Genomic DNA, 64,280 nt, shown 5'->3' with positions numbered 1-64,280 from the left:
ATCTCTCTGTCAAATAAATAAATAAAATCTTTAAAAAAATAAAATGAAATAGGCATTTACAGGGACAAGTTTCCCTGTGAGCACTGCTTATGCTGCACCCTAAGCTTTAATGTGTTTTGTTTTCCTTTTCACTCATCTCACAATGCTTGCCCTGTGATTTCTTCTTTGACCCACTGGTTGTTCAGGAGCATGTTGTTTCTTTTCTACGTATTTGTGAATTTCTCAAATCCCTTCCTGTTACAGATCTCTGTTTCATTTCCTTTTAGGGAATATTTTGTGACTTCGGTCTTTTGAAATTTATTTTTTTTTTTAAGATTTATTTATTTGAGATGTGGAGAGAGAATCTTGAACAGACACTCCGTTGACGCAGGTCTCGATCCCAGGCTGAAATCAAAAGTCAGACCCTTAACCGACCGAGCCACCCAGGAGCCCCTAATCTTTTTGTTATTGTTTTAATCTTTTAAAATGTATTGAGCTAGGGGCCCCTGGGTGCCTCAGTGGGTTTGGCCTCTGCCTTCGGCTCGGGTTGTGATCTCAGGGTCCTTGGATGGAGCCCTGCATTGGGCTCTCTGCTCAGCGGGGAGCCTGCTTCCCTCCCACTTTCTCTGTCTGCTTCTTTGCCGGCTTGTGATCTCTGTCTGTCAAATAGATAAATGAAATCTTTTTAAAAAATTTATTGAGTTATGGTGAGTCCTAACATACAGCCTCTCTTGGAGCATGTCATATGTGCGCTTGAGAAGAACGTGTATTTTCCTGGTGTTGTGTGGAGCGGTCTTCCTGTGACCCTGCCGCAGTCTTCTACATACCACAGCTGGAGCAGATTTTTGAATTGCGAGTCTGATCTAAACTATCTCCTGCTTCAGGTGAACTCTGGAGACAGAGTCCTATCTCTGCAAGGTAGTTTGTAACATCCCCCTTGAACCTGCTCCTGACCACCTGTCCAGAATCATGTCTCCTCTTTACTTTGTAATTTTTTATTGCAGGAAAATATAAATAATGTAACGTAAAGTTCAGCATTTTAAACATTTTTGTCATATGATTCAGCAGCATTAATTACATTTGCATTACTGTGCAACCTCCCCTTTTCATTTGGACTCTAGGCTCCAGCCATCTGAACCATTTCGTGTGTTCAGACATTCATTTAACAAAGGCTAGTGAATGTCTACTAGGAGACAGGCACTGTTTGAGGCACTGGATGTACATCAGGGGACATTTCTGTCTAGAAACTCCCTGCCCCATACAGCTTGCATTTCTCAATGGAAACAAAACACACCAAATAATTACAAAACACAGCATGTTATTAGACGGTGACTCATGCTAAGGAAAAAAAAAGTAGGGAAGGGAATAGGAAGAGTGTGTGTGTGTGTGTGTGTGTTGAAATTTTAGAAAGAATCATCGGGGAAGGGGCCCCTGGGTGGCTCAGTGGGTTAAAGCCTCTGCCTTCTGCTCAGGTCATGATCCCAGGGTCCTGGGATCAAGCCCCCGCATCCAGCCCTGCACTGGGCTCTCGGCTCAGCGGGAAGCCTGCTCCTCCCCCCCTGCCTACTTGTGATCTCTGTCTGTCAAATAAATAAATTTTTAAAATCTTAAAAAAGAAAAAAAAAAAAAAGGAATCATTAGGGAAGGTCTCCCTGAGGAGACATTGAATAAAGTCCAGAAGGAAGGAGTGAGGGAAGTCATTTCTCTATTTCGGGGAAATGCTTTCCAGACAGAGGGAAGAGACAGTTCAAAGATCTTGAGGCAGGATCATGCCTGAAATAGTGAATGAAAATCCAAGAGGTCAATTTGACCAGTCCAGTCAGATCATGTAGGACCTTTACAAAGGTTTTCATCATTCTCAGCTGAAAATATAACCCAGAAAATTGATTTCTTAAATTCATTTTTTTTTCCATCTGAGTGCAATAGGGAGCCACTGGAAGGTTTGGAGCCTAGAAGTGATGGGATATGATCTTTCAAGAAACTACTTTGGCTGCTCTATGAAAACCCACAATAGGGAAACCGAGTATGGGACACAGAGACAACTAGGAGGCCACTGTAATAATCCGGGTGATAGACATAAAGGTGGCGTGACAAGGGGTCTGGCAGTGGAGATAGTGGGAAATGGTCAGATTCGGCAGATCAGATGTGGGTGGGATGAGAGAGAAACAGAAGTCAGGACGACTACCAACTTTCTGGCTTAAGGACGGGGAAGAGTGCGGTGGTCATGTACTGCCCTGGCAGAGACTGGAGGAAGTACCTGCGGGGAGGGAAGGCATCGGAAGCTCAGGTTGGGACATGTTAGGTTCCTTACGTCTAGCAGACATTCCAGCGAAGACACGTAACAGAAGCTGCATAGACAGGATTCTGGGGTGCAGGAGGAAAGTGGGCCGGACCCACCCTTTGAGTTCTTGGCATGTGAAACGGTCACTTGCCCGTTCCCTGTTGCCGTGGGAGCGGTCAAGAGGGCCTTTGCAGGAGCCGCGCGCCCGCTGGTGCGTCCTGGCGCGCAGCTTTCACGCTCGGGCGGCCCAACGCAGAGGCCGCTGCGCACACGGAGAGGTGCGGCTCCGGGGGCGGGGGCTGCATCGGCTGCGTGTGCGGACAAGCCCGGCAAGCAGCCTGCCGCGCTGGGCCGGGGCTCGGGGCGCAGGGCTGGGCCGGAGACTGGGCACGCAGCTGGCACCCGCAGCCTTGGGAGTGGCTGGGAGCGAGAGTCTCCGGCTGCCGGGAACAGGGATGACGCATCTTCCCACGTCCATTGTTTCCACTTCCCTCCAGCGCCTGCAGTCATCTTACGAGACGCTCCCAACCCGCCGCACCCCACGAGCGCGTCTTACTCCCACCGCGCCTCCCCTCGCCCCGCGGCTGCGCAGAGCGGGCGGGACGTTACCCTACCCTGCCGGGGGCGGGCCCTCCAGGCATCGACGTCACGCGGAGGCGTGGCTCAGGCGGCCCCGCCCACTGGGCGGACGCAGGGGCCTGCAGGCCAGACGCCTGGAGGCTGGGTCTCCGCGCTTGGGGGCCGCGGGGGGCTTCAGGCCAGCTGGAGCAGGCCGCGCTCGGCCAGCAGGCCCTGGGTGCGGTTGTAGACGTCCTCCAGGGTGCCCGCCACCCGGACCAGCGCAGCCCGCGCCTCCGCCTCTCCGGCGCCCGGGCACGCGAGCTCCAGCCAGCGGCCGCGACCCGGGAAGGCGAGGAACGCGAGGCGGGCGGCCTGGCGGACCACCCAGGGGTGGTGCGGGCCCAGGGCTGTGCGGTACGCGTCGCTGCACTGCACGCCGGCGTCCGGGCCTCCGAGGGTCCCGGTCGCCACCCGGTGGAGGCAGAGCTGGGACCAGCGCAGCGCTCGGTGCAGCAAGAGCAGGATCCGGGAGCCCGAGGAGCTGGCGGTGTCTCGCGGGGCGACGCCGGGGCGCTCCAGCCGTCCCTCCCGCCGTTCCCACGCCGCCATGGCCAACAGCGACGAGTAGTGCGCCGCCTCCGGGCCGTGCACCCGAGCCTCGAGGGCTGTCACTTTGGCGAAGGCCTCGCTCGTGGCGAAGGCGAAGATGGAGCCGAGGGGAGTTAGGAACCTGAGTGTTCGGTGGCGGGCAGAGCGCGGTGGTTGGAGAGGGGGCGGGGGAGCCCCGGTAGGCGGCGCCGGGTGGGGGGCGCGAGAGCGCTCACCTGACCAGCGCCCTCCATCCGGCTAGGTACTGCGACAAAGCCACGTCCCCTTCGGGGTCCAGGCTGGCGCGGAACGGCCCCATCACGTGGCCCAGCACGCCCTGGGGGCCCCCACACGGAGGCTCTTCCCACTTGGGGGCCTCCAGGGAACCCGACTGCCGCGGGACCTGGGGGTAGACACGCGCGGAAGGGGGCGGGAGCAGGACCCCTAGCCCGCTGGGTCTCCTTCGCCCAGCAGCCCCGTGGGACCCTGCAGAAATGACCCCTGGCTAGCGTCTCTCCTGCCGTACTCGGCTGCGGACGGGAGAGGGGAGCCAAAGCGCAGGACCCGCCCGTCACCCGATCCTCAGCCTGGCCCCGTGCCCGCGATCGGGGTCCCACCCGGAGCTCCCGGCCCCAGCCCTATGCCGGGCATACCTGGACCGGCGGCGTGCCCTCGGGAATGCACGGCTGCGTCCCGGATCCGCAGCCTGGGGGGGCGCCTGGGGAGGGGCGAGGCCGAGCGCTGAGTGCTCGGAGAGGGGACTTAGGTCCCCAGCGTTTGGCTTCCCCGTTCCTCCCCGAGCCGAGGAGGGCGGCGAGCACTCACGCGAGCTCCAAGCGCAGACAGAAAGCAGCAGCAGCAAGAGGAGCGCGAGAGGAATCGCGTGACGGACCCAGCGCCGCGAGGCCAGCCGAAGCAAAGCGACCCCGACGGCTGCTGCCGGGCCCATCGCTCCCTTTCCAGCCCAAGCCACCCCTTGTCCCTGCGCCTCGGCAGAAGCCTCCGGTGCCCTAAACTTAGGTTAATAATTAACCTACTAAGTCCCCTTCCCCTGTGCCCTTTGCCCCGGAGGGCAGCATCCCCGCCGGGAAGGACCGGATGAAGAAGATTGGGGGGATTCACCCGCGAAGAGGATGGCGGCGGGGGGAGGGTTCGGCAGCGACGTCTCTGCGTTTGCCTTCGCGTGGGACCAGGTCGTAGTAAGAGAAAAGAGGGCCTGGGGTCGAACCAGCTCCCCCACTGAGCCATGGTGTGGGCCCACATTAGCTCTGGGCTTGAATTCTCGCCACTGTAAATTGAGGACAATAATAGGTACTTTGTCGATCTCACCTGAGGATTAAATGGTAACGTATGTGCAAACACTGTACATGGAAAATCTTACCGCAATTGCTCCATAAATCTTCCCCTATGAAGTTCAAACGCAGGGCACCTGGGGTCCAGGAAGTACCCCCTTCTAAATTCACAAGCCTGTCTCCAGGGGACCTGTCTCCATCTGGATGCTTTATACATTTACATTTTTGCGGTTTAGTTTCTTTTAAACCCCAGATTGGTTCCGGATCTCCCATTACTCATTTTTTTTGGGTGTGTGAATTTTTTTTTTTTTTTAAAGTAATCTCTCTGCCCAAGGTAGGGCTTGAACTTATGACCTGAAGGTCAGGAGTGGTATGCTCTATGGACTGATCCAGGCAAGCACGCCCCCCCACATTATTCTTCAAACCAAACTTTATGAACTATTTCTGCATCCAGGCCCTGTCCTAAGCCTCAAGAAGACAAAAGAGCCTTCACACAGCTCCAGGTCCAGCGGAAGATGTATCACATCTCCCCCATGCAGATGTGGGTTCCGATGAAGACAGGGGGCTTGTTTTTCCTGGTCGCTGTTCTACTCGCAGCACTTAGAATAGTGCCTAGGCCAAAATACATTATTGCTATATAAATATGTATTGAATAAACACAGGAAAGTGTGGAGAGCAGGCAAATCGGGTGGTGTACCCTATGACAAACGAGTCTTTTTTGTTTTCTTCCCCAAATAGGAGTCCACCTGGTGGTCATAGCTAGGAAAACACTCAGGGGAAGGACCCAGGAAGTGATGGCAGAAACAGCATCTCTTGGGGTGCCTGGGTGCCTCAGTCCGTTAAGGATCTGTCTTAGGCTCCAGTTATGACCTCAGGGTCCTGGGATCCAGTCTCACGTGGGGCTCCCTGCTCCACAGGGAGCCTGAGCCTGCTTCTCCTTCTCTCTCGGCCTGCTGCTCCCCCTGCTTGTGCTCTCCCTCTGTGTCAAATAGATAAATCAATCTCACACACACAAAAAACAACCCACCCCAAACCCAAAAAACAGCATCTCTTGTTCTTAGGGGTTCTTAACCCCCTGTCCATAAACTTCCTAGAATTGTTCCTGTCTGTGTATGTTTTCTTCTTTGGGGAAGGGGTACCCCAGATTCTCTGGGAGTCAGGACCGCAATCACTAAGGAGGTCCTTTCTAGCTCACACAGTTTCTGGATTCTTACCCCATCTCTGCCTCTAATGCTCCCTCCAATCCTGGAGGTCCCTAAGGTTGCTGGTTACCCATCCTCTCCAGCGTTTCAGAACATCCTTTCCAACCCCAGACGGAGGGTCTCTCCACTTCCCAGAGTCGGAGCGTTTCCTAGCTTGCTGACCTTGACCTTAGGCACGTTGCTTGCCATCTCTAAGCCCCATTTCCACCATCTGTGGAGTAGAAAGGGTAATCCCCCCCCACACACCCGGGGTGAGGACTGAGTAACAACGCCAGCAGAACAGAGCCAGCAGAACAGAACCAGAAGTCAGAGCCTGCAGTAAATGCTTGGGTTGGGGGGGGTGTTCATTCAACTGTTGGTCAGTTCTCTGGGCCCCTTCTCCTCTTCCCCGGTGCTGGAAGCCTCTGTCTCATTGAGCAGAGGTGGAGACTGCAAGGTTCAAGGAACGGATTAGTTTTGGGTGTCACTTAATCCAGGAGGCCCTTCCGTAATCAGAGCCTTCAGAGGAGCAGAGGTGGTATAAATCTGCGTAAGGGGCCAGGCTCACAGAGGCTGCAGGATGGAGAGGGGGCCAGGAGCCCAGCTGCTGCTGCTGCTATGGGCCACCTGCTGGGGACACACACCAGCAGACCGCCTGAGCGACTACGCATCGGTCATCGACGTGACCAACGGGGGTCCTTGGGGTGACTGGGCCTTGCCCGAGATGTGTCCTGATGGATTCTTCGCCAGCGGGTTTTCGCTCAAGGTGGGGGTTCAGGCCTAGGTCTCTGAGGAGGGAGATGCACGACCCCGTGCAGGGAACACAGCATGACAATCTTTTAACTGGTCCTTACCCATCCGATCGCCCTGCCCAGGAGGAGCCCCTCCAAGGCATTCCTGGCGATGACACTGCTTTGAACGGGATCCGACTGCACTGCTCGCGGGGGAACGCAGAGCGTAACAAGCAAGTGGTGCAGTCCCAGTCTGGAAGGTGCGGGACAGGGTCCAAGGGCTCCCCAGGATGCGGATATGCCCCTTACCCTGTTACATGCCCACCCTCCGCGCTAGAAGTTTCCTCCAGGGCTGTGGGGCAGCTTAGACCTGGGGAGTGGGTGGAGACCTCCCCTCCGCCCCTTGGCGGAGGTCAGGTGACGAGACCCCGCCCACCCGGGTCGTGCAGCACCCCCTGAGGACACCCCAAAGCTGGGTCGGGACGAGGGTGGGGGAAAGACCCAGAGGTAGAGCTTCTCCTCTTCCCTCGCAGGTGGGGCGTGTGGAGTGAGCCCCTGTGGTGTCCCAGGGGTGGCTTCCTCGTGGCTTTCTCACTGCGCGTGGAGGCCCCGGAGACCCGGGGGGACAACACGGCGGCCAACAACGTGCGCTTCCGCTGCTCCGACGGCACGGAGCTGGAGGGGCCCGGCCTGACCTGGGGTGACTTTGGAGAGTGGAGTAAGGCCTGCCCCAAAGGCTTGTGCGGTTTGCAGACCAAGGTGGAGCGGCCGAGGGGCCTCCTGGATGACACCGCGCTCAACGATGTGCGCTTTTTCTGTTGCCGCAGTTAACCAGGGCGCCGGCCCCGGGGCCAGTCCCACGGCTCGCTATTAAAGCTTCTCTGTCTTGGCTCTGGTCTTGCTTGTTTCAGGAGTAGGAAACTGTGTCTCCCCACTCCTCCTCCCAGCCCGAGACACTGGGCCAGGCCCAAATTCGGCTTGGGGCTCAGGAGTCCCCAAATGCCACTGAAAGTTACGGACCCATAACCTTGGAAAATGCCCTTAAACACACTTTTGCACCCAAGTGCAGGGAGTCCCCGGCCTCCTGAGGGCGTCTGCGGACACCTGGTTGTCATTAGGAGCTCAGGCTGTTTCCTTTCTAAACTACTAGGGACCTCAGCCTGAGAAACTTCTACCAAATTAGGAGACGATGAAGCTAGAACACCTCAAGGTCTCATTTTCTAGAGTTTAAGCTCATTTGTCTTTTCCACAGTTTCCTTCCTTTCCCTACGAAAGTGAAAGAGTGGCTTTTCCATGTATGGATTTCCACCTGGGACTTCCCCCTTTGTCCTTGGGGCTCCCGACCTGGAACCCCCCAGCGACCCAGCTGGCTAACCCACTCACCAGATTGCGGGGCTAATTTCCCTTTCTCAGACTTCATCTTATCTTAAAAAGTCCCTCCAGTGGCGGATACCTATCACATTACCAGCGTGTTTTTCTAAAAAGTGAAGTAATCTATTTCCTTAAAAAAAAAAAAAAAAAAAAAAGGACCCGTCTTAGACCCCCGGGTTGTTCAATTCTTGAGCGCATAGAGCCCGCCTGTCTCGTCTACCGCTGGATTCGAGCGCACGCTCACAGCTCAGGGACCAGTCGCTGAAACGTGCAGGGGTCCCACACCGGGGCGCTCCGGAGGCCCTGCGTGTCTGGAGGCCTTGGAGCGCTCCTGCGTGGACGGGACCCCCAATCTGAGAGGCGCAAGAGAGTTCAAAGTTTTATTTCCAGGGCGGGGTGGGCCAGGCGGGCGTCCAGGAGCGAGCAGAGCGGTCAGCGCAGCCTCAGCTGGGGGAGCCCTGCGGGAATAAGGCTGTGAGGGCGCTGCCAGGCCGCCAGCGGAGCCCCGCTCCAGCCCCAGCCCCCGCCGCCCCACCTTCTTCCTGCAGTCGCCGCAGAAGACGCCGAGGGCGGCGTTCACCAGCTGCACCCCGCAGAGCACGATCTCCAGGCACGAGGCGGCCACCAGCAGCGAGAAGAGCGTCACGTTCCAGGACACCACGCCGGGCGGCTCCTCGCACAGATACCACAGGGTGCGGTTCTGCAAGTAGGAGCCTCTGCGGCCGGGGAGCGGGGGCGGGGGCGGGGTCACGTGAGAGGGGGGCGGGCACCCGGAGCGCCCGCCCCCAGCCCCGCGCAGGCGCCGAGGGGGTTCGGCCCACGTGGAGGTGGCCCCGGCGAAGGCGCGCCGCGTCCCGGGGTTCCCGGGCTCCCGACAGGTGGCAAACGCAGGGGCGGGGGCGCGCCGAGCCTTACTCGGTGTCCTGGAAGTGGTAGTCCCAGCGGCGGTCCATTAAGCACTTGGGTCCAATTCGGAGCCCTGCTCCCGACACCGAGAGGCAGTAGATGGCCCCCAGCACCCCGAATGCCGAGGAGAAGACAGAGCGCAGCATCTGGGGGCGCAGTGCGAGCGGCGGTGAGCGGGGCCGCTGCCCCGGCATGCGAGCGCCTTACCCCGCTCGGCTCCAGGCCCAAGCCCGCTGCTGGCCCGGAGCTGCCCCAACGAGCCAGAGTCCGCGGGCGCTCGTGGGGGCCCCGGTCCCCTTTGCAGGCCCGCTGAGGCTGAGGCTGGCGGGAGCGGGGGCGGGGAGGGGCGAGGAGGAGCTGGGACCCTGCGGGGGAGCTCCCACGGCTTTAGGGGTGGCTCTGCGAAGGCCAGTTCTGAGACCCAGCCCCGGGCCCCGCCCTCGTTTAGATCTTACCCTGCAGCGATTTCCGCAGCAGCCCGCACCGCAGCAGCCCTTGCCCCCTGCGCGAACCGCTGAGATGCCGGGACACAGCACCTGCGGAGGAAGGTCAGTGTGACGGCGCGGCCCCTCCCTTCCCCCTTCCAGGCATCGTGCACGCACCGGTGCTCATCTCCCCCTGGAGCCGCCCGGGATGCCCTCAGCCCTTTGGACCACAGGAAGACTTTATCTCCAATGCTCCCAGACGGCGCTGGGGTTCTACCTTTACCATTATGTACGCTCCTACTTCTCTGGGTTTACACTGCAGCCTCTGGGAAGGCGGGGCCCAATGTCACGATATCTGCCACAGACTTTGGTGCCTAGTAGGTGCCTATTTGAGCCGGAGTCAGGGGGCCTGGGGTTAAGCCCCCCACCCCCTGGGCTCACTTCACACTCCACGAATGGATTCATCTCTCTGGGTCTTCCTACCCACCTCCCAGAGCTGTGCGTACCAGGGGGACCAGAGGTCAAGACTAGCTCCATAACTATAAATCCCCTGGGCGGCATGAAGAACCGTGGTGTTGGAGTGTCTGGTGAGCTGGATTATGTGGAGGGCGGAGGACGGTGGTAGTGAACGCTCTGATGGGAAGCGTAGGGACCCCCGAGGTCCAACCCTGGTCCTTTTTGTCCTTCTTCCTCCCTGTGGCCCTCCTCCCACAGCCCGTCCCTTTCAGGGCACCCGCTGTCCCCTGGGGGCAGTCCTCAGCCTCAGATTCAAATCTACGTGCTGAAGGGTGTGTTCCTTTCACTCTCTTGGTTTTAGCCTAAACCAGGCAGCCTCCTACTGAGCTGGCAAGTCCCCCAAAGTTCCCCAAATTCACTTCCCTGTGACCTTATTTGTCCCCGTCAGTGGAAATATTTTTCAGGTCATCCACACCAGAAAACTGGAATCCTTCAAACCCAAGCCAGACCTCAAGTCTTCTCAACTTCTCCTTTAATGGTTCTCAAATCTGTCTGTCCATTTGCCTGCACGGTCCAGCGCCCGATCACCTCCCACAAGGATGACGTTCTCAGCCTCTCTACAAGACGTCTATGTTGGCCCCGTGCTGAACACCCCATCCTACATCGCTCCCACCAGAGTGAACTTAGCTTTCAACGGGGACTTTTCTCTGCCCAAAGCCTTCAGGGTCTCCTCAGACGGGAGCCCATTAAGACTGAGCTCTGGGAGGGGCGCCTGGATGGCTCCGTCGGGGAGACTGTCCGACTCTTGATTTCAGCTCAGGTCATGATCTCAGGGGCGTGGGCTCAAGCCCCATGTCCGGCTCAGCGCTCAGCGTGGTGTCTGCTTGGGATTCTTTGTTTCCTTCTCTCCCTGTCCTCCCACAACCCACACGCATGCACACACACACCCTCTCTCTCTCAAATAATAAATAAATAAAGTCTTAAAAAAACAAAAGACTGGGGCGCCTGGGTGGCTCAGGGGGTTAAAGCCTCTGCCTTCGGCTCAGGTCATGGTCCCAGGGTCCTGGCATCGAGCCCCACATCAGGCTCTCTGCTCAGCAGGGAGCCTGCTTACTCCTCTCTCTCTCTGCCTGCCTCTCTGCCTACTTGTGATCTCTATCTGTCAAATAAATAAATAAAAAATCTTAAAAAAAAATTTACCAATCTTTTTTAAAAGAAAAAAACCCACAAAAGACTGAGCTCTAGGAAGGCAAGCGAGGCTCCTCTCTTTGGCTCTAGCCTTGATCTCTTGCACAACCCCAGGTTCTTTGCCTATCGCCGGTCTCTGGGATTCCACAGCTGTCTTGATCTTTGCCTCCCTGTGTGCACACAGCGCACCAGGTAGCATTTGGTTCCTCCCTAGGGGTGGGGCCGGGAGTTTTGATTCTGTTATCTCACTCATCCTGACCTCACAGAAACACCTGCACAGCTGAACCGGAGTTCTGCTGGATGCTCCCTCTCCCCGCCTCCATGTCTCCCGGCAGGTCTAGAACCATCGCTGGCCCTGGTGCTTTGCTCTCTCTTACCTGGGAAGCTCCAGGATCCAAAGATACCTAGAATTGCCTTTAGGACTGACCAGTTTTCGAATGACCTACCTCTTTGAGATTTCTATTTTCTTTTTTTTTTAAAGATTTTATTTATTTATTTGACAGAGAGAGAGAGATCACAAGTACGCAGAGAGGCAGGCAGAGAGAGAGGGGGAAGCAGGGTCCCCGTCGAAGAGAGAGCCCGACCCGGGACTCGATCCCAGGACCCTGAGACCATGACCCGAGCTGAAGGCAGAGGCTTAACCCACTAGCCCCCCAGGCACCTGAGATTTCTGTTTTCTTACTAAAAGTATTTAAGCTCCTTTCGTTGTACAAGCTCCCCTGTCTTGCTCTGCACCATCTACTCTGCGCCGAGAGAAGGGTCATGGTAAACACAGAAGGAAACACTGAGTTCATAGCTCGAAACTGCTTCCTTGGTGCCTGGCTGGTTCTCGGCCACTGTCAACTCCTCTGGCCAACCACAGTGGCCTCTGTGGGCTCTTAGGTCACTGGCTCACCTCCAGCTCTCGTGCCACATGACAGCCTGTGGGACCCCCTAAATCCAGCAGGGTATGGAGCATCTAGAACTCTCCTACTTTTCTGGTGGGAATGAACTTGGGATAAGAGCTTCAGAGTACTCTGTGGCAATATCTATCAGCACTGAATGCTCGCACACCTAAAGAACCAGGAGTTCACCCCCGAGTATCCATCCAACAGCCATGCAAACAGAATTTCACCTGAAGACATTTATAGGGGTGTCTAGAGCAGACTTATTTGTAATAAACCCAATTTGGGGGCCTATCCAAACATCCATCGCCGGTAAGATGTTTAAATTAATTGTGGTCTATTCACACACCGGAACGCGCCGGAAATAATAGACTACATGTCTACGTAATGATACCAGTGAAATCACAAACATGCATGGAGCTAGAGAAACCAGACACAAAATTATTATACCGGACAACTTCATTTATATAACGTGTCGAACAGGCAAAACTAGCCTACGGGGTTAGAAATCAGGGGGTTGGGGACTCTCGCGGGGGTCGAGCCCGGTGTGGGAGGTCTGTCTGGGATTCTGGTAATGACCGGTATCTTGGTCTGCATCCTGGGTCTGTGGGGGGTTCACTTTGTGAACATTCACTGGGTACTTCTCCGTGTGACTTACAAGTTCAAACGCTCAAAAGAAGGTAAAAGGTCCTTCAATATTTTGCTGTTGTCCTTGTGATAAAATTCAGATTCCTCACAAGGGTGTACAGGGTCTGGCCGGTGCCCACCTCGGATCTCATCTCATTGAAGCCCGGACGCCCATATGATCCCCGGATATGCGAGCCTGGCCTGTGCCCTTGCCAGCCCCTGTCTGCCGTGCGGGGTCCTTTGTTTTCTCTTGTGGGGTTCATTTCAGATCTCGCCTTATTGAGGCCTTGCAAATGCTATAACGGGGGCTGACTGGCTCAGTTGGTAGAGCACGTGATTCTTGATCTTGGGGTTCTGAGTTTGAGCCCCATGTGAGGTACAGAGTTTGCTTAAAACAAATGAAAAGTATACTCTTGGGGCACCTGGGTGGCTCAGTGGGTTAAGCCTCTGCTTTCAGCTCAGGTCATGATCTCAGGGTCCTGGGATAGAGCCCTGCGTCGGGCTGCCTGCTCAGTGGGGAGTCTGCTTCTCCCTCTCCCTCTTCCCCTGTCCATGCTCTCTCTCTCAAATAAATAAATAAAATCTTTTTTTTTTAAAGTATACTCTCTTGCCTACAAGTGAAATTCAAAGGGGATAGAAGATGATGTTAAAAAAAGAAAGAAAGAAAGAAAATGCTATAAACCATGCCCCACCCCCCTCCTCCCCGTAGCATGCGGCTTTGTTTCCTTGGTGGCACCTACACCCATCCTGCTCATTTGTTTACGTTGCTCACAGAGGGTTAATCGAATGCCTGCAAATATAGGGCACTGAACCAGGCAGTTACCCTCCACCCATGGCAGCCAGTGAAACAGGCAGTCCCATTCCCGTTTTCTGTGATCCTGTGATCTTGGCAGCAGGAACCCAGCTCCAGGGAAAGCAGGGACGTGGCCTGTGGTGGGCAGGGGTGGCAGGACTGTGTGGGCAGCTCAGGGCTTGGAGGTGGGAAGAGTGCATCTGGGAATGAGCCTGGGTGAGGGGGTATGCTAGGTGTCTTGGGGGGCTCACCCCGGAGGTACACGGGTTAGATTGCAGGGAAGTGGGGTTGGCAGGGCTGGAGAGGGGTGCACTATGACATCGGGAGAGGGTGTATGGAGGAGTGTGGCCAGAGAAAAAGGCAAAGGTTGGTGAGCCCTGTCCCCGGGGACCCTCATCTGTCCCGGGGAGACTTTCACATGAGGAGTGAGGAACCCTGCTGGGCAGGTCTGTAGTCTTCACCCCATGACTGCTGTTAACCTATCCTGACCTTCCAGAAGTTCCCCCCAACAGGGAGGGGTGGGAGGATAGGGATGAGGAGGTCCAGAGAGGCATCTCCCCTCCCCCACTTCTGACAGATCGAGTCTCTGGGAGGACTTGGGGTCTCTACCCCAGGCTGCCCCGAGCTCTGCAGCCCAGGGTGGGCCGTGAGTGAGGGGACATGGAGGTGACAGGTGGGATGACGGAGCTGTGACCCTGCCCCTGGCTCCCGTGTCTCTACCCTCCCCCTCCTCAGCCGCATCATCTTGGCCTGATGGGTGCCACACAGCTAGCAGTTCCCTCTGCCCTCGCGGTGAGGTGTGCTAGCATTTGTGCATTTGTTGCCGGACGTGGCTGGGAGACAGGCAGGACGGCCTCCCTCCCCTCGTCCCCAGAAGCGGGGCTGCCCTCCTGCCTTCCTTCTTTCCCTTTCCCCCGGGGGCCGGGGGCCGGTTCAGCTCAGGTGCTGAGCTCACAGGTGCTCAGTATCTGGGGGCGGCCAGAGAGGCTCCAGGTCCCCTCCCCCTCCCCTGCTCGGGATCCCACCCCACCCCCTGGCCCGCTCACCATCAGGCCTCCCCCGAGGAAGCCCGCCATGAGCCAGACTTGCAAACTGAGGTGGGTGGTGTCCGTCCAGGTGGTCTGGCCCTGAGGCACCAGCAGGAGGGCGTTGGCCACGATGCAGACCAGGGAGAGGGGGATGAGGGAGAGCCCCACGAAGCGGGAGCACTTCCCCGTGCACATGGTGAGGCGGCCGTGAGGACGCGAGCCCTGAGTGAAAGTGAGGCCTGACTCCCAGGTCCAGGAAAAGAACAGCAAGCTCGGAGCAAGGTACAAAGGTTGGGGACCAGGCGCGGCAGCGGCCAGCAGGGAGAGATAAGGGAGAGAGGCAGCGAGGAGGAGGTGGAGGTGGACAGGCCTGGGCCCCGGCTGGGGAGGGGTGGGGAGCTCTACGCGGAGGAAGTGGCCTGAGGTCAGCCTGCTCTTCCTCCTTCCCCGCATGCACCTGCTGCTCTCCGCACACCTGGGGCTCCTCCCAGGCTTTGTGACTCAGTGCAACCCCCATGCCTCTCTGCCTCGGGGTCCCTGTGGCTTCCAGGGCCTGAAGGCTGGGGTGACGCCAGGCCTGGGGGGTGGGTCGCGCGGGTGCCATGGGCCGTCTGAGAAGCGCTCTGTAACCCGGGGTGCGCTCGTGGGCCTGTGGCGGCCCCCTCGTTCCCAGTGGGCCCAGGAGGGGGGGGCATTTCCTGAAGGAAACTAAGAGGATGCTGGTGGTCCCTCACCTTCCGCTCATTCGTGCTGTCAGTCCTTGTCCAAAAAGCCCTCCTCCTGGGGACACTGCGGGGGGGCTCATGGTTAAGGTTAAGTGTCTGCCTTCGGCTCAGGTCTTGATCTCAGGGTCCAGGATCCAGCCCCCTGTCGGGCTCCCTGCTCAGTGGGGAGCCTGCTTCTCTCTCCGGTCTCTCAGGGGCTCCCCCCAGGACTGATGGATGCAAGCGCTCTGTCCCTCCAGCCTCTGTGTCTGACTCGTGTTTGACTCGGTGATGGCTGCAGGATGTGAGCCAGTCCTGCCCCAGTCATTTCTGGGTTGGGTGGTTTTCAGCCTGCGGTGGGAGGAGCTCTGTCTCTGTCCTTGCAGGTGCTGCTGTTGCTGGTGGCCTAGCGTCCCCACAGGGGAGGGCTTGCCTGCCGCAGAGCAAAGTCAGTCAAGGGCGGAAGAACCAAGAGATGGAGAGAAACTGTCTTGAAGGCAGATCAAGCTATACCTGAAGCCTGATTAGCCCGTCAAGGTTTTGGTTCCACCAACCAGTTCCAGGGCTGGTTCTGTCCACTGCGACATGGAGAGTCTGTTTTGATCCAGAGGTGAAGTCATGAAGCCCCCGCCATGGGCAGGGCCCAGTGCTAGAGACCGCGGGGACTCCCAGTCAGGGCATGGGACCCAGATGTGGGCCTTGGCAGCAAAAAGCAAACTGAAGGCCCAAGGATAGTGTGGGAGTGCTGTGGAGAGGTGGGGTGGCAGGACATCAGAGGGCACATGAAGACGTCACACAGACGGCATTGTCCAGCCAGTGGCCCCTCACGTAGCTCGTCCCAGCAGCCCACTGAGGCCACCACTGAGAGACGGAAAGTGGAGAATGCTGATCACTCAGGACGAACGCCAGAATCTGGGAGGGACTCCTCCTGTTTATAAGACAACCAGGGGCGGGGTGTGCTCTGGGTGGCTCGGTTGGTTCAGCCTCTGCCTTTGGCTCAGGTCATGATCCCGGGGTCCTGGGATCGAGTCCTGCATGGGGCTCTCAGATCAATGGGGAGCCTGCTTCTCCCTCTCCCTCTGCCTGCTGCTCCCCCAGCTCATGCTCTCTTTCTCAAGTAAATAAATAAAATCTTTGTTTAAAAGATTTTATTTATTTACTTGAGAGAGAAAGACACAGCCAGAGAGGGAACCCAAGGAGGGGGAGTAGGAGAGGGAGAAGCAGGCTTCCCGCGGAACAGAGAGCCCAATGCAGGGCTCGATCCCAGGACCCGGGGATCATGACCTGAGCTGAAGGCAGAGGCTGAACCGACCGAGCCACCCAGGACCCCTAAATAAATAAAATCTTAAAAAAAAATCAACTAGATTCAGAAAAAGCTTTGAAGAGTTTGCCACTTGAACCAGACATGACTCTGAACCTCCCCCAGCTCAGCCTGGGACTTGTCGATGGCTGTTGTGACAACTGGTGTTTGGTTTGCTGAATGCTTTAAAAACATGCCCACGTTGGTTCTGATGCATCTCTTCATTGATTTTCTGTCTCTTTTCATTAATTGCTTTTCACATCCTCCCGGATTTGGGGAGGTGTGTTCTACATCCTGGTAGCGGTTGCTTGTCAGGGTTGCAAAAGTGTCCCTTGTCCTGACTTTCATCCCCGCAGCCTCCCTTGAGGGGCTCGTACAGATGGCTTCTCGTGCTGGGCTTTCTGGCTTTCTGGCCAGAAGCGATGTTCACTGTTGGAGCGACGCCACGTTGCCGGGAACGGGCCTTCCCACAGCTGGACCAGAGAGGGGACTCAGTCCCGTCCCGCTGGGCAGAGTCAGGTGCAGGGTCTGACCGGCGGTACTGCTGTTCAGGTGCATAAAGAGAAAATGAACCGTGTGTGGGTGGTCCACAGGTGTTCCTTCTGTCACAGTTCTACAATTCCGTGTGTCTGAAATAATGTGAGAAACATCACAGGGACGGGGCGCCTGGCTGGCTCAGCTGGAGAGCGTGCGACTCTCAGTCTCAGGGTCGTGAGCTGAAGCCCCACATTGGTGCAGAGGTGGCTAAAGATAATAATCATAAACTTTAGGGGAACCTGGGGGGGCTCAGCCAGTTGAGCGTCAGACCCTTGGTTTCAGCTGAGGTCGTGATCTCAGGGTTACGAGATCAAGCCCCACATCAGGCTCCACACTCAGTGTGGAGCCTGTTTGAGATGGTCTCCTGCCCCTCCCCACTGCTTGCACGCTCTCTCTCAAATAAATTTTTAAAAACCCTATAAACTAAAAAAAAAAAACTTTAAAAAGTTTAATGATAAATATAAAAACGAAATTATTAAAAAATAATAAACTTATGGGACGCCTGGCTGGCTCGGTCAGTTAGGCGTCTGCCCGCAGCTCAGATTGTGATCCAGGGTTCCTGGGATCGAGTCCTGCATTGGGCTCTCTGCTCATCAGGGAGTCTGCTTCTCTTTTTGCCCTCCAACCTCCTTGCTCATGCTCTTTCTCTCTCACACTCTCTTTCAAATAAATGTATAAAATTTTTATTTTATTTTATTTATTTGACAGAAAGAGACACAGCGAGAGAGGAGACACACACAGGGGGAGTAGGAGAGGGAGAAGCAGGCTTCCCGCAGAGAAGGGAGCCCAAATCAGGGCTCCAACCCAGTACCCTGGGATCGTGACCTGAGCCGAAGGCAGACTCTTAACTGAGCCACCCAGGCACCCCTAAATGTATAAAAATCTTTAAAAAAGAAACTTTAAAAAATACCCCAAAAGTCATAGGGATTCTGAAAATTTTCTGCAAAACGAGGGACAGTCACATCATCCTGGAGACTGAAAGAAAGAAAAGAACGCTGGAGAAATACTTCCTGTAGGATTTGGGTGGGGTTTTCAGGTAGGTTTTTACTGGGATCCTCCTGGAAGCAGGAGGAGAGCCCTGTAAGAAAGCCAGGCTGGGCTGCGAAGGGGCCACCTTGGACTTGGGGGAGAAAAGAGAGAATTGCACAGAGCCTCCAACACGGAGAGAGGATGGAAGCCCATGTGGGAAAGCAGGACTGCCACGAGGTCAGAGTGCATGAGGGGGTGCAGGGGATATGCTTGAGATGTCCCTCCGGGCTAGGACACCCACTGTTCCCAATGACCCGGTGGAGCCGGCGGCCAGACGCCGCAGTCCACAGTGTGCGTGAGGAGGAAGGTGCTCCGGGTGTAGGTCATCCTCCGGTCCAATGGCACAGGGTGTCCCAGGGAAGATGTTAAAAGCCCGCGAACCCGCGTTCGTCCTGAACAGCTGCACCATCAAAGGATACGTCTCAGCAGCATCGTAGGTCCCCGAGAAAGGAACGAAAGTCAGCCTGGCCCCGAGAGTTCTGTGCAGCCCTCAATGCCAGAAGACAGAGAAACAGGGTCTGTGATTCTGGCCCAACAAAGCTCTGTGTCCCAGTGATCGTATGACCAGCCAAGGGGCTTTTCGAGAAGGAAACGTGGTAGAATTGCGTTTCTGAGAATGCTTGGGTTTGAAATACAACTGTGTTTCTTTCTTCTCCTTTTTAATTCTTTTTAAAAGTATTTGAAGTCAGGGCACCTGGGTGGCTCAGTCATTAAGCATCTGCCTTTGGCTCGGGTCATGATCCCAGGGTCCTGGGATTGAGCCCCACATCGGGTCCCTGCTCAGGGGGAAGCCTGCCTCTCCCTCTCCCACTCCCCCTGCTTGTGTTCCTTCTCTCACTGTATCTCTCTGTGTCAAATTAAGAAAAAAAAAAATCTTAAAAAAAAGAAAAAAAAAGTATTTGAACTCACCCAGAGATGTAGTAAAAGCAAAACCCCCCAAATGGGGAAGTCCTGAGGTAACTCCAAATTTTTGTAAAATTTAGTTGAGAAACCAAATGTCTGTTTCAAAAAGAAAAGTCTTTTGAAGAGAAAAAGATATATCTATAAATCCTAAAAATCATGTTAAAAGAGGTAACGCTGTCCGTTGTTTATTGTCTGCTATGCCCAGAGTCTATTTTAAAGAAATAAATGTGAAGTAACAGAAAACCCAACTCTCCTGAAACCAAAAGGGAATTTGCTGATTCGGGTAATTAAACCGTCCAAAGGTAGAACTGACTTTCCAGCATGATTCATAAAGAAGTAATCGATGGGCTGGACTTAATTAATATTAAAAACTTGCCCCTGTCAGGAGAATGAGACAAGCTATAGAATGGGAGAAGCTACTTGCAGAAGACATAATTCATTAAAGATTGTTAACTAGAACATGCAAAACAGGGGAGCCTGGGTGGCTCAGTGGGTTAAGCCTCTACCTTCGGCTCAGGTCATGATCTCGGGGTCCTGGGATCGAGCCCCGCATCGGGCTCTCTGCTCAGTGAGGAGCCTACTTCCCCCCCACCCCGTCTGCCTCTCTGCCTACTTGTGATCTCTGTCAAATAAATAAATAAAATCTTTAAAAAAAAAAAAAGAACATGCGAAACACTCTTAGGGGGCACCTGGGAGGCTCAGTGGGTTAAGCATCTGCCTTCAGCTCAGGTCGTGATCCTGGGGTCTTGGGATGGAGCCCCCACAACAGGGTCCCTTCTCAGTGGGGAGCCTGCTTCTCCCTCTGCCTCCTGCTGCTCATGTGTGCTGTCTCTCTCTCTCTCTCTCAAATAAATAAAATAAAATAAAATAAAAAACCAACTCAACTATAAAAAAAAGAACTACCCAATTAAAAAATTGGGCAAAAGACCCAAATAGACACTTCCCCAAAGAGGACGTCCGGGTGGCAAATAGCATATAAGCAAAGGTTCCACATCATGTCATTAAGGAACTGCAAATACCCCTACAATAGGAAGACACCAGCATACACCTATGAGAACAGGCAAAATCCAAAACGCTGACAACACTAAGTGCTGGCGAAGATGTGGGGAGACAGGAACTGTCGGTCCCTGCTGGTGGGAATGCCACACGGTGCAGCCACTGTGGGAGCAAGTCTGGCCGTTTCTTATAAAACCAAACATCCTCTCACCACACGATCCTGCAATCAGACCTCTAGGTATTTACCCAAATGCACTGAACACTCAGGTCCACACAAAAACCCACACACGGATGTTTATAGCTGCTTTATTCTGGATTGCCAAAACTCGGAAACACCCAAGGTGCCCCGTAGTAGGTGAGTGGATGAAGAGACAGACGTGGTCCGTCCAGACAATACACTATCGTCCAGCATTAAATGAGCTTTCGGTCCGCAGAAAGACATAAAGGAGAATTAGCCGCATAATGGTACGTGAAAAGAAGCCAGTATGAAAAGGCCAAGTGCTACGTGATTCTGGCCCTGGGCTGGGTTGGAAAAGGCAAAACTCTGGGGACAATAACAAGGGCCATGGGTGCCAGGGGTTGGCAGGAAGAGGGATGGACAGACAGACCAGAGTGCATGTTTGGGGCAGGGAAATCACTTTGAGTGGTGCTCTCAGGGTGCATCCGGGTCGTGACTCACGTTTGCAAAACCCACAGAGTGTCCAACACCTAAAGGAACCCCCACCATAAACTCTGGCCGTGGGCGATGATGGTGGGTTTGTGTAGGCTCATGGGGTGAAACACACACCACTTTGGGGGAGGGGGTGTTGACCTTGGCGGAGGCCAGAGGTTGCCCGGGGGTGTGATGGGAACATTCTATACTTTTTACTAAATTTAGTGGCCCTAAACGGCTCCAGAAAAGACATCTGCTTTATTCTATTCTATTCTATTTATTTGAGAAAGCAGCACGAGCAGGGGGAAGAGCAGAGGGAGAGGGAGAAGCAGCCTCCCTGGTGAGCAGAGACTACCCCCCTGAAGTGGGGCCAATCCCAGGGCCCCCGATCATGACCTAAGCCGAAGGCAGGCCCTTCACCGACTGAGCCCCCCAGGAATCCCCGTGCTGTGTTTTCAAACGGGGACAAAAGGCGAAGGTGTTTCGAAAGGCACGGAAGGGACACATTGGGGCGAGGACTTGGTGAGCAGAAGAGTCCTTTCCGTGGCCGGCACGTGGAAAATGAGGGAAGGAGGAGAGGTTCCTGGAGGCGCTCTGGGGACAGTTGTGGGGGATTCCTGGGAAATCCTGCCCCAGCAGGGCCCCCCATCAAGGACCAGTGATCAGTGACCGTATGGAGCTCGGGATCCGGTGACGAACGCAGACTCCGGTAACTCGATCCGGACATGATTCAGGAGAGCCGGACTCCAAAGACGCGTTGGAGGTAGGACGACGTCGCGTTCAATCTGTGTATGGTTTTCTTTCCCTGGAACGTGCCGGGGTGACTTTGCAGAGGCCCTAAAATGCACGTAAAATGCACATGATAAGCATTGATCGCGTTACAGCTTAGCCGGTGGGGCCCTCTCTTCACGACCTGCGGAGGAAGGATGGCGCTGCCTTCGCGGGAATCCGAAGTTGAGTGAGACTCAGGGGCCAGCTCACGGCACCTGCTGGCAGGGTCTGTCCTGTGACTGGGGAGGAATTCAGGCTGGGGAAGGACACACGTGGGGCCAGGGGCTAAGAGAGGCTGGTGGCGGCTGCTCCAGGTCTGGGCGTCGGGGACTGGGAGCCACAGAGACCAGTCCTGGCTCTTCTCCTAATCCAGTGCTCCTCCAGCCTGAGTCCACACACCCTTCCTCCCCTGGTTCTCTCCGCAGGCCCTCAAAGCTCCTGGGGGGCTGCAGGGACGCGCTGCGGCAAGTGAGGCTCCAGGGGCTGCATGTCCCTGTTTTGCAGACGAGGAAGCTTGGTTTCAGGGTCCAAGCTCCTGACCATGATGCTCTGTTGCTTCCACTGGGAAAGGGGACGCCCGAGGTCGGGAGGAGAGGTCGGGGAGGCTGGTGTGGCCCAGGAGGCCAGCAGGCTCTGGGCAGAGGCTCTGGGGGCACCAGAGGCTCGCGTGATTAGGACTGGGGCGAGGGGTCGGAGGTGGGCGCAGAGAGGAAGGCAGGGGCTGGGTTTCGTGGGGACTTGAGTGGCATTTTAAGCAACTGGGTGACATGATTCTGTTTAAAGAAACTGTTTCGGTGGCGTCTGGAGTGGGGATTGTAGGGGGGATGTGCAAACAGGGAGACCAGGTGTCGAGAGGCTGTCACAGTCCAGGTGACAAGCGACGTGGCGGGAGGGGGGCAGGTGGTCGAAAATCCATGTTTAGCTTTGGACCCTCCCAGTGGCTCAAGTACTGATAGCCTAGTGTCAGCCAGAGGATCAACGACAGACTGTGTGGGCTTTCCTGTGTTCCGTGCCCGGTTCTCACAGTGTAATCGGAGACGTGATTGGGAGAGCCACAAGGAACACACAGTTACAGCGTCGTACTGTACTGACTGAAAAAAACCCGCGGATAAAGGACCACGCAGGTCAAAACCGTGATGTCCGACGGTCGACCGTCTACTCGTTTTGGGGTTCACTCCTTGCCCGGGGCCATCTTCCCAAATTGGGGACCACCAAGCCACAGGAAGAGCCCCCCTGCAGATGGCAGCCCGGCTGGGAAGGCCCTCCGTGAGTTCCCCTCGGGCCAGCTGCTCGGGGGGTGATTCATTCACTGGAGACGCCCGAACCTGGTGTCTGGGCCGTGGTGGCTGCTCCGGAGGCCGGAAGGCCAGCATGGAGAGGCCAGCGGGGCTGGTTTCCGTGGGCACCCCCTTTCCCTGGCGTCCTTCTTTCCTTGTCTTTGTGTGATCTTCCGTCTGGACGTGTCTGTGTCCAAATTCCCTCTCTTTGGGAGGACGTCAGTGTCTGGGGATGAGGGCCCGCTGTAGTGACCTCTAACTTAGGTAAAGACCCTCCCTCCGGATACGACCCCGTTCTCAGCTCCTGGGGGACTTCAACATAGAACCTTTCAGGAGCCACAGTTCGGCCCTAACAGGTGCAGAAATCTCCCGCCCATCATGGGGCCAGAAGTGAACAGTAAGGGCCACCTGTACCTGCAATTTCATCAACATCATCTGGGGAGTGCAGGAAGGCTTCTTGATTGAATTGGGGAGACTCTTAGACATTAGTTTACTCTCGACTTCGCACCCAGAAATACAAGTTGAAAATATTTTTCAGGAGCACCTGGGAGGCTCAGTCGGCTGAGTGTCTGCCTTGCTCTGGTTGTGATCCCGATATCCTGGGATCGAGTCATGAATCAGGCTCCCTGCTCAGCGGGGAGCCTGCTTCTCCCTTTCCCTTTGCCCCTTCCCCTGCTTGTGCTCTCTCTCTCTCTCTCTCAAATAAATAAGTAAAATCTTTTAAAAAGTGCTTTTAAAATTTTAAAGGGAAACATCAGAGATACGCAGAATGGGGTATGTGCCTTCCAAAGCTTGGAGGAGATCAGAAGATAAAGTATCCAGGAAAACCAAGAAAGCATAAAATAAGGTAACTCATCATGTGAAACACATAACAATTTGTGTAAGTATTTTAAACTCCTCCGTGAAAAAATTAATGTTTTCAAATGGAGCTAACTGGCCAAATGGTGTTAGTGGTGTTGGCCTCGGGGGAGGAGCAGGGTAATGGGACACCAGAATGGGGGGGGACTTCTTCTCCGCCATCTTTGAAAGACACTTTTTTTTTTCAAAAGATTTTATTTATTTATTTGACACAGAGAGAGAGAGATCACAAGTAGGCAGAGAGTCAGGCAGAGAGAGAGAGAAGGAAGCAGGCTCCCTGCTGAGCAGAGAGCCAGATGCGGGGCTCAATCCCAGGACCCCGGGATCATGACCTGAGCCAAAGGCAGACGCCTAATGATTAAGCCACCCAGGCACCCCCAAAAAGGCACTTTTCTGCCTTTTGGATTTTATTATTGTGTTGGGCGTTTTTTATTTTTATTTTTTCACTTCTCATTTTTTAAAAAGTTTAAATTTATCATTGTGTTGTTCCTTCGAAATAATAAACACATAACAGAATTAAACCATGTCGTACAGATCGTGGTTTGTTAAAGGGGCTGTGGCATGGGGGTATATCTACAGTTATTACGTAACAGCCCCAAGCCTTCCGGCCCCAGGTCATATCGAATGAAAATACGCGAAGTGAAAACAGTTCGCAGTAAACTGGGAAGTTGTCAGAAATACAGCAGTGTGGGAACCTGGAACCTAAGTCACCAGGCATGGGCCGGTGAAGTAGGAGAAAGTACTCAAAGGTACAAAGGTATTGAGAATCGAAGTGATGATAAGGTTGATTGATTACTTACCACTCATTTAGCAAGTATTTACTGAGCCTGTATGATGTGCCCCGGCCTGTGGCTAGATCCCCGGAACACAGCAAAGAACACAAAGTTTTCATGCCGGAGCTTGATTTACCTGATATTTAGTGACCTTTGTATCTTGTAAATGCAGAACACACCCCCTTCGATGCCCAGGAAACAGTCCCAAATATGAAGCAGGTTCTAGGCTCTGGATGAAATGTCAGATTCCTCAAACCTGGAATTGTACTGGTCACATTCTCTGACCATGAGCTGATACACCGGAATCTTCCCCAATGTCTAGGTAACAAAACCAAGGCCCTGAAGAACCCCAACTTGGTCCTAGATAAATTTTTTTGAAGTTTATTATTATTTATTTAGTCATCACTACATGAACGCAGGGCTCGAACCCACGACCCTGAGAGCAAGAGTCCCTCGCTCTCCTGATGGATCCAGCCAGGCGCCCCCAGTCCTGAATAAATTTCTGATCAATGGTTGCAAACCTCAGGTGAGTATGAACAGACAACGAGAACAGGTCACGGCGAAATGTGAGGCACTGATAACACCAGGGGACTGAGTACTGGTGATCAGTCAGGCTTGGTGCCAAGACTCATAATTCTTTATCTTACATAATCCTCATGACAGGCACAACACGGTGCTTGTGTTGTAAAGCAGGCACTCGGCAAACATCAGCAGAATGAGCATATGTGGCCCAGAGAGGCTGAGTCACTTGCTTAAGACCACACAGCGGGAAGCGGTCAAGCTGGGACTTTTACTCGGGCCCGTCAGACTCTAAATCTTGCGCTTGTAATCACTGTGTCACATCACCAACAGGACTGATGCAGTATGCCAAGGGGACAAGCTGGGAGTCAAGCTGGCTTTATCCCAAACCAACTTTCCGGGGCCTTCCATGTACCAGCGTGATATTTCTGTCTTTCTCCCCTCTCTCCTTTTTTCCTTCACAGGAAGAAAAGAGACACGGAGTATTGATGTATACTAGGCAATGTTGAATATACTGGGGGTTCAGCTGGGAGAGACAAATAGTGAGCTCAGTAAACGTGCAGCTCTATGGAGCGATGAGTTATGAAGGAAAATAGAGTTCAGGAGCTATAGTAACAGCTGTTGAGGACGACTTTTGTTAGGAAGGCCAGGGAGGTCTCTCTGCAGCGGAGGCGGCCAGGAGGGAAGATCGAGGAGGCAGAGTGTTGCCGTACACACTGGCATGTGCCAAGGTCCTGCGGAGACCAGTGCGGCCCATGGCAGGCGCGGCAGAGAGGTGGGGTGGTTGGAGCTTGGCCAGCCAGGTGGCCGAGGTGAAGAGGGAGCCGACCCCAAGGTCTGGATGTGGTGATGGGATGTGGGGCCATTTATCAACATGAGATCACAGGGGGAGGACAGATGTGGGGCAGGGGTGGGAGAGGGAGGGGAGTCGAGAAGAGAAAGGAGAGGTTCAGAGACAGACAAGAAGGGGAGGGGTCAGCACAGGGTCTCCGGGCAAGGTGGGTGGAAGACCAGGACCGCGTGAGTCCTGGAGGCCAAGGCCATGTTTCAGGGAGGCTGGGCCGCTCTGTTAAATGCTCCCAAGACGGGGAGAAATGACACTGGGTCTGGCATCATCTGATGAGGGCACTTCTGCTGGGGTGGCAGAAACATGAAGAGAAGAGAAAGAGAAAAACATTTGAGGGACAAATTCAACACCAAAGACCGAGACCCACATAGAAGAAAAAGGAATTTGCAAGGAAAGGTCATGATGAGAAGAAAGATGGAGCATTTCTTTTCTGGAAAGACAAGAACTAGGATCGCGGGCCAAAGATGGCCAGGTGCTGCCATCTGGGGAGAGAAGCCACATGAAGTCATCATTTCCAAGGGACCGAGGGGCAGAGCTGAGAGCCTCCCTGTGGCTGGGCAGCGCAGACTCGCCTCAAGATCCAAGATCTGGGCCGTTGTCTGTCTCCAGCCGTGCCCAGCGCCGCGGGCAAAGTCCCATGGTGGGTGGAACCTGGTGGAGCCTGGTTCCACTTGGCATTTTGCAAGTAGGATGGAGGGAGAGGATGGGAGAACTGGGGGTGTCTGGGTCGGGATGGACAGCTGGGCATACGTGGGGTGAGGTCAGATGGAAGACCCGCACAAGGCAGGGGACAGTGACCATGTGGACTGGCCAACAGACTCCAGAGCCCAGAGGCTGGGACTAGTACAGCTCCTGATAACGCCAGGGTCTGGGGTTCTGCCATTGGGGTGTGTGGCTAAGGTGGGGCAAGGCATGCAGGGGATGGGGAGCTGCTGGGGTGCCGGGCAGATCACAGAGGCAGCTGTCTTAGTCTTCACCCCATGCTGGAGGCCCTCACCAAGTGGGTAGACTCCAGAAGATGTTTGCAAGCAAGACGGGGGATGGACGCCAGTCAGCCCGTGGTCGTGCGCTTCAAGGAGCCTGGGGCTCTGAAGGGAAGGGAAATTTTCTGGAAGCCATAGCAGGAAGGGAGGAGAACACCTGCCTCACCCCAGGACATGGGGAATGTGGGAGAGACAACAACAATCTCTTCCAAGACTTGCTTCGAAGCAGAGCCAAGTTTCCGTGAGCGCAAGAGGGCAGAGGGGATGCGGAGAGCAGACCTGGATGGTTTGGGGCAGGGTTGGGGGAGGGTAGGAGATCGTCCCTGGGGATAAGCCCAGGGAACGAGGGATGCCCTGGCCAGTGTGGACCAGGGCTAGAGGACATGGTGTCCCTGTGAAAGGTGGGGGGTTTGTTTTACTTACAGAGTCTCTCTTGGGCTGGGTCTCCCAGGCACTTTGCTGTAATAATAATGGCAACACACAGCCTGTACTGAATCCCCCCCTAGGCTGAAGGCCCTTCTCAGCGTTTATAGTACTAACCTCCCTTATCCTCATGGTTGTCCCGTTACTGCCCCCCTTTGGCCGGTGGGGAACCAGGCACAGAGAGGGTGGGTAACTTGCCCAAGTGGGGAGTCTGGATTTGAACTCAGGCACCTGACCCTTACCTAAGCCTTGTCTTTTTTTTTTTCTTTTTTCCCTTAATTTTAAGAAGGTATTTTGTTGGGGCGCCTGGGTGGCTCAGTTGGTTAAGTGTCTGCCTTTGGCTCAGGTCAGGGTCCCAGGGTCCTGGGATTGAGCCCCACATCAGGCTCCTTGCTCAGGTTCTCCCTCTGCCCCCCAACCCTGGTGCTCTCTCTCTCAACAAGGTATTTTGTTTTTATTTATTTATTCTTTTAATGTAAGCTCTACACCCACCGTGGGGCTCAAACTCAGGATGCCAAGACCAAGAATCATGGGGTCCTCCAACGGGGCCAACCAGGCACCCCTAAGGAGGTATTTTATTTAACTTCATACAGCCAAATTGTTGTCATTTCAACACGTAATCAATATAAAATGTTATCGATGAGAGCTCTCACATTTTTTTTCTCCATTACGAAGTCTTCAACATCCAGTTTGTGTCTGAAATCAGATGTGCCACGTTTTTCATGTTCAGCGGCCACATGTGGCAAGAGGCACCGTACTCACTCCTTAGGCTTGGCTCTCCTCGCATTCCAGTCCATGTCCCGCTGTCGCGGTGAGGCAGGCAGTGCCCGGTGGGGGGGTGGTGATCTTCCCGGGGAGCTCACCCATCCATCTCCCCGAGCCTCCTGGAAATCCCTCCACGTACTTTAAAGGAAATTTTGCAGAGGTGTTTGCGATTCTTTGCGTGGCCAATCCTGAAGGAGAAAAGAGCTCTCGTGACAGAAGCCATTCTTATCTGTTCCGGGAAGTTGTGGATTTTCCAAGAAGCAGTGTGGGGTAGTGGTTCAAAGCACATGTTCGAGTTGCCTGATCTGTTTCCAGGTTCTTCTGCTTGACCTTGGTTAAGTAACAACCTCCCCGTGTCTCAGTGTCTTCATCTGTAAAATGGGAGATGCTACTCGTACTTGCTGGTTTGTGATGAGGATTACATTTATTCATATATGTACATAAAGTGCTTAGAACACGCCCAGACACAAGTAAGCCCTGTGTGTATATTCCGTACTAGCCCCCACAGAGCGTGGCTCCGGGGAGAGATTCTCCGGGGTTCTGGGTCTGAATCTACCTGGCTTCAAACCAGGTTTGTCTAAATCCAGAACTCATGGCCTACCTCCAGCAATTGGTTGGACAACTAGACAAGACTTACCCTCCAGGGTCCACTTTCCCCACAATATGGCAGGGAGGGATATCTTCATAGAATTCCTTTAGCAAATTCCAGGTGGCTATTCTTGAGGATTTTATTTATTTATTTGACAGACAGAGATCACAAGCAGGCAGAGAGGCAGGCAGAGAGAGAGAGGAGGAATCAGGCTCCCCAACGAGCAGAAAGCCCTATGTGGGGCTCGATGCCAGGACTCTGGGATCATGACCTGGGCTGAAGGTAGAGGTTTTAACCCACCCCCCGGGTGGCTGTACTATCCCAGGCACAGTGAGAAGGCATAGCTCTAAAGAAGACAGACCAGTCTCCCCCTTTGTGGAATTTACTTTTTTGAACATATTGAAGGAGGAGGTGTAATAAATGTAGATAAATAAATAATAAAGCAACCAGGATAAGTGCTCGGGGAAAACGGAGGTGTGATATGATGGAGAGGGATGGGGATAAAAATGTCTCATCTAGTTCTGAACTCCAACAGTACTGAACTCCTTGCTGTTTACCCCAAATGTCTTACTTGCTTTTGCCCCAGGGCCTTTGCACATACTATTATCATCTTTTCTCTTCTTTACCTGCTACTACTTGTTCTTCAGGTCACTGCTTAGATGTCATTTCTTCCAGGAAACCCTCCCTGATACCCCAAGGCCGTCTTAAGTGCCTCCTGTGTCTCTAAGAGTCCGGAACTTTTCAGCATCACACCAGTCACACCGTACTAGAACTTCCTGGTGATTTCTCCATGTCTTCCAGGCCTCCCGCTAAGCCTATGACTTTATGGTCTACAGTAAAGAATACATTTCATATCATTATGGAGTACACACACATTTACACACACACGAACATATATGGTAGATGTAAGTGAAGCAAATGTCTCACAAAATAATATTCACTCTCATGACATATGATATACCTAAACTTTTATTTTGTTCTACTTCATTAAACAAAAAGAATGCTGTTTGAGGCCCACTCAATTGATTTTGTGACCCACAGAAATCTCATAAATCTGCATTTGGAAAATCTTTTTTTTTTTTTAAAGATTTTAATTTATTTATTTGTCAGAGAGAGAGCACAAGCAGGGGAAACAGCAGGCAGAGGGAGAAGCAGTCTCCCTGCTGAGCAGGGAGCCCAGTGCAGGACTGGATCCTAAGACCCTGGGATCATGACCTGAGCTGAAAAATCTTCTCTTTTAAGTTATTTGTTTCAGTAATCTCTATGCTCAACATGGGGGCCTCAAACTCACGACCCCGAGATCAAGGGTCACTTGCTCTTCTGACTAAGCCAGCCAGGAGCCCCTGCATTTTGAAAATCTTGCCCTTGGGCACCTGGGTTAAGCTCATTCAATTTGGGCCATAATCTCTAGTCCTGGCATCAAGTCCCCCATCCCGCTGGGCTCCCTGCTCAGCGGGGAGCCTGCTTCTCCCTCTCCCTCTGCCGCTCCCCCTGCTCATGCTTCCTCTCTCTTTCAAATAAATAAGATAAAATCTTAAAAAAAAAAAAGGATAGAGGAAATCTTGTCCTAGCCAGAGGTCAGAGTATTTCCTCTTCGGAGAGCCTGTTAGTGGATGTTTTAGGCTCTGTAGGACCATATGGTTTCTGTGATAAGAACAATATTCAAAACCCCAGCTGTTTGCATCACGAAAGTAGCCCAGACACCATGTGAATAAAGAGTCGTGGGGTCTTTTTCGATATAAATTTATGGGCACTGCCATTCGAATTTCTTATAATTTTCACATCATAAAATCTCCTTCTTCTTCCGGCGTCCTAGCTTGGCGCTCATCAGAAAGCAGGTGGTGGGCTGGGTTGGGCTAGGGGCCACGGTTAATCGGTTAACCCATCCCTGCCGCAGCCCTTAAGCTCGGCGGAGGCAGGGACCACTGTCTGCTCCCCTCCACCATATCCCTCAAGTCCCACACAAAGCCTCGCTTGACGTTTGCTCAGTACTCAGGGAGCGGATTACGAAAGGTGGCAATGTGTGAATTAAACATTTTTATTACACACGGACTGTGCGTTCGTGGAAGAGAAAGGAGCTACACAGCTAAAACCAAGCAGATCTTCAGTAATCCTGCCACTGAGAGATCACCGTATCCTTTCCTACTTTTTATGCAGTAGAAGCCAGGAATTCAGAGAAAGGTTATTTCTGGCCAAGGGAATGGTAAAAAAGTTCTATTTCCCCTCAGTTCACCAGGGACATGGGCTTCCCTTTTATGGTCTTAGGAGACAAACAGGGCATGCCGAGGGCTTGCGGGGGGGGGGGGGGGGGGGGGGGGGAGTCTACCCTTATCAGGGAGTCATGGAAGTTCTCCTTTCCTAGGGAAGTGATGTTCAGGCTGAGACGATTGAGCAAGAAAATGGGGAAGTTGCACTGTGTCTTCAGAGGCGTCTGGCTGAACAGTAGGGAGGGGGTGGGAAGGGGCATGAGATCAGCCTGCGGAGGCGGGCATGGACTGCAGGACAAGGGTCTTCTCACCTAGATCTAATTACCAGCTTACAGGAACTAAGGAAGATAGACGAAGAAATTTAAAAAAAAAAAAAAAAAAACACAAATAACAAAACCAAAAACCACAGCAGAAAACATCTCGAGGAGGCGATCAGCCAGATCCAGAATGAGGAAGATTCTACGGGATAAAGATTCTGTTTCTCATCGAATCAGTAGCATGCAAACAAAAAAGAGATTAAAGGGAGGGAATTCCCTTCCCTTACGGAAGCCAAAGCCACTGTGTGTGGCCTTGTTTATGTCTTGGAACAAATCAGCTGTAAAAGCCATCTCTGAGATAATCAAAGAGATTTGAATGTGAACTGGTATTGGAAGAGAGTAAGGAGTAATTGCTAATTTTGTTAGCTACAATAATGGGCCGGTGGTTACATTTGTTACTTGTTAGTTATAGATGCAAGTAAATGAGATGGAAGATGTCTGGGCTGTGCTCTCAAACACCCCGGAAAGCAGCTGGGTGTGTGTGTGTGTGTGTGTGTGTGTGTGAGAGAGAGAGAGAGAGAGAGAGAGAGAGAGAGAAATCTTGTGATAGACTAATACATATTTGGTCTTTGTCCCAGTTCCTGGCAGGGCGCTTCTCAAAATCTTGGAATTTCCCCGAGTCAGAGGGGAGAGAGGAGGGATTTTTGTTATTCATACTAAGGCCTTTTCCAACAGGGACCTGAGCGCATGCTAATGAGGGTGGGTCCTGGATCCATTCGGGATTATTCCCCAGGAATAACATCCTGCCTGTCTGGATGGCAGGCAGCCACCTGTGGGGGTTTAAGAAGGAGGTGGGAGGGGGGTCCTGCCTCTGTCCAGACATTCTACTCTGCAGCATTTAAAGCCAAAGATATGCCCTTCAATTAGTCTCTTTCACAACCCACCTTTAAAAATGTTCTCCAGGAAGCTGATGATACCATCTACAGAATGAGGCAACTCTTTCACACCATACCCGCTGGTGTCTCTGGTTTTGCAGTGCTCCCAACTCCCCCCCGACCCCGTGACCAGGCCACACTTGTTCACACCATGGCCATCTCTGAGGCTAGTGGCCGAAACTTAGGCTGACAAAAGCCTAAGCCCAAACCAGAACTCTTTTCTGATTTTATTTATGTATTTGAGAGAGAGAGAGAGAATGAGAGAGAAAGAGAGAGAGAGAGCATGAGTGGGGAGAGAGGGAGAGGGAGAAGCAGGCTCTGGGCTAAGCAGGGAGCCAGATAAAGGCCTCGACCCCAGGACCCTGGGATCATGACCTGAGCCGGAGGCAGCCCCTTAACTGACTGAGCCCCCTAGGTGCCCCAGAACTCTTTTTAAATCTCATTTTGGCCATTGCAGATAATGACCAGGGGATGGTGTGTTAGTTTCCCTTTTTTCTTAGACAGCCAGGGAACCAGCTCTGTGGGGGATGGGTCCCGTTCTAAATGCCACTGGTCAGTTTGCCTTCAGTAACAGAGTGTGGCCCCGCTGCTGTTCACACCACGAGGGACTGCGTGGCCACCCAGGGAGGTAAGCCTCCTCATCCCTTACCCATCCTCCTCTTCCCAAACCACATCTCTCTAGGAGCCAAGGCCAGTGTAGCCCACTTCTGACACTATCGATTAGCTGTTTTTACTCGTGGCACTCTGACGCCAAAGTTGTGTGTGTGTGCATGTGTTCCCCACACAACCTATTCTCCACGTGCCCAGATCACGCCTTGTGGGGCGGGAAACTGATGTCCTCTTCGGGCAAGTCTCACACTAGGTCCCCAGAGTGAGCTCAATCCCCAAGGCTACCCCCACTTTAGATGCCTCTGTACTTGTACAACTGAGTCAATTGAAATTAGGGCTCCCGGGACCCCCTCTGCAGGTCCGCTAATTTACTAAAGCGGCTCGTGGAACTAAGGAACACGGTTTCCCACCACTGATTGATTACCAAGGACACAACTCAGGGACAGGCATGTGGAGGAGATGCACAGGGCAAGGTGTGGGCAGTGGGGTGGGGAGCCCCCACTCTCTCCCCAGCCGTACCACCCTCAGAACCTGCTTCAGGGTGCCCACCAGCACAGACACTCTCGGATCCCCACCGGTGAGGGGTTCTGGGGAGGGTCTACTATCTTAGCAGGACTGATGAGCTCTTGGGGATTAACTCAGACTCCAGCCTCCTCACCACTCCCTGGTGGTTGAAAAGTGGGGTGAAAATTCCAGCACTCCACTCACACTATTCCCAGCAACCGGCCCCCATCTGAAGTTAAATGGGGTCCACCTAGGATCACCTCATTAGCATAAACTCAGGTATGGTTGGGAGAGCTTGTGATGAATGACCCAAGACACTTTCCTATCACCCTTTTCACTAAGGAGCTTCCAAGGGTTTCAGAAGCTCCTGTGCCGGGAACCTGGCAAATGCCTTATTGTATCATAGATTCCCAAGAAGTAGGAATGAAATGAGACAAACATTGATAATTGTTGAAGCTGAGTGATCGGTACATAGAGATTCTGATGCAGTCTCTGGGCTTTTGTGTGTATTTGGAAACTTAGATGCTAAAATCTTTATAATAAAAGAGAATGCATCTAAATGCCAAAGAAAGGGAGAGAAGAACCCATAAGCCACGCGGTGTGTTTATGAAGACGAAGACGTGGGGCACCTGGGTGGCTCAGTGGGTTAAAGCCTCTGCCTTCGGCTCAGGTCATGATCTCAGGGCTCTGGGATCGAGCCCATATCGGGCTCTCTGCTCATCGGTTAGCCTGCTTCCCCCTCCCTCTCTCTCTCTGTCTGCCTCTCTGTCTACTTGTAATCTGTCTGTCAGATAAGTAAATAAAATCTTAAAAAAAAAAAAAAGACGAAGACGTTAGCACTGACACAATACTGTTAGCTAAGCGCTACAGATCTCGTTGGGATTACTCCAGGTTTTCCACTAATGTGCTGCTTCTGCCCCAGGATCCAAGGCAGGGGACCACACCCTGGTCAGAGGTCCCGTGTCCTATTCCCTTCCTGTCTGTCAGTTTCTGGGACTTTTCTTGCCTTCAGTGACTTGGACGCTTTGAAGAAGGGCGGCCAGGCATTTTGTGGATGGCCCCACAGTGCGGACTTGCCTGCTGTTCTCTCACCATCAGACGGAGGTTATGGATTTTTGGGAAAAATACGAGGGTGAGGTGACTTTCTCATTGCAAAACCTCAGGGAGCATAAGGTGTCCACGTGACTTAGGCTCATTAACCTTCATCACTAGGTTAAGGCTGTGTCTGCCAGGCTCCTCGACTACTCTTCCCTTTCTTTCTTTCTTTCTTTTTTTTTAAAGATTTTATTTTTATTATTTATTTGACAGAGAGAGATCACAAGTAGACAGAGAAGCAGGCAGAGAGAGAGAGGGAAGCAGGCTCCCTGCTGAGCAGAGAGCCCGATGCGGGACTCAATCCCAGGACCCTGAGATCATGACCTGAGCCGAAGGCAGTGGCTCAACCCACTGAGCCACCCAGGCGCCCTACTCTTCCCTTTCTATACTCAGCGACTGAGTCACTAAACCCAGCCCACACTCCGGGGATTTTAAGAGTGGAGGAAGGTCACGGAGAGATTTAAGCAGGGAAGTCGTGTTGTAGAAGGAATTCCCCGGCTGACACGCGAGTGGGCAGTGAGAGTGGACATGACCTGGATTTGAGGGACGTTCCCAGTGTGACTCAGCACAAGCTGGGTCTCCGTGGCGCGCGAGGTATGGGAGAAGGATGGCCCACGGCTGGGGGGCTGGCGGCCTTTCGCGGCCCCTAAGCCAAGGCCTGCGCGCCCCCAGGAGCTCGTGTGTCCCCTGCCCGCCAGTGAGAAGCCCCTCTCCGCTCCTGGGTCCCGCCTCGACTCGCGGCGGATCGCTGAGGGCTACTGGGGCCTAGAGGCTGGCACACAGACAGCAGGAGTGTGGGGTCATCAAGGAGGGTCGCAGTTGGGCCGCAGCGGTCGCTGGGGGAAAGGAGTCCGCCGACACCCTTGCTCCCCGCACGGCTAGCGCTGGGTCACGCGTGTGTAACCAGGGCGTCCGGACCCAGCGGTTGCAAACGATGCTTTATTCACCCCGACTCCCAGCCCGCCGCCCCGCGCCGCGCCTTTCGGTTCTCCCTCCGGGGGCGTGCGGGGGGCGGGGGGCGGCCGCACCTGAGCCCTCACCTGCGCCGGCGCGCCCCCCGCCCGGGTTTCTTCTCCCCTCGGCGCCTGCGGGCGGGGGCGGGGGGCGCGGCGGGGGCCGGGACCGGGGGCACCGGCCCGGGCGCCGGGCGGGCCCCGCTCCCCTGCGGGGGCTTGTAGACCAGGTGGAAGATGAAGGCGTTGCAGTACCTGAGGGGGCGGGGCGCGTCAGGGGCGTGGCTTCGACGGGGTGGGGGGCGTGGCTTCAACGGGGCGGGGGCGGGGTGGCCCGACGCCCCTGGGCGGTGGGCGAGCGAGCGGGCGGGGTCCCGGGAGCTGCGTCCGGCCCGCCGAGTGGGCTTGGGGTCGAGGCCCGCGGGGGCGGAGGCGGGGGTCGCGGAGAGGGGTTCCCCGGAGGGCGCAGGACCCCGCGGGGGTCGCGGGCCCTTACCAGGGCATGCAGTTGTCCGCGGCTCGCAGGCGAAAGGGGGAGCGGAAGGGGTTGGGCCGCGGGGGGCTGGTGCCCCCTCCGGTGGCCACCGCCATGGTCTGGTCGTCCATCACGCAGCCGTACTCGCTGCTCTCGGTGAAGAAGGCCGGGACTCGGAGGGACTGTGGTGGGCGCGGGCCTCTGACTTTCGGAGCCGCGCCTCCGCCCAGCCCCTCCCCAGGCGCCAGGGGCGCCGACCGCGGTGCAAACCCGGGACCCAGACAGACCAGGACGGGGAGAGGCACGAAGCAGACAGACAAGACAGACAGGGTCAGGAGGGTCCTGGGCGCGCCCCGGGTCTGGAGCAGAGTGGGAAGAAGAGGCTTTCGGAGAAGGAGGACGGTGGGGGAGTGGCAGGAGGGGAGGTCCCTTTTGGCCCCAAAGCAGGTCCCTTTTGGCCCATCCCCCACCTGCAGCCGGGGCAGCGAGCTCAGCCAAGTGTCCTTGAGACCGAAGCCAGAGTTGAATCCTGCAGGCCGAGGGAGAGCGGGCAGAAGCTGTCGCCCACGGCCTTCGCCCACGTCCCCACACTCCTACCCCAGGCTCTTACCGATAACCAGGTCCGGCTTGGGCCCCTGGAGCAGGTGGTAGGGCCGCGCGGACACCTTGATCTGCAGGTCCCTGCGGCCCCCCTTCTCCTTAGTGCTAGAGCTGAGCCGCGCAGATACTCCGGAACCGGGTCGGACAGATACTTCTGGGCCATCCTGGGGAGCCAGGAGCGGAGGGGAGAAACCGCTGCAAGTTAGGGCACTGGGAGGGCATGTTAGGCAAAGGGAGAGCAGGAGGTAGGGGGCAACTCCTCCCCCCCAACACTTACCCTCTGCAGGGTAAAATGCTGCTGGTCACTGTCCAGGGGCAGGCCATCACCCACAAACTGCAGCTCCAGGGCCACGTGGGGGAGCAAGACCAAGAGCTCCTGAGGCAGAGAGGACAGATCAAGGTCTCACCCCACCACCAGCTCCACGCCCAAATGCCCAGCCTCTGGTCCTGGAGGGACTTACCCAGAACACCATGACGAGGTCGAACTCCTTCCCTGCTTCCACCACATGGATTTTCAGTGACTGCTTGTTCTGGATGTTGAGCTCAGGGACTGGGAGAGAAGTTAGAGGCTTAAGAAAACGGTCTCCCTTCCTTGTGTCCCCCTCCAGCTCCCTGCCCCCCTCGCTCCCGCTGCTCTGCGCTCCTTACAGGACTGGGGCACCAGGTGCGTGATGACGTAATACACAGTCAACGGGTAGGTGAGAAGCACGGCCATGGGGGAGTCCAAGCTGAGGCCCCTCCATGTGTAGTAATCCTGCCACGAGCCTGGGGAGAGCGGGTTACTGGGGGACCTGGCCCCTGCGCAGACCCCAGCCCCTTTTAGTCTAATAGCCCCCTCTTCCTCAGCCGTTCAGACTGCTGACCCACCCGTCCTTGTCCCTACCTCTAGCTCCCTCGGGGCCCCTCCAGCTCACCAAAGAGGCCCCTGGGTGGATCTGGGGGCACAGGGGGCATCAGGGCAGGCCCATCCCCCTGGAGAAGCTGGTAGGGATCTCCTGGAAGGATGGAAGGAAGAAGAGGATCCTGGTGTCAGGAAGGCCCCCACCTGGCTCACCACCCTCTTCCTTCCAAAGGAGCTATGTTTCCTGGAGCTACAGCAAAAGGAATGGGAGATGGCCTGTGGATGTGGCTTCTCGATGGGGTGGGCGGGGTGACTTCTTTGAGGACTGGGGAAAGGCCTGAAATGACCGTGGGGGTGGCAGTGGAGTGCACGGGGGCATTATCCGGGGCCCTGTTTTCTCCCCCATCCCTCCCTCTAGGCTGAGGGGCCCATGCCTGAAGAGAGGCCCCACGAACCACTGAGAAGAAGGCTGAGGGCTGGTGCACTGCCCCGGGGGTGCCTGGGGGTGCCAGGGCCTGGAATGAGCATGCTGAGCTGGGTCCAGTAGCCACGAGTGAGGCCCCGTGAGGCCAGAAAGGCCTCCTTGTTGAAGGTTTCACTGGTCACCTCTGGAGAAGGAGGAGGGGAGCAGTTGAGGGCCTGGTGGCTGGAACCCCAAGCTCTAGCTCTTCTCGAGGGCCCTGGGTCTGAACCGGGTTCTGGTCCTCCAGAGAATGAATATTTCCTAGTGTCTACAGGGCCACAGGCACCAAACCCATAGGGTCTTGTAACAATTCCCTGGGGTTTAGCGTTTTTTAAAATACTCATTAGACAGATGAGAAAACTGAGGGTCTAAAAACTCAAGGGATTGTTGATGGCCCCCAGTCACTGGTGGGGCTGGGCAGCGGGGAACGCAGGCTCACACTCCTCCGCTCCAGACCCCGTCTGCAGCCCCAGGGCTCTAGGCTCCAACCCTAAATCCCCAAGCACTTGGCCTTCAGACCCAGAACCCTGTACCCAGGCACCCAGCCTCGGTCCCAAACCCCTGCCTCAGTTTCCCCCTTCCCACCACCCCATCGCCTTGGGGTACCTGCGGTGTAGGTAAAAGGCAGAGTTGCCAGCTCCCCGGCCCGCTCCATGAAGGCTGCAAGCCTTGGGCACCAAAATCGGTGGCTCACGTCATCAGGGCATCGCCGCCAGTCAGCCCGGAGACAAGCCTCGCCACAGTACAGGACAGCACTGCACTGGGGGCTGGGGTCACAGGGGGTGGTGGGCACCCAATGTTCAGCGCTGTGGCCTTGCATGCCCTGCAGCTGCCCGTGTATCATTCGGTCCGCTTTTCTGAATACTCTGCTCGTGACAGCTTGCTTTCTTCCCTCCTTTGACTTCCCAGACCCTCCCTCCCCCGCTGGCCAGTTTTCTGTGCTTGCCTGATTGTTGGGGGGCTCCCTCCCTCTCACGCCACCTCTTCGGCTGCTCACCAAGGTGTCAGCTTCACTTCAAAGCTATGCCTGTGACAGACGTGGCAGGTTCGAGCCCGGAGGGAGGCAAACGTGAAGCCCGGCCGGGGACCCCAGGTCCGCATCGGCGCCTTAGCTAACTTCACTCCCAGCCTTGGGACCAGACTCTGCAAGTCTCTGAATGGGGGCAGACACCGTCAGGCTGGGGGGCTCAGGAGTCCAGATCCCTACACCTCCCCAGCCTCAGATACCACATTTCTGTACCGATGCAGCTGGGCGTCTCCCACGGTGAGCTGCCGGGGCTTTCGAGGGTCTCCGGAGCCCATCGGGCAGGCCATGCTATGGCAGAGGAGAGTGTAGGCCCGAGGAGCCAGGTTCTCGGTCCCCGAGGACTTGCTGGCACTCCCCTGGGTTCCGTCCATCAGCAGGTCAATGCCCAGGATGGTGCCATGTTCATCGGTCACCAGTAAGAGGCAGGAAAGGTGCAGGGGGGAGGCCTCTGGGGAAGGAAGGAGAAGTCAGGGGCAGGGGTACGAACGTCATACGTGCAAAGGCTAGGCGGGTCAGCTAAGTGAACAGAGGGGACCGGGTAGAGAGGGTATGCCTCATTGGAAGGGGACACCGGTGCCGGGGTATCTGTGGCCATGCAGAAGTGTGAGCCTGAGGGACACCTGGGTGGCTTAGTGGGTTAAGCCTCTGCCTTCGGCTCAGGTCATGATCCCAGGGTCCTGGGATTGAGCCCGGGTTGGGCTCTCTGCTCAGCAGGGAGCCTGCTTCCCTTCCTCTCTTTCTGCCTGCCTCTCTGCCTACTTGTGATCTTTGTCTGTCAAATAAATAAATAAAATCTTAAAAAAAAAAAAAAAAAAGAAGTGTGAGCCTGCTGTTGGACCTTTCCAGCTTTCCTGAGACTTCTGGAATTTTTTTCTTTCAATATATAAATACTGGCTCCAGTTGAAAAAACAAAACGTCGTGGGTCCATGAAAACACCTCTCCAGGCCAGACTGCCCTGCAGGCCACCCATTGGTGACACCCCTCTGGGCTGCCTGGTGGAGGAGGTCTTCCAAAGGGCCGAATCCCCAGCACAGGGGTTCTTACCGCTTCTCCGCCCCTTCCTCCTCTCAGAACCGGCTTCATCTTCTGCCTTGTCCTCTCGGCAACCATCCTCTCCGCCTCCTGCCAACTGCGCAGCCTCCTCTGTCTCCCCTGGAGGGTTTGCTTCCTGGGGGGACTCCCTGCTGGCGGGGGCTGGCTCCCCAGCCTCCTCTCGGTCTACTTTCTCCAGGCCTGCACCCTCCTCCTCTCCAGTCTCTTCCTCTTCCTCCCCCCCCTCCTCCTCTTCCTCCCCTTCCTCCAGGCTGACAAAGCTGACATAGGGGCTTAGGTCTCGCAGGTGGAGTGGGGGTTCATCTCCCAGGAACCGGGCAGCCCCCAGGCCTAGTCCAGGGCCTGGCTCTGCCCCTTGCCCCAGGCTGATGCCCACACTTCGGTTGGGCAAGACATGAAGCACCCAAAGGGCAGGGTCCTGGGGCAGCCTTCTGATCGGAGCCTCCAGCTGGCGCCAGCGGCCCTCAAGGCTGGCCCCTGAAGCCCCGCGCTCCGCCGCGAACTTTCGGAACCAGCCAAACAGGAGGGCAGCGAAATCAAGGAACTCATCTCGGTATCCAGACACAAACTCCATGTCTTCAGGGCCACAGGGTCTGGGCCCAGACTGAGCAGAGGAAGGGGTGTATGGTGAGGGAGAGGGTAGGGGTGGGTTACAAAATGGGGGCGTGGTTGAGGGTCCCGAGACAAGTTTTCAGGGCTCAGGGTGGGAGTTCAGGGGGAGAACGGGGCTAGGCTTGGAAGCGGGCGAGCAGGGGTTAAGACGAGTAGTCAGGAGTGAGATGGTATTTGGGGCCCAAGATCTGAGGCCCAGCCCCTCTAGAGTAGGGTCTGAATGATGACCAGAGTCGGAGGGCGAATCCTTTGGGGACGGACCCGCCAGGAGGGATTATTTTGGATCCGTCTGTAGGGTGTGGGGGGAGGGACCGGAGCCGGGGCATCCCCTCGGCTTGGATCGGTTCGGCCGGGGACCCCGCGGACCCAGCCCCTCCCGGCCGTCCCTCCACTCCGGTACCTGCAGCCGCCGCCGCCACTTTTCGAAGGTAAATACCTCGGGGCTGGCGGGGGGGCAGGCGTGACGTCAGGGCGGCCCGAGCCCGCGGCCCGCTGCCCGGCTGGCCCCGCCCCCAGCGCCCGAGGCGCGCGCGGAGAGGGCCGGGCGGGGTCAGCCGCGGCTCGCGGACTTCCCCGGGGGCATCACCTGGCATGTGATCGCGGCCCGGCGCCGGCGCCCGGCGGGGAAGCGAAAGCGCCGCGGGGGTGGCGGGAGCCGAGCGGCCGCGACTTCGAGGGCCGCGGCCTGAGCTGGAGCGGCCGGGCGGGCACCCCGGAGCCGCGCCGAGCCTGTAGCTCCGCCGCCCGCGCCGCGCGCCCCGCCGAGCCGCTGCGCTCGCCCTTCGCTTTGCGTGCACCTCCCCGGCCCTCCCTGTCGGCGCGGGGGCCCGGGGCCAGCTCCCGGCGCGGGGCGCGGGGGCGCGGGGCCCCGCCTCCTCTGGGCTTTCCCCGCGGCGGCGGGCGGCGGGCGCGCGCGGGTCCGCAGGACCGACCGCGCTGTCGGTTCGGACGGTGCGAGCGCGGGAAGAGGGCGACGCCAGCTCGCGCCGCACCCCCCCAGCCCAGCGCCCCGGCCGCGGCTGCCGGCGTCCCCCCGGGCCCGGGACCAAGCCGCCGGCCGCCGCGCTCCGGTCCCGACCGGCCGCGGAGATGAGCCGGAGCCCGGGCGCCGGGTTCCTCGCGCTCCTCGTCCTGCTGCCGCTGCTGCCTCCGCCAGGTTGGTCCGGGGCCGCGCTGGCCCCCGCGCCCCTGAGTCCGCGCACGGGGTGCGAGCGGCGGGTTGGGGGGAAGCGGGAAGGGGGCGCCGAGGGCCGAGGGGGTGGTGTTTGGTAAGTGGCGAGCCGGGCCGGGGCAGGGGACAGGCTGGGGGACGTCCGGGTCCAGGCCGTGCTCAGGACGTGTTTTGGGGGTGGGATGTGTGGGTTGGGCCCGGGGGTCAGATCCGGGATCGAAGGAAGAGGCTTAGTAACAGGGAGGGGAGCCCCTTGAGCGGGGAACCTGCGCTGACCGCCTGGGTCGCCCCCACCCCGCCCCCAGGCCATGGCAACGAGGGCAGCGTTATCGGCAGTTGTTACTGCCACAGGAGGATTCCTTCCCACTCCCCTCCGAAGGGGGAGGTCATGGCACATTTCCGAAAGCACCTGAGAGCCTACGATCGCTGTAATTCCTACATCAGGTAATCTCCCGGAGCGCTGGGAGCCCAGCGCCTCTGGGGGCCTCCGGGAACCTCTCAGTCGACCTGGAACTCCTGGGGGGACCGACCCCCTCCCAGGATTCCATTCGCCCAGCAATTCTCCATGCCTTGCTTTCCCTTTCCCACCTACCTGGGAATTTCCCAGGCGGGGCAGAAAGGCCCCCCCCCCCTCTTGGCAGTGACTTCACATCTTTGGAATGAGGAAAGAGCTGAGGTGACCACGCTTTTCCTTCCTAGGTTCCAGCTCCATTCCCGCAGCGTGTGTGGGGGGAGCAAAGATGCTTGGGTTCAAGAACTGGTGAGCTGGTTTGATTGCAAAGGTACGGGCTTCCCCCTCCTCCCTGGGGTCTCTCTCCAGGGAAGCGGTCTCCCTCACAGTCAGCTTTGCCTGGGTCCCCTCCCCATGCCACCTCGAGTTCCTGTTGTACCTGGTGCCAGGCGATGTCCCCTCGACCCCTGTTCATCCAGTATCACCCACCATCGCTGTCGTGATTTGTGCCACTCCCTCCCGTGCTCTTACTTAATATTTTTCTGGAAGCCAAGGCACTACTTTTGCTTTCCAGTATTCTACTATGGAAATTTAAAGACTTACACAAAAGTTGAAAGACTTGTCCGGGGGACACCCATAGGACCACCGCTTAGAGTCTACGTTTCTAGCTACGATTCTAGCTTTTATGTATTTGTGTTTTAGGTCTTTTATATAGTAGGTACAAAATACAGCAGAGACAAATTCCTATTTTACAATGTCAGGTTTATAGCACGTAACCACATTTGCTTTAGTGCGCGCCCATCTATCTCATTCGTCATCAATCCACCTTCTCGTTTTTACAAGATTTTGAGAGAGAAAAGAGTGCATGAGCAGGGGGGAGAGAGGAGGGAGGAGGGAGGAGCAGACTCCCCACTGAGCAGGAAGCCCTGTTGCAATGTGGGCTCCATCCCAAGACCCTGGGGATCATGACCTGAGCTGAAGGCACACGCTCAACTGACTGAGCCCCCCAGGCGCCCCTTATTTTTTGATGTGTTTCCTGGTTAGGTGCAGGCATGACCACACTTCACCCCCAAACATCTCAGCTTGTGTGTCATGGAGCTCAATACTTGATTGTTGCTGTTTCTCTTTTGAGGTTAAATTTACATACAATAAGAGGAATAAATTCTTAGGTGTACACATGCCACTTCTGAGATGCGCCTGCCGTATTTTTCTGGTAAAATAAATACACAAAATGTCCTAACACTTGCACAGACGCAGTCTTGCGTCTCCTCCATGGCGCACAGACCAGTCTGTGGGCTAGAGATCTGCACGCAGGCTTTCCCTTCATCCTCCTGGCCACTGTGGCCCTTGGTAGGAGAATTCTCCCTGCTCTATAGCTGAAAGAAAGGCGTCCCAGGGAGGTCAAGAGACAAAGGACAAGGTCACCCGGAGACTCTGTAGCAGAGTCAGGGTTCCAGCCCAGGTCTTGTCCATGTCCCGGTGCAGATGCTTGTCCCAGTGCTTCCTTGTTGCCGGTCGGTTCACTTCCTTCTCCACCCCTACTCTGCCATCCGCCTCTGCCTTCCTATCCCGCCTTCAGCTGTGACCTTACTTCTTGCCTCTCCAGAATATGGATATGCTAACTCCGGGAGTGCAGTCCCCCAGGAGCTCTTGCCTCCTCCCACCACCCAGGTTCCTGAGCCCACACAAAGGGCACCTTTAGACACGGGCTCCCCTGCTCCAACGCACCTGCCACCCACCTCGCAGTCCACCTCGCAGCCCACGCTTCCAGCAGGGGCCCAGTCCTTGGACAGAAACCTCACCCGTGCCGATGACATCACTACATCCACTGGGGGCCACCGTCAGGGGCCTGAGGAGAGGCAGAAGCAGCTGGAAGAAAGAGTAGGGCCTTCCGAGAGAACCTCAGCCATGGTGCCAGTGGTGTCCCTCCTGACCATCATCTTCGTTCTCACTGTGGTCCTCCTGTATGTGCTGTGCAGGAGGAGGAGGGAGCAGTCACTGCAGCACTCTCCAGGTAAGCTGGGCCTCTGGGGCCCCTCTCCCCAGTAGCTCTTAGGTGGCCCGAAACCTGAAACCTGCCCCAGGCAGACAGATATGCATCTGTCTGCACTGTGGACCGTGGACCATGAGAAAAGAGTCAGCTAGAGACAGTTACAAAAGAGGGAGGGAGGAAGGAAAGCCATCACAGGCCCAGGGACCCATACTTGACCTATACTTCAGAGCCAGGCAGGGCTTGGAGCAATATAAGATGGCAGCTAGGGGCGCCTAGGTGGCTCCTTAAGTGTCTGCCCTCAGCTCAGGTTAGGATCCTGTGATGGTGGGATGGAGGCCCGCATAGGGTTCCCTACTTAGTGGGAAGCCCGCTTCTCCCTCTCCCACTTCCCCCTGCTTGGGTTTCTGCTCTTGAGAGCCCGATGCGGGGCCCAATCCCAGGACCCCGGAATCATGACCTGAGCTGAAGGCAGAGGCTTTAACCCACTGAGCCACCCAGGCACCCTAAATAAAATCTTTTAAAAAGAAAATGGTAGCTAGAGCAGGATAAGGAGAGAGGAACCCATGTAGGAAGGTGGGAGCCATTCATTTAGTTCACACGTCTCTCCTGAGCACCTGCCCTGTATCAGGTTGTATCATTGAGCTTTGAGGATCGAATCCCCCAGCTCAAGCTAGTCCCCCAACTTCCCTTAATTATAAGCTGATATTTTCATCCCCTTCTCTTTTCCAGATTTGCCGCTGTATTATACACCCGTGGCATCAGACTCCAGTGCTTGAGTGGAGAGCGGAAACCTGAGAGGGTAGATGCCGTCCTTTATGCAGCCCCGCACACCTTTAATTAATACATCAGAATAATCTCTAGCACATACTAGGTACTCCACGGCCACTTGATGTTTAATATACAAGTGTCCAGCCACTGCCCTCTTGTCAGCTCTCCCTGGATTTCTTTTCCATGCTGTAACGTAAAATCTACAACTCACTGTGATACCCTAGACAAATTATGTGCTTAATTACTAAAGATTATTTTTATAATTATTGACTCTTCTATTCTGCAGACACTGGCCTCAGGCTCCTGCCCCCTTCCCAAGGGTCCTGGCTCCAGCGTCTCCCCTCAGGGTCCCACCGCCCCCACGATTTTATTTCCTCAATCCTGGTATCACCCACGTATGCTCCAGTGAGAGTCCGGGCTCCCTGCTTCAGTTGCTGTTGTTTTTTTTTTAAATTAAAACCCCTGGTTCTGCTTTTGTCTCTTTCCATGAAGAAGCATGTGCCTTCGCTGGTCCAGTCTACAGAAGCCTGGGGTAGGGCACGGGGCGTTGGAGGAAGTGTGCTGGCAGTCTGATAGACTCTGTCTGAGCTTGTCAGCACTTCCTGGCGCACCTGCAGGAGCACCTGTGGGAGGAGTCAGGCCGCCTGATCTTCAAGTGTCTCCATCCCCACCTTCTGCCCCCTACACCCTGCCCAGCTGGGCCCAAAGTGGCAGCCCTGATGTCCCACGCCACAGGTCTCTTTGTCCCCGGTGCTGGTGGTGGCGTTCTTCCAAGTTCTCGCTCTAGCTGGTCGGCCTAGTTTTCCAGCATCTGCTCACAGGTTCGGGCCACATCGCTGAGCTTGAGACGGGCGTAGTCCACTCGCTTCAGGGCCATCTGGCAGTCCTTCCTCGAAGAGTAGCTGGAGCCCTCATGGGGCTGCCCGGTGGCTACCTACAGGACAGTCAGATGGCTCAGTGACACACCCCTCCCCTGAGCCAGCTCCCCAACCCAGCGAGCATCTGGTCTCTTGCCTCCTGTCCTCCCTGAGCCGGACGCCGCTGCAGCCCGGTCACTTGGGGTAAATCACCGAACGTGTTAACCTCGTGTAAGATGTGGGTAACCCCAACGATTTCCTAGCCTTGTTGCAGGATTAGATAAAGCGGCGTCTGGCACAGCGAGAACCGGCTCACCCCTGCCCCTCCTCTCAGGGCGCCGCCCCTGGAGACCCTGAGGTCAGGTCAGGTTTCTGGGCGCACGGCCCTGGCTTTGGCACCGACCACCAGTCCCTCCCCAGGGCCTCTCCGCCCGGCGGCTCGCGGGCCAGCGAGGCAGGCAAGGCCGCCTTCCGCGTCTTTCTTCCCGAGGAGTAAGCCCACCCCGGAAGAGAGGGTTCGGCGGAGGTCACCGGCTCCCTGGAGGCCGGGTCGCCGCGGCTCCAGAGGCCGAAGCTCCGCCGCGAGGACCCCGCAGGGTGAGGCGGAGGCGCAGGGCGAGGCCGGCCGCACGCACCTGGGTGAGGTAGCGGATTTGCCCCGACAGCTCGGCCTCCACGTGCTGCACCGACGCCGTGAAGGCCGCCGCCTGCCGGTCCAGCAGCCGCTCGTTGGTCTTCTCCTTGGACAGCTCCAGGATCACGGTACCTGCGGGGGCCGACAGAGGGCCGGGGCTGGCCAGGGCTGCCCCGCGCGGAGCCCGTCCCCCCGCCGGCCCCCGGGGTCCCTCCCCTCCCCGCTGCGAGCGCGGGGGCCGGCCGTCGTGTCCCGAACCTGCATTCTGGAGAATGGCGCCGATCTCCCGTTCGATGTCCTCCAGCGCGCGGAGCCTCTCGTTGGCCAGGCTGTAGGTAGCCATCGCCACCCCCGGCCGCCCCCTCCTCGGGGTTTTTCTCCCTCGGCAAAACGCCGCGCCTGAACCCGGAAGCGGCTGTCGGTTTGCGCCTGCGCGGGTCGTGCTCGTGACTGCGACTACAATTCCCAGGATGCTCGGCGCCGCCCAGCCTGGCGAACTACAACTCCCAGGGTATCGTGCGCACACCCTGATCTGCGCCGCCGCCGCCACCTGGCGGCCACCTGTGGTAAGAGGAGGCAGCGGGGTGTTGGCTTCCCGGTACGAGGCTGTTCCGTCCTGCGCGCCTCAGCGACGCTCCTGGGGTCTCTGTTGCGCGGCTGCTGGTGCTGGGTGAAGATGCTGGGAGCCCCGGGGTGCTGGGGCACCCCCCGTAGGGGCCTGGGGGACAGGCTGACTCGGTGAGACGTGCGTGGCTCCTCCGGGGCGGGATGCCGGCGGACACCGGGCTTGGCAGCCTGTTCCCAGGGGCGGGCTCCGCTCAGCCTCCCCCTCCCGTTCTGGTCGCCGGTTTTGCGCGGCGTCTGGGGATGCGTCCTGAGCGGGATGGGTTCTCAGGTGACAGCAAGGTCTCCGTCGCTCGGAGGCGCGCGCGGTGCACCTGCGGGGACACGGGATTCTGCGCGCGCGGTGCACCTGCCGGCGCCCGGACACGAGATTCCGGCCGGCGGCGCTGCGGGAGCCGGCTTAACCGCGCGGACGGGAGACGGGAGCCGGAGCCCGACCACGAAAAGGCTTGCAAGCTAAGTGGTTTGGACCTCGTCCTGAAAGCCCTTGGGAGCCCTGGAAGGATCCTCCAGACGCGTGCTCTGGCCGGGTTTCCTTCTGGAGAGGTCGGTCCGGACAGCTCTGGACACGGGAACGAGGTTAGTCGGCACGGGCCTAGCCAACGGATGGAGACGGTCGGTTCAGCGTGAGGGACCTAGCATGTGACTCCGCTGCTTTTAAAAGTCCTAATACAAGAACAACAAGGGGGGTCTTATTTGGGGGTCAAAGAGAGAGAGGCAGAGGAATTAATAGCAAAAATTTAGATAGAAGCATCAAGACAGAAGGGTACGTGGTGACTGATTTAGTAATGAGGTGGAGATGAAGCCAGTAGTGGAGAAAGCGTAAAAGCAACTTAATTTACTCCTAAATTCACCCCCGCCCATTCCCTTACTGGAGGTTTCTTTGTTGAAGGCGGGAAACAGAGGGTCTTTGCGTGAAAGGCCGACCCGGGGCATGGTTGTATTGCAAACAGAGAGTGGGGCGCCTGGGTGGCCCCGTCGTTAAGCGTCTGACTCCGTCTCAGGTCATGATCCCAGGGTCCTGGGGTGGAGCCCTACATCCGGCTCCCTGCTCAGTGGGGAGGTGCTTCCCCTGCTTGTGTTCACTCTCTCACTGTGTCTCTCTCTGTCAAATAAATAAATTAAATCTTTTAAAAAAAGAAAACAGGGGCGCCTGGGTGGCTCAGTGGGTTAAGCCGCTGCCTTCGGCTCAGGTCATGATCTCGGAGTCCTGGGATCGAGTCCCTCCTCGGGCTCTCTGCTCAGCAGGGAGCCTACTTCCTCCTCTCTCTCTGCCTGCCTCTCTGCCTGCTTGTGATCTCTCTCTGTCAAATAAATAAATAAAATCTTTAAAAAAAATAAATAAAAAAATAAAAAAATAAAACAGAGATTAGGGGCACCTGGCTGGCTCAGTCAGAAAGGTGTGAGACTTGATCTCTGCATAGTGAGTTTGAGTCCCGTGTTATTTAAATGAATAAATACATTTTTAAAAAACTAAAAAAAAAAAAAAGAGCTAAAAGAAAATAGGGATTAAATGAAAGTTTATTTCCTGAGTTGTTCCAATCTGGAATTCTCTTTTCCGGGTGTGCTAGGATGCGGGCTGAAAATGCAACGATTCAGCAACATGATTTTTCCCCCCATAAAACAGCCCAGCATGGGTAGTTCAGCATGCTCCACAGGTCATCTGGAGAGTTAGGGATGAACTCAGAGAATAAACAGATTCTTTAAATGACAGTGACTCAGGGAAGATAACCTGCTGCTGGACAAGATAGGTCATCGAGAGACGGCACGAGGACGCTGGATAATGTATGCGTAGGCACGAAGGTGTGAATGTTGATTATTGATCTAGCCTCCCCCATACTATTCTCTCAGGAGTATGGGGCCCATGGGGGTCTCGCACTGCTGGGGAGAGACGCAGAAGGGGGCTCAGTCTTCACGTCGTATGGTGGGACACCAGTGATGCTTAAGATGAAAGTCAGGAAGCAGCGAAGTGAGCGCACTGCTTGGAGGTCAACACCAGGAGAAACATCTGAGGGACGTAAAAGCAGCTACCTCTGAGAAGGGAGCTGGCGAGCGATGGGGTATAAGCCTTGTGCTTCTATCTGACTCCTTACGCTCTGTGTGTCCATGACTTTGAAAATAACAACGCGGGGTGCCTGGGTGGATCAGTGGGTTGAGCGTCTGCCTTCGGCTCAGGTCGTGATCCCAAAAGTCCTGGGATCGAGCCCCGCGTCCGCTCCATGGGAACCCTGCTTCTCCCTCTCCCACTCGCCTTGCTTGTGTTCCCTCTCTCTCTGTCAGATAAATAAATGAATAATCTTAAAAAAAAAAAAGAAAAGAAAAGAATGCACGAAAAGTGAAATGGTAGTGAGGAAATGAGTAGAGACTGACTTTATGTGGAAGAGACCGGAGTGTGGAGGAGGGTCTTCTCTGGCTTCCGTCCCTCCTTGAGAAGAAGAGACTTGCGTGGGTGTATGACGTATGGCGGACAGAGAACCGGCAGAGAGAGAGGCAGAGGTTGAAGAGAGGGGGTGGCGGGATGACCTGGGGAGTCAGAAGAGGTGGGAGGGGAGCAACCTGGGTACCGGTGGAAGGACGAGCTCCGAACGGGAGGCAGCGGCTCGACCTTGGTTGCATAGGGAATCAGTCCCTGTTGGTGTTTATGGGTAGAGGCGGGAAGTTGAAGTTATCCGTCCCTGGCAGCCTCATCTCTGTGAAAATCAGAAGTCACTATGGGCATGGGGGAAGGTTTGCAAGGTGGCGAGGAAGGTGGCCAGGAAGATGGAGAGGGACAAAGGCTCATCGGGAACTGAGGGCCCAGCTGAGGTTAGAGATCATAGGTTGGCATTAGCCCTGGGTGTGTACCCAGTGCCCAGTGTTGGCACCTACGATGTGTTAAAAATGACTTGCTGAGGGGCGCCTGGGTGGCTCAGTCGGTTAGGTGTCTATCTAACCCAGGTTAGGGTCCTGGGATGGAGCCCCGCATCGGGCTCCCTGCTCAGTGGGGCTTCTGCTTCCCCCTCTGCCTCTTCCCCTACTCACACTCACACTCTCCCTCTCTCTCAAATAAATAAATAAATAAATAAATAAAATCTTAAAAAAGAAAAAGAATTTGTCCTGCAGATCCAGTTTGTGTGTGCCCAAAAGACCTGTCTTCGGGGATAATGACTGCACTGGTGTTTGCTTAGCCGAAGAGTGGACCTCCTTCATGGCCCTCGGCAGGAGACGGGTATAAATAAAGGCCACCCAGGGAGTGGAAAGTCATGGGGCGACTGAAAGAATAAGGAAGATCCGTAGGCGTTGCTGCAGAAGGGAAGGCACCACTATAGGGAAAAGCACGGTAGAGACAGGAGGGCACATCGTACTACTGTCTGTCCAGAATAAGGGAGAAATGCATCTGGGCAGGTGTGACTGGATGAAAACAGCATCTTTGGTTTATTTGAACACTATCTCGGGACAAGTGGTCACAGGACTGGGGACAGTGGTCACCCCTGGGAATGACAAATGGGAGGCCGGGGACCAGGGGCAGGAGGGAGCCTTCTTTCCACTGTTGATCATACATGGTTTGGATTTTTTTTTCTCTACACCACGTGCATGTTTTGCTTTCTTAAAAACATTAACAAAAAGCTAAAAAAAAAAAAAAAGACATCAGCTCTCAAATCATGTGCTCATTCAAGATCTAGATGCGTGGATTCTTCCTGGGACCTGCGGGATCAGGACCCGGGAAGGTAGAGCCTGGGATGGTGCGTCTTTATCGCGCCTCCCCACTTCCCCGGGGTTGGGGGGTGGGGGGGGTCCTGATTCACCTGAAAGCCTGCTGAGCTCTGGGCCGAGAGCTCGGCAGTCAGAGTGGGCTCATGGGAATCAGAGGGATGCTGGCACTTCCTCTGTGTGGCGGGGGCCGGGCTGTGCGGGATGGGCTGTACTGGGGGGTGGGGGGCGTCCAAGGTCACTGGCATTTTGGCAGCACTTCAGTCCGTGGGTAAACGGTAGTCTAATTAGATATCAGGCTCCACAGACTGAAGGCCCGTGGGAGCGGCCCCTGGGCCCCATCTGGAACCACTTGGCCTTGCTGTCTCTGCCCCATTCCCACCTTCTCACATGGTGCTGCCATCGCCCAGAAGGTAGAAGGTTCCAGTCCATTCCTCATTTGCCAGTTCTCTGCTCAAAGGTCCTCCCTCCGGAGAGATCTTTCCCAAACCCCAGGCTAGGTCAGCAGTCCTCGAGGTCAGCACTCCTCGCCCTGGACTTCTCCTTTGGAGCATGGATACCGTCACAAGGTCACCAGGGAGTGACTTAATGGTGGCTTTGGTCACTGCGATGTCCTCGATGATGCCTGGCACAGAATGGGCTCCCCAGACACGGGCTGCTCATGGAGTGAATAATGAGCCTTACGAGACACAGGAGACACAGGCTGGGTGACAGGAGTGGGAGTGGGTGCAGGGGAGTGGGCCGTGTCCGTGGAGGGTCTGACGCACACCTGAGAAGCCGCAGGGGGAAGTCACAGGCGAGACTCCCCGCGGCCCCACGGAATGTCGTGTGGCTTCTGTCCGGGGAGGCCTGTGGCCGGGCTCCCACCGAGCCCCAGGACTAGGTGGCTGGAGCCGAGCGCCCAGCACATGCCCAGCACACGTGACTGACGGGGTGGTGACGTGTGCCAGAGGCAACGGGGAAGAGCCCGGCTCCGGAGGCCCCCAGCCTATGGGGAAGTGAGCGGTTGTTTCCCTTGTGAATGCAACAGCTGACACTGTGGGTTCTGGGCTGAGCAATCGCGTTTCAGTGCCTCTGTGGAGCGCAGGACAGCCTAGCGCTCTGACACCGACTGACGGCCTCGGGCCCTGCGAGGAGGCTGGCTGGGTGTTCAGCCCACCGCAGCCGGTCCCAGATGGCTCCAGTCTGCTCCTCCCACCCCCTACGGAAGACATAGACGCTCTTGCCTATGAAAAGGTTTAATTTCTTCTTTATGCTCAGAAACAAAGAAGTGGCCTTGCTCCCCCAAGAGGGTCTCCTTTCCCTGGAAAGGGAAGCTGTTGCTGTGATGTGAGGTTGAACGTGGGGTTCCTTCTCCCCACTTCCCCGCTGTCTTTCCAGCACCCTCCGCAGAATTTAGTCTGAACACAGCTTGCCGCCCACGGGGGTGGGGGGTGGGCACAGCTGGAGTCCAAAACGTCAGGCCCACGTTCCAGGAGAGACGGGTCCAGTGTGTGTTTGGGGGCGGCCCACGCTGGAGGGTGGGAGGGAGGGAGGGGAGGCGTGGGGTGGGGGGAGCTGCTGGGCGGAGGGGGGAGGGCGGAGAGGCTGCTCCCCCCCGCCCCCCGCACCCACCCCTCTCCTAGCAGAGCTGGTCCTCATAATCCTCCTCCTTCATCCCTTTTAGCCGGAGCCGGGCGAAATCCTCGAACACGATGTCGTCGTCCGTGGCATAACTTGACAGTGGAGGGGGGGGGCGCAGTGAGGGCTCCAGGCCCTCTGCTTGGCCCCCCGCTCCCCTCCCAGACACAGGGGTGTCCGAGCGACGGGGCTGGACCCGTGGGCAAGGAGGCTACGCCGTCTGGATTGGGTGCTTCGGCCCTCCCTCCCCCGGGAGGTGAAAAGCAGGGGTGAGGGCACCCTGGGGGTCTGCAGGGCTCTCTGGCCACAGAGGTCAGAGGTCGAAGGCGGGGGCGGAGTCTCTTACTTGGTATCAAATTCGATGAGGTTGGTGTCCACGGGTACACCTGTGTCCAGAGCAGCTGCAGGAGAAGAGGGGTGTGTGGGCGGGCGCCAAGGGGACCAGCAGGTCTCCCCTGGCCTTGCCTCCGGCTGCCTTGCGGGGGTGGGGGGCTCGGGGTGCGCTCACCTGTCTGGGGCCTGGGGACGGTGATGTGGTCATGGGGCTTGGGGTGCATGAGGACAAAAGGCAGCTCCACAGAGACGTCCCTGCGGGGGGGACGGGGGAGGTGGCGTGAGAGGCCCATGCGGCCGCACCGGGGGGAGACCCCCGCGCCCCCCACGTTCCCCGCGCACTCACCCGCCACGAGACACCACCAGCTTCACCTTGACCCTGTAGGACACCAGGATGCCCAGCACCTCCTTGTTGGCGCCCTCCTTCACGCTGCAATGAGGGGGACGAGCTCGGCCACAGCCCAGCCCTGTGGCTCCCCCAAAGTTTGGGTGGGACCCCGTCCCGGCCGTGGCCTCCAGCAGCGTGGGCTGCGCTGTTCTCATGCCAAACACCCTGTGGCACCCCTTGGCACCGAACCCGCTTGCAGCTTAAAGTGTCCTTGTGACCTGTCCTTGTGACCTGGCACCGTCCAGCTCTCCATGACCCTGACCACATCCCCCCCCCCCCCCGCTCATTCTGGCCTCTGGCTCGCCATGCGTGTTCACGCAGTGCTCCCCTCGCACCTGGGCACCCCGGGGGAGGCCCAGCCCTGACTCAGTGATGGTGTGGCCATCGCCCAGAGGTGTGGCGGCTCCACACTCCCTCGAGTGTCCTTGCAGACTAGGCCTGGGCCACCTCTGCTGGGACGCTCCTTGTGTGGCCAGTCACCGACTTATTCTGGGTCCCTCCTCAGAACTCACGCCCGGGGGTGGGGGGCAGCCTCTTTAAACGGCACACATGCGCCCACCCCCGACGTGTCCCTCCCTCCTCTGCCTTGCTCCTTCCCCACGCTCGACACTAGACACGCGGTATGTTTCGCCATTGATCTGTCTGTCCTCCCCCTCTGGATTCTCTGGTCCCTTCTGGGCCCTGAGAGCACTGGGCACCTGGGACAGCCTGAAGGAGCACGTGAGCCTGGGCCATAGGAGCCCCCCACCCTGCTCACATGGTGCTGGAAGCCAAGTTGGTGTCCTCGTGCTTGAGCTTCCCGTCCAGGGCCAGACCCCGCTTCTCCCGGTTGTCGCTGAGCAGCGGGGTGACAGTATACACCTTGCAGAACGTGGAACTGGGGGACACCTGGTCACTGGGGAACGGGGACAGGAGACCGAGACTCTGGGGGGACAGGCCGGGCGAGGTGGTCGCTCTCACCCCCAGGCCCCCCCACCCCCCGACCAGCGCTGCCTTGTTTGGGCCCACCGGTAATGGGGGCTGGGTGAGAGCTCAGCCCGCTCCAGAAAGCGAGCTCAGAGCCACCTGCCGGGACAGATGGAAGGCCCCTGTAGGTGGGGACGGTTCAGGGTGGGGACGGTCTCCCAGAGTTGTTCCTCTGCCCTAAGGTGTGGCCCCGGGGTGTTCTGTTACTCACTCTTGTTCGATCTGAGCCACAGGGCACTTGTACTGGGCGGTGCTGAAGAGGCAGATGTCGGCATACTGTCTCACTGCAGGGCGGGGTAAGGTCAGGCAGCCGTGCTGGGAGTGCAGGCTGCAGCCCCCCAGCCCCCCTGCCCCGGCCCCATGGAGCTGTGTCTCCTTCTGGGGCAGCCTCCTGCATTGGGGTGTGTCCCTGCGCAGAAATCACACCACGTGGGCAGCAACTCCCACCCTCAAGACCCCCTCCTATCCCCCACCTCCTACCAGAGACTTTGATCTTCTTGATGGTCTTGGTGGAGTTGTTGGTGACGTGGACGTTGACATTGAGGGGCTCCCCGTGGTAGTAGAGCTTTTGGGAAGAGGGGGTCAAGTTAATGCGATCTGTTTGCACTGGTGCCATTATCAGCGACCCCCCTGCCCCCCACACAGACCCGTGGCTCGGTCTCCCTCTAAACCCACGCCCACACCCAGCTGTCCTGGCAGGTGGCTTGAGCCCTCCCCCCAGGACCCTCTGCACTGGAGCCCCTGCGTCCCGCCCCCGCACCCCACCTCCTTGTCCAGGGAGGCCTCAAGGTGCAGGGACCGGTCGGACATGAGGAAGTGGCGTGTGGTTTCTGCTGAAGGCTGGGGGCCGGGTTTCTCTGGGGCAAACTGCACCTTTCTGATCACCAGACGCACAGAGTTCCTGTGGGTGGGGAAGAGGGGCGGCGGGGGGGGGGGGGCAGTCCTCAGACACCCGGACCCCCAGCACCGCCTCCCTGAGGCTTGGGGCTCCAGGGTGTGGGGAGGGGATGCTCACAGCATGGGGTAGGGGGGGCTTGCTTCCCTCACCTTTTGTGGCTTTTCTCTTCTAGTGATTTGGCACAGAAGGCTCGAATCTCAAAGTCTACCCCGCAGGCCTTGGGAGGAGAAAAGGTCACATCTTACACAAGGCCCCTGACACCACCACACCCTTCCTTCCCTCTCCCCTCGCCTCGATCAGGGGTTCTTGCCCCGTCGCCACGTGTTGAGGAGTGTAGGGCCTGGGGCTTCGTCCTCTGCCTCCCAAAGCCCCCAGCACCTAGCAGCGCCTGGGTCCTGTCCACAAGGCGGGGCTCTATACTCACCCGGGAGTGCCCAGAGTCACCTGGGAGCAGACAGACCACATTTCCACTGGGGACAAGTCCCACCCTGGCTTCTCCCTGACAGCCCCCCTCTCGGTGGGTGCCAGGCTCCTCCTGGGGCCCGTTCTGTCCCCTGAGCCCTCAGACCCATTCCCGTTGTACCTTCCCCGTGTCCTCGGGGCCTGGCTGCAGAGTGACGGAGCAGGGAAGGTTCTGGGGGATCTGTGGGGAGGCAAGGGGAGGCTTCGGTTCTTCCAAATCTTTCTCCCAATCCCCACTAAGAGGCTGGAGGAGGTGTCCCGATGGGTGAGAAGGGGAAGAAGGGAGGGGCCCCAGGGAGGAGGCAGACACAAGAGTGACCATGAAGGCGGGGTGGGGGCTGTCCAGGGCCTCCTCACTGCTGATTCCAGATGTGCCTGGAGCAGGGGCCTCACCTCCCCCCCACTCCCCCGGACTCAGTCCCAGCCCTCTTGCCCTGTAGAGGGTGGAGGGCGTCCTCACTGTGAAGAAGAAGGGGTGGGCATGCGGGCCCAGCTTCCTGAGCAGCCGGTCCTGCAGGCGGGTTGGGGGCCGCGGGGGGTTGGGCGCCGGTGGGAAGGCCTGGTAGTTGGCGATGAATAGGTCTTTGCGGAAGGACAAGCCCAGCACGTCCAGGTCCTCGCGGCCATAGCGGAAGGCGCAGGTGAGGGTCACAAACACTGCGAGGGGGGGTAGGGGGTGGTCAGGAGCCCACCCCCCACCCCCGGCCCCAGCCCTCATCCCCCGCAGCAACCAAACTTCCCTCTTCCCGCCCCACTGGGCCACCCCAATGTCCCCTAGGTGCCCCCTGCTCTAGGGCCAGTACCTTTGCGATCCTTCAAGTAGTCAGGGTCCACGAGCACCACGCCATCTGGGAAAGGGACACAGGAGCTCATTTCCTGTCAGGGCCTCCCCTCCATCTCTGGGCCCAGGAGCCTCTCCCTGTCTTGGAGGCTCCGTGCTGCTTTCTGGGTACACTTACCTACGGGGTCCACTTTGTCCAGGTGGTCTACAAAGTCCCGCTTCCCCAAGTACACAGTGAGCTGCAGATACAGAAGGGGCGCAGGGAGGATGGGGCAGGAGGGTGTGGGGCACGCAAGCCTCAGAGCGCTCCTCCCGCCCCTGGTCTTTCCCAGGCTGGGGTTCGCCCCGGGGTTCCTCCCAACAGGGTCAGAAGGGGAGAGTAGTGGGGTTTCCCAGGTTACCCAATCTTGAAGCTTTTTGCACCTCTGTCCACGAGTCAGGTAAGCGTGTGGGGTGGCGTGGGGAGTGGGCTTGGAGAGGATTCAGGGGGGCCCCCAGCCATTTAGAGAGCAGGGTGTGGTCTGACGGGCTCCTCTCTGGGGGTTCTGGGATACACAGGCCATAGCCTGGGGGCTGCTGACCATTCCCAGCCCAGGAACCCTGGGCCCGCTCCCAAGAGGGGTACAGCCTAGGGCTCCTGGCTCCTCCCCCTTCCTCTAACCTAGGGACCCGGACCTTTCCCCACCCAGGGATCTGTCCCCACCCAGCCCCGCCGCTGGCTGGGGTTGAGTGGCCTTTGCGGCAAGGGGCTTCGGGAGGGAAGGAAGTCAGCTCTTAGCTGTCACAGGAAGTGGGGAGCTAGGGGTTGGGGATGGGCAAGGGGCAGGCTGGGCCTTGCAGGGGCCCGGAGCGGGTTGGGAGCAGGAGCAGCATGGGGGACTCACCTTGCAGTTGGGGCTCGACTTTTTGAAGACCCTAGCAAAATAGAAAGGGAAACCCCGCTGCCTCACACTGGGCAGCGGGGACCTCCCCACCCTGGCCCGAGAAGCAGAGCTCACCCAGGACTCTGCCTGCAGGATCTGGGGCTCTGCCAGCTCTACTCCTCCCACCACAGGGCCTGAATATTCCCAACACAACCCCTGCCCCCAGGTCCCCTCCTCCTGGGACAATGGCCCTTGGTTGCCACAGGAACTACCCAGGTTCTTCCCAGAGCAGTTGCCCTAGGGGGACCCGAATCAGGCTGTAGGAGCCTCTGTCTAGGACCAAACCCTGTCCCTGACTTCTCCGGTACTCCAAAGACAGCTGGAGTGCCCAGCAGGGCAACGGCCCTGGCTTTTGCGCCTAGAATGGTTTCTACTTTTAGGCACTAGTTTAGCGTGACCCGATTCCATTAACCTCCAACCATTCCCCATCCCTGATCTCAGCAGCCCCAAAGCCCATCTCCGGATGCCGAGCTCAGCTATCACTTCCTTTGGGAAGCAGATCGAGCCCAGACCCCGGTTACTCCTCTTGGGGGGGGCGGTGTGAGAGCTTGCACAGGTCCCGAGCCACACATCACCTGCCCCAGCAGGCCGCTTGCAATGGTCGGAGGCCACACTCAGTTTGCACCCCCAGCACGAGGCCAGCCGATTGCTAGAACCGCGATGCCAGCTGACGTTGGTCAGGAGAACGCCCCATGCTCAGCGCCGTTTCAAGGGCTTTGCGTGTGGGGTCGCACTTACGGCTTCTGGCGACCCCATGACGGAGGTCCCAGTGTTCCTAGTTTACAGGTGAGGGAACCGAGGCATGGGGGCCTGAAGTAAAGTTTAGCCTAAGGCCCTACGTGGTGGAAACAGTGGGGCTCAGATGAACAGGCTCGGTCTGGCTCCCAGCCCACGCTCTCCCTCACTAAACTGGTATTCTCCCGACTCTGCAATCTCTACTAAGTGTTGAATTGCAAGGGATTTGCTCCCCTGAGCTGAAACGGTCTAACCCCAGACTCTGCCCATTGCTGTGGGCGTAGTAGGTATCTGGTGACCCCCTGGGCTCCAGCCACTTGCGGGTCTGACTTTCCTCATCTCCATGCGCTGTCTCAACAGCAAGCCCTGGGAAGGGTCCTCGGCAAGTAGAAATGAAAGTCCCGCAGACTGGCCCGTCCTTCCTCCAGCAACACCCCCCGTCCCCGGTTTTGCTCTAACAACCTCACTTGCCACTTCTTCCCAGAAGGTTAGGCCATCCAAAGGCCGTAAGGCAAAGGGTACGGTGGCCCCTGGTGTCCCCATCCAATAAAGGAGAGTAAACACTGGTAGGGTGGCAGCTAGAACAAGCACCCACCCTAAGGACGGATAGCTAGGGCACCTTCCAGTTCCCCCGTCTTTGCTTCTAGTTTTTCTCTTTGTCCCAGGGCTTCCTCCTATTAGGATGAAAGCCACCGATGGTGGTTGTGGGGTAACGGCCCCCGAGTGTCCGCAGGGCCACCTGCCCTTGGGAGCCGAGGCTGGGGAGCAGCAGCACTTGTACACCGAGGCTGGCCAAGGAGGCAGACTGTGGGGGTGCCCAGAGGTGCCCATCGAGGGGGCCAGCGACAGCAGATGTTCTCTCCATTTCCTGTGGCCCAGAATTAGACGGGGGTGGCGGGGATTGTGCCAAGTCAGCAGTCCCCCTCTGGTCCATCCATCCTCCTCCCGGAACCACATAACGGAAATTGGGTGCCTCCCTCAAGTCAGCGACTTCCCCTTTCTTTGGGGGTGTTTGAGTCCTAATCCAGGGCACCAGTCCTCCCTCTGATCATCTCTCTGATACTACTAGATGGGGTGCTCAGAAGCCTGGGTTCTCATCCTCTGCGGGCAGGGAGTGGTGGGGCTGAGATGATGATGTTTTTCAGCCAAGTGATGTCTGAGGACCCGGGCCCCATTCCTGGTCCCTCCTGGATGGAGGCATACGGCCCCAATCTTTTCCTCTTCTGCTCCTGCTCCCCAGGGACCTGGGCATTCACCCACTATCCCCTTGGGGGGGTGTTGGCCCACAACAGGAAGTGGATTTTGCTAGAGACCAAAAAAGAGAACTCGGGGTATCAGTGGAAGGAAGGAGCCTCGACGATTGCACAGAAAACATCCGGGGAGTGGATGGCGTGCCCAGGGCAGATACTGCCTTCCCTCACCTCCGGGAATAAAAGTAAGGCCCAGAAGCGGGGAGGGTCGTCACGCACTCTACTCCCCCAAGATGAAGCTGTTGCTCCTAGCAACCTGGGGGAAGGCAGAAGTTTGGAGGCAGAGCCACCTGGCCCTTGGGACAGCCCGACTGCCTGCGGTTTACCTGACAGAAGGCTCTCCAGCAGCTCCGCACGGGCCTCCGAGTGTGGGGGGGAATCCCCTCCCGGCCTCCGGACCTCCCATACCCAACCCCTCGGGGCCGGCCACCTGCTCCTCCTTCCTCCGCCCCTGCATCGCTGCCTGCACCGGAGAACCCAGTCGTCCGGCCCCCACATCCCTGCGAGAACCCAGACGCCAGGCTCCTGATCGCCTTCAGCTCTCGCTTTCTGCAAGGGCCCTGGCATGCGTCCTCCTCATTATCCTCGAGGACCCAGGCGCGCGGCCCCAGATGGCTGCCCCCCCAGGGACCCAGGAGTCCGGCCCCGGGTTCTCTCCCCGGTGTCCTTGTCTGGGGACCGTCCCGGCACCCGCCCCGAGCCGCCGCCCACGTCCCGCCGCGTGGCCCCACCTCCCTTACCTGGTGCCCGGTTTCTCCCCCATGGTGCGCGCGCCCGCCACCCGCCGCCCGCCCGGTTCGCGGCTCGCTCGCAGCCTCCCAGCCTGCTGCCAGGTCCCCGCTCCTCCCCGCGCCACTGCGCACGCGCGCCCGCCGCTCTTTCTCCTCTCCCCCGCCCCTCCGGCCCCCCTGCACTCCTGGGGAACCGGGCCCAGCTGCGTCAGCCCGGACCGCGCGCGCCGCGGCGCCGTCCGCCTTCTGGGCGCAAACCGCGCGGTGATTGGCTCCGCCCCCGCGCCCGCCCCTCCGCGGCCCCGCCCCGCCGCTCCCGGGGCCGGGGATGGGGGGACCGTGGGCTGGTCAATCCTGCGCGCGCGGTCCCCAGTCCCCTCTCGGCCCGCCCATCTCTCCGCCCCTCCGCGCCCCGGTAGGAACAGACTGGGCTCCCCGGCAAGGGGCGCCCGCCTGCCCGGATGGGAGAGCCCTGTGATTGGCTCCCTGCGCCCAGGGCGCCGCGGGGGTCCCCTCCCCTTTGTTTGCTTTCGCCGCCGCGGTGGAGGCGAGGGAGGCGGCGGGGGCTGCGGAGCGAGCTCCAGCACCGTCTGGGAGGAAGGATGAGGGGACGCGCAAGTGGGTGAGCGCTTCCACTTGCGTGATGCTTTGCTTCAGGGCGCGCCGCGCTCCCCAGAGCTCGCAGCCTTCTTCGGCCCGCCCTCCCGCCGCTTTACTGCGCTGTGTCAGCTCCCTCTGGCGTCTGTCTTTCCTCTTCCACCGGGTTACTGTGCCTAGTGTCTCCGACTACCCATCCCTTCCTGTCGTCTCATCGCGGCCGGCATCCATCCCTCCATCCATGCCTCCATCCGTCCATGCCTCCATCTGTCCATGCCTCCATGCCTACATCCGTCTATGCCTCCATCCATCCATGCCTCCATCCGTCCATGCCTCCATCCATCCATCCCTCCATCTGTCCATGCTTCCATGCCTCCATCCATCTATGCTTCCATGCCTCCATCCGTCCATGCCTCCATCCATCCATCCCTCCATCTGTCCATGCCTCCATGCCTCCATCCATCTATGCTTCCATGCCTCCATCCGTCTATGCCTCCATCCGTCCTTGCCTCCATCCATCCATGCCTCCATCCGTCCATGCCTCCATCTGTCCATGCCTCCATCTGTCCATCCGTCCATGCCTCCATCCGTCCATGCCTCCATCTGTCCATGCCTCCATGCCTGTTTTGTGCCAGTCACTGTGCTGGGTGATGGGGACGCAGACATGAATTCACGTGGCCCCTGCTTTCCTAGCACAGTTCAGGAGAAACATAAACAGGTATTAGGATCGCAAGAATACTATCATGGAGGTATGGCTCAGAAGACAAAGCGACTACCTGCGCTTGACTGGGGCAGAGGTGGTGGGGGAATGCTGTCCAGAGGAGGACACATTGGAGGGCAGTCTTTCTGAAGGGTGGGCAGAAGTTGAGAAAAGATGTTGCAGAGATAGAGAAAGGCAAGGCACGTCCTCTGCGGAAGGGTTGTGGGGTTCCACTGCAGGAGAGATGAGGGGGAGGGGGAGGACTGGAACAGAGTGTGAAGGATTCCGCACAGCAGGTGAAGGAATGCGGCGGAGGTCTTCCCTGGAGGACACTTAGATCCAGTAGTGGCTTTTTTTAAGCAAAAGATTGGCATGATGATTCCTCCTTCAGGAGGAGAATTCTGGGCAATGTGGAGGGTGGAGAGAGTGGGGCAAGGTTGTCTGGACTGAAACAAGTCAAGAGGAGAAGAGGGGCCAGGCAGAAGGGCCATTTCTAGGGCACAATGGAGGGGGCTGAGGCGGGGAAAGGGGGATGATGGGTCGGACCTTTCTGGACTTAAGCAGCTGATGTATTTCTCCTTCTTCCATGTCTTTTCTCATTGTCCCCCTCTTTCCCACCCAAATAACTTCACACGTATCCCTCCACTTTTCCATGCAACAAAAAAAGTAATATGCACAACAAGACAGTTTCTGAGATCCTCTTTAAGGTTCAAACAGAGGAAATAAGATGAAATCAGAGAGGGAGACAAACTGTAAGAGACTCTTAGCTCTACGGACAAATCGAGGGCTGCCAGAGGGGCTGGGTGGCTGCGGTAACTGGGGATGGGCATTTAGGAGGGCGCGTGATGGAATGAGCACTAGGTATTGTGTCCAACTGATGAGTCACTGAATTCTACATGGGAAACTAGTAATACACTGTCACTAACTGAATTTAAAGACACGAAGTTATTTGAAAAAAGGTTCCAACATAGGCCCTCAGTTCTGTCACCCCTTTCTAAGCTCGCCTTTCATCCCTTTCAGGCTTTAGATCATACATTTCTTTTAGACTTATGAATCACTTTTTTTTTTTAAAGATTTTATTTATTTATTTGACAGAGAGAGATCACAAGTAGATGGAGAGGCAGGCAGAGAGAGAGAGAGAGAGAGGGAAGCAGGCTTCTTGCTGAGCAGAGAGCCCGATGTGGGACTCAATCCCAGGACCCTGAGATCATGACCTGAGCCGAAGGCAGCGGCTCAACCCACTGAGCCACCCAGGCGCCCCATGAATCACTTTTGTCAAAGGGTCAGGACCAGAACGTAATGAGATAAATATTGGTATATATCTAAAGTGACTGGGGGGACACCTGGGTGGCTCAGTTGGTTGAGCATCTGCCTTCAGCTCAGGTCCTGGTCCCAGGGTCCTGGGATTGAGCCCCGTGTCGCACTCCCTGCCCAGGGGGGAACCTGCTTCCCTTTCTCCCTCTGCTGCTCCCTGCTTGTGTTCTTTCGCTCTCTGACAAATAAATAAATAAAATCTTTAAAAAAATAAGGTGATTTTGGGACTGAACTGTAGTGGTCTGTGTGGCATGAAAGCTACTGTATTAAAAGGTACGAATATAAGGACAATTTTAGAGAGATGTTAAAGAAGAGTAGAAAAAATGAAAGAGATACACCATATACAGGTGGGAAAACCCATCATTATAAAGATGTTGTTTCTCTGCAGATTGTGCATAAATTTGACACCATATCAAAATAACAGTGGGAGGCTGGTCCAAAGGTAGTGGCTTATCTCAAGTGATGGTTCATGGTTCCAACTCCTTGTTCTACTCTTGCCCCCCTTTCTTCACGGCTGCACCTGACTAGTCTTTAAAAGTAAATGAATAGGGGATGCCTGGGTGGCTCAGGTCATGGTCTCAGGGTCCTGGGATTGAGCCCCGCATCGCATCGGGCTCTCTGCTCAGCAGGGAGCCTGCTTCCTCCTCTCTCTCTGCCTGCCTCTCTGCCTACTGCCTGTCAAATAAATAAATAAAATCTTTAAAAAAAAGTAAATGAATAACAATGGGCCTTTTTGGGGAGGGGAACTTGATTCTAAACAATCAGAAAAATCAACTCACAAGTTTAGCCAGGATAATTCTGAAAAATAAGAATAAAGCAGGCCTTTGTCTTACCTGATAATTTATTATGTTAACAATAATTAAAATTGTTATTGATGCAATGATACGAAACAGAGCAATGAAAGGGAACAGAGGACCCCGATACAGACTCACATGGTAGCATTTCAAGTCAATGGAGAAAGAACAGCATATTCACTGAGCTGGGTTGAGACAGTCGGCTATTCATTTGGGAGAAAAAAAGTGATGTCTCCATCTCACACCTTAAACAAAATACATTCCAGATGGATTAAAGCTCTAAATGCATGGAATAGAACTATAGAAGTATTAGGAGAAAAACAGGAAAATATTTTTATAACCTTGGAGCTTAGGAAAAGCCTCCTAAGATATCAAACCCCAAGGCTATAAATAACACCAGGGAACACTTTAATTTACCACGTGCCAAAACACTGTTCCAAGCATTTTACAAATATCAGGTCATTCAGTACTCACAGCTCTATGTGTTAGGGTTTTATGATCACCCCCCACTTTACAAATGAAGAAGTGGGGGCACAGCTAAGAAACTCAAAGACTCATACAGCTAGCAAGAGGCAAAGCTGGGGTCTGAACCCAGCAGTCTAGCTCAGAGTCTGTGGCTTTTATTGAAACGCCCTACCTCTAGAGGACTAAGAGATTAAAATAAATTAAATGACAAATTGGAAGAAGCCTCTTGCAACGGGGCAACACATAATAATCAAAAATAACTCCGGGGGCGCCTGGGTGGCTCAGTCCTTAAGCATCGGCCTTCTGCTCAGGTCATGATCTCAGGGTCCTGGGATGGAGCCCTGCATTGGGCTCTCTGTTGAGCAGGGAGCTTGCTTCCCCCCTGCCCCCCGCCTGCTTATGATCTGTCAAATAAATAAATAAAATCTTAAAAAAAAAAACAACTCCCCACATCTACGAAGAGTTCCTACACAGTAATAAACCTAGTTATTGGGATTATGCATAAAGCACTGTTTCACATGATGGGGGGTGGTGGGTGTTAAGTTAAGGCAATCTTCCTAGAGGGCACTTTGCCAGTTCCTGTCAAAATTGAAAGTAGGCTTTCTCTTTCATCCAACTTTCATTTATTCACTCAACAAATATGTGTCAAGCACTTTTTATGTGCCAGGCACTATCCTTGGCGATAAGACTGAAACAGTGAGGAAGAGAAGACCCCCTCATGTATTTTAGCCAGAGGAGACAGTAAGTAAGAAATACATTGGAGGGGCGCCTGGGTGGCCCAGTTAGTTAAGCATCTGCCTCTGGCTCTGGTCATGATCTTGGGGTCCTGGGAGCAAACCCCAGCGTTGGGCTCCCTGCTCAGCGGGGAGTCTGCTTCTCCCTCTCCCCCCTCCCCGCTTGTGTTTTCTCTCAAATAAATGAAATCTTTAAAAAAATTAAATACACTTGAGGTAGTGTTATGAGCTATTTAAAAAAAATAAGCAAGGTGACGTGGTAAAGGATGAAGGGGTTTGGCGTGGGGGCTACTTAAAAAAGGAGCCCTTTTTGAGAATGGCAAGATGGTATCAGAGCTTGAAAGAGAAAATTACTACAGGCAGAAGCAGCAGCATGTGCAAAGGTTCTGCGGTGGGAGCGGGCTTACTAGAGGATAGAAAGAAGGCTAGTTCGGCTCAGGGATGAGACAGGACAGGGACCGACTGAGAGTACCCGTGGTTAGCGTGGAGGTCGGAGAGGCGCGACGCCTCAGATCCCAAGGATTCTAGGAGACCGGGTGGGAGGGCGGGATTT

The 64,280-nt window shown here is 56.4% G+C and overlaps 7 protein-coding genes across 12 annotated transcripts; 2 read left to right on the top strand and 5 right to left on the bottom strand.

Moving 5' to 3' along the window:
* Positions 1-1,890: 1,890 nt before the first annotated feature.
* GLTPD2 (glycolipid transfer protein domain containing 2) lies at positions 1,891-4,366 on the bottom strand. Of its 3 annotated transcripts, none has more exons than XR_007123492.1 (5): positions 4,235-4,366; positions 4,063-4,127; positions 3,646-3,812; positions 2,377-3,551; positions 1,891-2,236 (listed from the first exon to the last, which is right to left on the bottom strand). XR_007123492.1 is itself a non-coding variant. In XM_047708282.1 (5 exons), exons 1-4 carry the CDS (start codon positions 4,356-4,358, stop codon positions 3,014-3,016), a joined length of 894 nt encoding a protein of 297 aa, XP_047564238.1. In that variant the 5' UTR covers positions 4,359-4,366; the 3' UTR covers positions 1,891-2,950; position 3,013. The 3 variants fall into 3 exon arrangements, 2 of the variants coding, with proteins under 2 accessions (XP_047564238.1, XP_047564237.1); XM_047708282.1 differs by having other exon boundaries at positions 1,891-2,950; positions 3,013-3,551; XM_047708281.1 differs by having other exon boundaries at positions 1,891-3,551.
* Positions 4,367-6,248: 1,882 nt separating this feature from the next.
* On the top strand, positions 6,249-7,504 carry VMO1 (vitelline membrane outer layer 1 homolog). Its single transcript, XM_047708284.1, has 3 exons — positions 6,249-6,648; positions 6,758-6,873; positions 7,147-7,504. Exons 1-3 carry the CDS (start codon positions 6,463-6,465, stop codon positions 7,442-7,444), a joined length of 600 nt encoding a protein of 199 aa, XP_047564240.1. The 5' UTR covers positions 6,249-6,462; the 3' UTR covers positions 7,445-7,504.
* An 846-nt stretch (positions 7,505-8,350) lies between these two features.
* On the bottom strand, positions 8,351-14,539 carry TM4SF5 (transmembrane 4 L six family member 5). The gene is made up of 5 exons (XM_047708283.1): positions 14,310-14,539; positions 9,346-9,426; positions 8,900-9,036; positions 8,520-8,700; positions 8,351-8,442 (listed from the first exon to the last, which is right to left on the bottom strand). Exons 1-5 carry the CDS (start codon positions 14,484-14,486, stop codon positions 8,428-8,430), a joined length of 591 nt encoding a protein of 196 aa, XP_047564239.1. The 5' UTR covers positions 14,487-14,539; the 3' UTR covers positions 8,351-8,427.
* A 20,208-nt stretch (positions 14,540-34,747) lies between these two features.
* ZMYND15 (zinc finger MYND-type containing 15) lies at positions 34,748-41,635 on the bottom strand. 4 transcript variants are annotated; one of them, XM_047705931.1, is made up of 14 exons: positions 41,612-41,635; positions 39,228-39,840; positions 38,397-38,631; positions 38,154-38,309; positions 37,763-37,923; positions 37,149-37,301; positions 36,767-36,847; positions 36,501-36,617; positions 36,314-36,402; positions 36,130-36,228; positions 35,863-36,016; positions 35,723-35,781; positions 35,274-35,434; positions 34,748-35,032 (listed from the first exon to the last, which is right to left on the bottom strand). In XM_047705931.1, exons 2-14 carry the CDS (start codon positions 39,808-39,810, stop codon positions 34,861-34,863), a joined length of 2,220 nt encoding a protein of 739 aa, XP_047561887.1. In that variant the 5' UTR covers positions 39,811-39,840; positions 41,612-41,635; the 3' UTR covers positions 34,748-34,860. The 4 variants fall into 4 exon arrangements, with proteins under 4 accessions (XP_047561887.1, XP_047561886.1, XP_047561888.1 ...); XM_047705930.1 differs by lacking the exon at positions 41,612-41,635 and adding an exon at positions 40,249-40,336; XM_047705932.1 differs by lacking the exons at positions 36,767-36,847; positions 41,612-41,635 and having other exon boundaries at positions 39,228-40,058.
* On the top strand, positions 40,702-44,718 carry CXCL16 (C-X-C motif chemokine ligand 16). Its single transcript, XM_047705935.1, has 5 exons — positions 40,702-41,004; positions 41,325-41,463; positions 41,719-41,801; positions 43,077-43,484; positions 44,193-44,718. The coding sequence occupies exons 1-5, from the start codon at positions 40,938-40,940 to the stop codon at positions 44,237-44,239; spliced, it is 744 nt and encodes a 247-aa protein (XP_047561891.1). The 5' UTR covers positions 40,702-40,937; the 3' UTR covers positions 44,240-44,718.
* MED11 (mediator complex subunit 11) lies at positions 44,667-46,552 on the bottom strand. The gene is made up of 3 exons (XM_047705936.1): positions 45,981-46,552; positions 45,724-45,854; positions 44,667-45,165 (listed from the first exon to the last, which is right to left on the bottom strand). Exons 1-3 carry the CDS (start codon positions 46,063-46,065, stop codon positions 45,028-45,030), a joined length of 354 nt encoding a protein of 117 aa, XP_047561892.1. The 5' UTR covers positions 46,066-46,552; the 3' UTR covers positions 44,667-45,027.
* Positions 46,553-51,258: 4,706 nt separating this feature from the next.
* ARRB2 (arrestin beta 2) lies at positions 51,259-59,337 on the bottom strand. Its single transcript, XM_047705934.1, has 15 exons — positions 59,133-59,337; positions 56,369-56,399; positions 55,663-55,723; positions 55,507-55,551; positions 55,164-55,360; positions 54,825-54,884; positions 54,391-54,458; positions 54,109-54,244; positions 53,824-53,908; positions 53,555-53,627; positions 53,135-53,272; positions 52,336-52,419; positions 52,165-52,244; positions 52,003-52,057; positions 51,259-51,751 (listed from the first exon to the last, which is right to left on the bottom strand). Exons 1-15 carry the CDS (start codon positions 59,153-59,155, stop codon positions 51,658-51,660), a joined length of 1,230 nt encoding a protein of 409 aa, XP_047561890.1. The 5' UTR covers positions 59,156-59,337; the 3' UTR covers positions 51,259-51,657.
* Between the last annotated feature and the right edge of the window lie 4,943 nt (positions 59,338-64,280).

This window comes from Lutra lutra, chromosome 16 (assembly GCF_902655055.1).
Source record: "Lutra lutra chromosome 16, mLutLut1.2, whole genome shotgun sequence".
NCBI lineage: Eukaryota > Metazoa > Chordata > Mammalia > Carnivora > Mustelidae > Lutra > Lutra lutra.
This window is presented reverse-complemented; position numbering and strand designations above follow the sequence as displayed.

Excerpts from the sequence above, each read along its gene's own strand:
- ARRB2 (XM_047705934.1), bottom strand. The coding sequence starts at position 59,155 with ATGGGGGAGAAACCGGGCACCAG. Across the intron at positions 56,400-59,132 it reads GGGGAGAAACCGGGCACCAG|GGTCTTCAAAAAGTCGAGCC; the intron begins GTAAGGGAGGTG and ends CTATTTTGCTAG. Across the intron at positions 53,628-53,823 it reads CAAGAAGATCAAAGTCTCTG|TGAGACAGTATGCCGACATC; the intron begins GTAGGAGGTGGG and ends CCCGCCCTGCAG.
- TM4SF5 (XM_047708283.1), bottom strand. The coding sequence starts at position 14,486 with ATGTGCACGGGGAAGTGCTCCCGCTTCGTGGGGCTCTCCCTCATCCCC. Across the intron at positions 9,037-9,345 it reads GCTGCGGAAATCGCTGCAGG|ATGCTGCGCTCTGTCTTCTC; the intron begins GTAAGATCTAAA and ends CTGCGCCCCCAG. Across the intron at positions 8,701-8,899 it reads TACCACTTCCAGGACACCGA|AGGCTCCTACTTGCAGAACC; the intron begins GTAAGGCTCGGC and ends CCCCGGCCGCAG.
- ZMYND15 (XM_047705931.1), bottom strand. The coding sequence starts at position 39,810 with ATGGAGTTTGTGTCTGGATACCGAGATGAGTTCCTTGATTTCGCTGCC. Across the intron at positions 36,848-37,148 it reads CCTCAGCCTTCTTCTCAGTG|GAGATCCCTACCAGCTTCTC; the intron begins GTTCGTGGGGCC and ends CCATCCTTCCAG. Across the intron at positions 36,403-36,500 it reads GCACCTGGTGCCCCAGTCCT|TCCCTGAGCTCAACATCCAG; the intron begins GTAAGGAGCGCA and ends CTTCTCTCCCAG.
- VMO1 (XM_047708284.1), top strand. The coding sequence starts at position 6,463 with ATGGAGAGGGGGCCAGGAGCCCAGCTGCTGCTGCTGCTATGGGCCACC. Across the intron at positions 6,649-6,757 it reads CCAGCGGGTTTTCGCTCAAG|GAGGAGCCCCTCCAAGGCAT; the intron begins GTGGGGGTTCAG and ends CGCCCTGCCCAG. Across the intron at positions 6,874-7,146 it reads GTGCAGTCCCAGTCTGGAAG|GTGGGGCGTGTGGAGTGAGC; the intron begins GTGCGGGACAGG and ends CTTCCCTCGCAG.
- CXCL16 (XM_047705935.1), top strand. The coding sequence starts at position 40,938 with ATGAGCCGGAGCCCGGGCGCCGGGTTCCTCGCGCTCCTCGTCCTGCTG. Across the intron at positions 41,802-43,076 it reads GAGCTGGTTTGATTGCAAAG|AATATGGATATGCTAACTCC; the intron begins GTACGGGCTTCC and ends TTGCCTCTCCAG. Across the intron at positions 43,485-44,192 it reads GTCACTGCAGCACTCTCCAG|ATTTGCCGCTGTATTATACA; the intron begins GTAAGCTGGGCC and ends TCTCTTTTCCAG.
- GLTPD2 (XM_047708281.1), bottom strand. The coding sequence starts at position 4,358 with ATGGGCCCGGCAGCAGCCGTCGGGGTCGCTTTGCTTCGGCTGGCCTCG. Across the intron at positions 3,813-4,062 it reads AGGGCACGCCGCCGGTCCAG|GTCCCGCGGCAGTCGGGTTC; the intron begins GTATGCCCGGCA and ends GTCTACCCCCAG. Across the intron at positions 3,552-3,645 it reads GGATGGAGGGCGCTGGTCAG|GTTCCTAACTCCCCTCGGCT; the intron begins GTGAGCGCTCTC and ends CCGAACACTCAG.
- MED11 (XM_047705936.1), bottom strand. The coding sequence starts at position 46,065 with ATGGCTACCTACAGCCTGGCCAACGAGAGGCTCCGCGCGCTGGAGGAC. Across the intron at positions 45,855-45,980 it reads CGCCATTCTCCAGAATGCAG|GTACCGTGATCCTGGAGCTG; the intron begins GTTCGGGACACG and ends CGGCCCCCGCAG. Across the intron at positions 45,166-45,723 it reads AAATCCGCTACCTCACCCAG|GTAGCCACCGGGCAGCCCCA; the intron begins GTGCGTGCGGCC and ends ACTGTCCTGTAG.